Here is a 61,798-nt window from a genome sequence, read left to right as displayed (position 1 = left end):
AAGACATTAATGTGAGCTTCCTACATTTTAATTTCAGGTCAGCCTAATACTTATTGGATCACACGTATGGTCAGTGATGTTCTTGTACCTCACAAATAGTTTTTTTTCTCTTTAGTTTGAGCTGCTGTTGTTTGTAGTGATCATTATCCATGTCAACAGAAGTGTGCAAATAATATTAAAGGCAAGTATGATTAAATAAGCCTAAAGTGGTTGTGACACAACTGTGAATCAATTTGTCCATCTAATACAGTGTATGTCATCAGTGTTATTCATCTCATTCATTAGGACTGTAGCCTTGCAACAATCAAATCATCCTCATTGTAAAGAAGTGCTGTGCCAGTTATGAGTGTTGTGATGAAGCTCTTCTGCCACCTGCTGGTTACAAGAAGGACGCATAAACGTAGTCTGATGCATAGATTACAAATGTTGATTTGGAAGAAAATATAGAAGGAATCTGGTGGAAAAAAATTAACATATCAAATTAATTCTGTGTCAACACATATCACGTCTTTAATATCTTTTTAATATGTACACATGTATAAAATAGCATATGTCACAAATGTGCCTGCTCTTCCTCCATAACAAGTTTAACATTTAAAACTATACAATACAAAAAAAAAAAAACACTTCAATCAAATTCAAGTTTTTAAAAACATTTCTTGTCCTTTGTATTAAAACAGTGCTTGTTTGTAGACAGAAACAGCCCCATCTTTAAAGAGCACGTTTTCCTATGTTGGGGCTAGTGAACATCATAACACTGAGTTACAAGAAAATGGCATCTTTCTCAACACAAGACAAAACTTTGACACACAAAAATGCCTCCTTACATAAATAAGTAATAACAACAAATTCCATTTTAAATTAAATGTTAAATGTAAAGAACTGATATGCAATTCTTTTAAAGAGCAACATACTTTTGAATTCAATCAGACCCCTGTTCTACGAAATCAAATTATTTTAGTACATAAGTCTTTTCTTATTATGTGCTTTTTTCATGATGGGCCTTCACGTCCCACTAACATGTAAAAATGGAATAAACTGGATGACTAGAAGTCAATCGGAAAAGCCTCATGTTCACAGCAGTGTTTTAGATTAAAGAACAGCACATATGTATGAAGAAAAAAACACTTAAATATCAAATAAAGCACAGAATCATGACAGAATATCCTGTACAGAAAGAAAGAGAGCAGTGAAAGTACCACAAGCAAAACAAGATTAAATAAAAACTGAGCCTGAACTGAGCCTCCATTAGATGACTGACCTGAACTTCAAATCACGAAATTAAAAACAAGTCAAGTAGATCAACATGTGCAGTGTTTACAGCTTCTAGTGTAAATCCAGACTTAAAATAAGTTTATTTAAATGCTGTGTCACACAGTCTTGCTGTAAAATACAACACAGAATATTCTTTATTGTAAACATGCAGCCTATTCATATGATTAGGCCGAAACAACATGTTATCATGAGAAAAAAAAAAAAAAAAAAAAAGGCCAAGCCTCCATCTTATCTGATTACTTTGGCAGTGGAGCTGAGTCGGACTGGTCATCAGTGGGCAACACCGACTTTTTGAAACATCCTCTACGGCAGATCTCGGCGTAGCTCAGTTTCTGGGAGTCCTTGTCAATCAGAGCACAGCAAGATCCGGATCAGGTTTATTCTTACTCCTTTTCTACATGTTAAAGACTTGCATGTTCATTTTTTTTCTGTGCTACTCTTTTCATTGCAGCATTAACCAGGCCAATTCATCAGCTGTACACAGACCACATACATGGTGAACCTGACATTCACATGTCCAGGACAATATCATCAACTTCTTAACATATTTTAATGTACTTTTTTTTAATTAATAATGTCTTATAAGTACTTATTGACATGTGTCCACAAGTAAAATGCAGTGTTATGATGTTTGCTATGAAAGGATGCACATTTTATTGCATCTTACAGGTGACATTAGTAAACACAAACACACATCCACAGAAATTAAGAATCTTTCAACTTAGACAAAAAACTAGTGTGACAGTTTGTTGCGACAGCATATCATCACTAATATTTTTCCAACATTACCAGGAGTCAGAAACAGTAATGGGCACAGTGGAGGATGATGAGGTAAGCTATAAATATCTGTATCTCTATCAGCTATTGGCTGTATTAATCACAAATCAACTTTGGTCTAAAACAGAAACTAAATACTCTGGAATTTTGGGTGTTTTTGGGTATTTTTACAGCAGGTATGAAGAAGCAACAGATTATCCTCCAAATTATCACTTAAGAGCATGGTATCTATGGAAATAATCCATCTATTTATCCCTCTGAATGGTGATTATTCACTTGCTGCACAAAAACCTCTGTCTGACCACACCATAATGGTGACGGATGTGGGAAAACACTGGCATATGAAATACTACCAATAAGACATTTGAAAACATATTTTTAACTTGTACAAAACTTGTAAAAAATAAGAGTAAAGTATTAATGACACATGTTGCAGCGCAGGAGACACAACAAAACAACAAGCAAGTAAAACAGCTGCTAAATAATTCTTACTGAGGCTTCTTCCTGAGGGAGCTGAGTTAATGTTTCCTCACTGGTTGAGACCTTAGAACTCTCCTTTACAATCCTACAAAGAAAAACAATCATCTCAGCTGTTTGCAACATGACAGTTGGAAAACTGCAACAGTTTGCACACTTATTATCTCAAGAAGCAGGCTATTCAAAGTTAAAAAAGATTAGAGAAGCCAACACTGCAGCAACAGATTGTTACTTATGTTGAGTAATTTGAAATGTGAGGAAGAGGTAAATGTTAAAAGGGGACAGACTAAGTTAAATCAAGTAAAGCATCACCCAGCTGCTTTCTCAGGGATAGTTACTGCTGTGACACTGGCCGAGCCTCCTCTGACGGCTGGGGTGCGCAGCCGCTGCTGCTTTTGTTGGGACCCTGAGAGGAATAAAATCACACATCAACCATCTCTAGATGAAAGAGCATGTCATAAAATTCAAGGACTACAACTCATGATTTCACAATCTTCTCACTTTCATAGTTCTATTGTTTTCTTGTCTTGAGAAGATTAAAGAAAAAAGGCTCACCTACCATGATGTGCCTGAGATTCAGGCGAACATTGTGTGTGCGAGGCAGACAGTGTTTGTTACCTTGATGTTGCCATTAGATGCAGGTGGAGTTGCTATGGCAGCATTTTCCATAGAAAGAGTAAGGCTCTCCATTACAGTGCTCTCAGGAGGAGGAAAGGGCTGACGAAGAAGACCTGGCAGATTCTATACAAACACACTGTGGTCAGCTTTGAGTTTCAACACTTGGAGATTAAAACTGTTTTGTGTACACACCTGACGATGTTGAGTAGACCCTTCCCAGGACTTTGCTTTCTCTCTACCCCTTTGGCTAAAGTTTCTTCTATGTTGATGCAAAGACACAAAGGAAATTACTGGCGCTACTCAGAAAAAAGTTTGATTTATACATCTACATCAAAGCAGACTCAACTTCGGAGTACCCACAATTTGTATGTTTCAGAACAATCAGTATTTCACTATTTAATAACAACATTCTGCTTGCTGCTTAGAGCAAATATTTCTCATTGATGGCAGATTTAGTAGAGTGTAAACTCTGCAACTAAAAAGCTACATCACATGTGCCTATAACAACACAATGGTTGACAATTTAGTATAAATGAGTCTTAAAATTCAAGGACTATAACTCAGGATTTCATTGTCTTCACACTTCCACAGTTCCATTGTTTTCTTGTCTAAAGTCTTTTGTTTCAAATTATGGCCTCATGTCTGCATTTAGATGGTAACTTTTAGATGGACATCTACCCTTTGTCCCATTTTCTTTGGTTTGATTTGCTTCGATTTGATCATGTTTAAGCAGCCTAACAAACATCCTGATAAACTGGATTCTGGGGTAGTTTATCTATTAAATAAAATCAAAGGTGATAAATGAAATGATTTAGTGAAAGCAGATTTGTGATTTTAATAAAATTGCAATGAAGGGTGTTTCTTTGATCATTTTTGTTTGTCTTCATGATTTATTTCTTCATCTGTAATTGTGACACAAGGAAGGACAAAAACAGAAAAGGAGAAATGACCACAGGAGTTGCTGTCAATCTTCAGAACTTATTTTAGAACTGAGGTTGCAGGACAATAGATCCTGGAAACTCCATTAACAGTTAAAAGTTAAAAGTCAATTTTAATGTGAAATAGACTAAAACCTAAAATGTCACCGTTTTAGTCCTTGTTCGAAACCAAATGCAGGTGTTAGAGAATGTTTTGTTCATGCAAAGTACTTTCTACACAGGTAGTGGAAGGATTAAACAACTGCTATAACATTCAAATTATTGTCCAGCAGTTATATGTTGTGAGCTGTTTCTACAGTTTATGGACAACATGAACTGCATGGGTGAAACTACAGTACCAAGACGTTTGTTTTTTTTTTACCTTCTCTGCTCAAGGGTGGTTGAAGAAACTTTCTTGTTGGACTCAGTCATTCCACCCTTGTTCTGTTGGTGCAAGCTGCTGCGTGTCCGGCCTCGACCGGGCTTTGTGGCGGATGAGGAACGATACAATGATGGCTGCTCTGATGGCTGAGAGCAGTTGCTTTGCCAACGATTACCACCATGGGACGACCTAGAGCCTCTACTGGAAGAACAATGAAACACCTCGCTGATCAGTGAGTGTTCTAGGCCATGAAAGCAACAGCATCAAAATCAGACAGCAGAAAATATTTTACCTCTGCTTTTGCTGGCTGTGTGGTTTGAAGTTGGAAAGCATTGCAAACCCATCCATTAAGTCATTTGTTGACAAATGGGGCTGCTTGCAAAAATTAAAAACAGCTTAATCGCACTTTTGTTGACACATAAGACTGAAGAAGCTCAGAAGGAGCCAAACTCTGATTTAATAAGTTATAAACAGGATCTACAAACCACAGAAAACGAAGATATGAGAAAGACATATTTTCTTGTCTGTGCAATATGTATTTCTGTCATATCTTCTGTTCCTTAACATCGCTTTATGCATATAAAGGACCAACCTCAGCACATTCTGTTGCAGCTGAATTCCACACCTCACTGTTGAAATCAAACAACTGCTGTGTGGGCTGCTGGAAAATGGTCGGCGGGAAATAGGAGGTGTATTGATTGCTACACTGATCCAGCTGGACGGGTCTGTAGCCACTTTTTGAAGCGCAGGTAATGACTGGTATTGTTTTAGCCTTTATCCTTGCCATGATCGGCTTTCCCTTGAACACCCGGATCTCTTCTCTCAGGTACTTGTAGGCCTGAGGACATACACACAGCATGTGCAGCGTGAAACTGAGTAATTTTGTTTTCCAGTCATGTCAACAGCTCAGTTTGTGACAGGAGCTTACAAACATCCTTCTGAATGATAAAATAACAAACAGAAATTTTTGTATTGTGATTAAAATTCCTTAATGACAAATGTCTCATCAGTCATCAAACAAAATAAGAGCTTTGTTTTACCAGTTGTGCATCAGCTTCTGACTGAAAGGTGATGAACCAGTTGTCGTTGTGTACACACTCACAGCTCGTGAACTTTGGCAGGTTTTCTCCTTCAAAGAGAGCCTCTACCTCCTGCACAGAAGAGGTAGCATCAATCACACCCACAAACATTATAAACACGCATCCAGTCAGTTACATTTCAATCCACAGTTGGAGAAGATGTAGAGAATCTTGTTTTAAAAATGGGTTATTTATGTGTGTGTAGCAGCAGTTCTTACCTCACGAGGTGTGGTGTCAGGAATCTCCCGCAGGATCACAACACACCGGCTCACTCCAGGCCGGACTTTCATTCCACATGGAGAAATCTGGATCAGTGGCAGGGCTGCCAGTCAGGAAGAGAAAAGAATACCAACTGATTCATTTCTATATCAATTATTACTTTACATATATCCACATTTAGCTGATTATTAAAAGCTTCATGCTTGTCAGATATACAAATCCATTATGAGCAGAAACAAACACTGACTTCTAAGAACATCACAGATGACGTTCAGGTCTGTGGTGAGGTTCTTGATCTTGTCAATGCAGGCCAGAGTGGCGATGGAAATGTATTGGTCACTGTCCATCTGAGACTGGAGGAATAGATCGCTGCCAAGGTTCTCCCTGAGGAGGGACAGGGGAGCTGGTTAGAACAATTCAAGGAAAAAAATCCAGTTTTTGAGTTTTGTTTTCATGCTCTGATGATTTGCTGTTTCTTACAAATGCAAATATAAAAAACATTAAAGATGGCTTTTAGATTAAGGCTCAAAACTATGGATTAAGCTGAGTTGTTACCTGGTCAGACAAGACTCCAAAACTTGGCCCAGTTCTTCTCTAACCTCATCTGAAATCAAGGAAATTCATTTGAGCTCACAGATTCAGTGCATATACTTTTTCTATTTCCAGCAGGTTTCACACACCAGTCCTGGATTGTATCTGGAGAATGACAGTATCTCCAGTCATTGTCTGCAGCTGCCTTTTCACATGTTTTACACAACAGGAGAGAGATGTGTTCTCAACTCCAGAAAGCCTCCGAAGTGGCATCTATATAAAATCAGGGATGCTGCACAAGGTTGCCATCTTATTTATATCTCTCAATGAGTTTATATCAACATTACACGCATTTGTATCTATTAGTAACAAATCCTGATAGATTACGGAAGCCTCAGAGCTACAGTGCCTGCAGAAAAATAGCTTGTATTAAATTAGTTAAAAAAAAACAAAAAAACAACTGAAACAGATAAATACCTGTAACAGGTGGGCCAGTGGACTGTCCAAAAACCACAGGAACATCAGCAGTCAGTGTCTGATACTCCACAATACAGGGATTAACTTCAGTAAGGTCTGTGTTCACCTGAAACTCTGGCAGATATCCTTAAAAAAAGGAAAGAAAAAGAAATCTAACCGTACAATAACTCCTGTGTGTCAAAGTGTCAAAAACAAATGCAACTCCAGCCTACCTTCCTGATGGATCAGATTATTGGGAACCTGTAGCCATGGCTGCTGAGGCTGCTGGTATGCAGCATCAGGGACAATAAAACTGAAGCTGGCATCAGTCCAATTTCGGGCATCAGGGCTAAGGTTAGTGGCAGCCACAGTTTCCTGAAATCAAAACACATGAAATGGGTCAAATGCAGAGCTGAATTTTCTCGGGATTAATAAAGTAAAACTATAATTATAATAATTACTATTACTATTATGCTTAATAAGATACCCTAAAGGGCAAGACCGGGAGATTTAAGAGGCAAATAGTTTCTTATATGGTAATTAACTTCCAAAAAGAGTTGATCCCAAATAGCAAAATTTAATAGAGAACGTAATTTAGCATACAGTACAAATTTAACTAATAATACAAATCAGTATAAAGCTGAGTATTGGAGTTGGTGTGATCCCTGCTGTGTTTTAATAAGCTGTCAAATATTTTATAATTCAATATCTTGCTCTGCATGTAATCTCAGTGATACTTTTAGCGCCATCATTGTCTTTATGGATTTTAGTCGTGGTGTGGACTCTACCATCGACTTGTAATCAGACAATGTTAAGAACCATTTCTCTGTAGTTAATATTTTAGTTACAATGAAAAAAATCTTGATTAAAAAAATCTTGCTTCAAAAAGTGATTCAGATTTGCTCAAATTAAAACTAAGGCTGTCAAATAATTAAAATTTTTAATCAGATTAGGCTCCTGTTGAGCTGAAGTATAAATCCTGTCTACTACCTGTCAGCTGCCTTGTGAGTAAAGGGTCCTGCTCTGGTTGTATCTCAGAACTTGTTCATAATTTCTCTCATCACATTCACAGCCCCTAAATGATCAGACTTTTGTCTGCAACATTTGCACAGCACCAATGATTTAAAAAAAGACATCCCCTTACTCCCTTTTACTGTTTCACTCTCCCTAGATATCTGAACCTGATGTATCTTCTTAGATGTGTGCATGGCTGTTTGATGACAGTTTCAATGGAAACCTCATTAATACAGAAAAGTAATATGAAATAAAGCCACATACAATCTAACTGAAACAGGCTGTTATCAACATGTTTCATTCTTCAGCTTTACGTGATAGTGACATGGATCTAACTGAAATGAGACTGATAAATTTTTCTTACTGTAGCTAGTGTTTCCAGAAAATATGTGCTGGTATGAACCATGAAAGGCTAGCTTCCAGCTTTTATTATTATTATTATTATAATTATAATTATTATTATTATTATTATTTTAAATGCAGGAGTGCTAGTGTTGAATTCTCAAGAAAAGTGAGGAGAATGACGGTGCATTGATGCATTTAAAAAATTTTAATGCAAATAATTACATAATTAGGTACCAAAGTTATTTTTGGCAGCCTGAATTAAAAATTATTTATTTGAAAAGTCTGGTCTTAACACTCTATGCACCTGTTTAAAAAGTATCTACATAGGCCTTTTTAAAACTACTCTGAAATTCAGGTTCATTACATTTAGTTCTAAGAGTTGTATGAATTACCATCTTATGTAATCTCTCTTCTCAATCTGAAAACTGCACATGCAAGTTTTAATTACATGTGTGAACAATAACTTATGTAACACCGTGAAACAACAACTGCTTCCATATGCAGTGTGTGGTTAGTCTGTACATGAACACATCCATGCATAACATAAATGACTAAGGCACATGTCCTGTCGAATACTTTCACTCAACCCAGCCAAAGCACATGTTGAGTGAACACTTACAGACTGAGTGTAATTTGTGTGCCAGTCCCACACACAGGATCCCTGAGGCATCATGGTGCTGTATGGGTAAGCTCCAAGCAGAGCCATAGAGGGCTGGATCTCTGACACTGAGGATGGGATCAGTTCTGTGTTGCTGCCCTTCTTGCTTTCATCCTGGCTGCGTTCAGCGTCACATGCCCCCTGAGCCCACCCCTCACAGTTCTCTTCCAGACACAGCCTGATCCAGGGGTCTGGGTAAAGTCGGAGGCAGACAGAGGACTCTGCCTCCTCTCCCAGTAGCTCAGTTACCATCTCCATCATCCCTCCTTCATTCTCTCCCTTCTTAGCAGTAACAAGTGGTTCATTATCCAGTAAGTGAATTTCATAAGACGGGGTTGAGGCGTAAATGTCAATCTGATTTGGGTCCACATCCATCACATTGTGACCCTCTTGGCTGCTCAAGATATTGTCAATCTGACCACTGTAGTCATCTACGATGTTGTGTTTGTCATGCCCAATGGTAACAGTGTGAATCTCAATGCTTTTGGAGGTAGTTTCAGAGAGCAAATCCCTGTGACTTTCTGAATGCATATCATAAGCTAGAGCAGGGGACTCAGCTGGTGATGTGTCCATCTTCATCTCATTCGTTTCCTCCAAGTGATTTTTATCTGATGACTCTTCCAGTTGTGATAAACTGTCAAAAGTGTCATCCTGTATACCAGCATCCAGTTGAGGGTTCACACAGTCAAAGGAAACACTGGAGGCAAATATTTTTGTGGATTCAGAGGCTGGATGAGAGCTACGGGGATGCTGCTCCACTGCATCCACAGATTTATGCCTGACTGGCATCACAACAAGTTGCTCGATGTGAGTCAGCTGTTCAACGGTCTCCTCTACTTTATTCTCTGATGGATTTTTCTCTTGTTGGTTGGATCTACTCTTGGTAGCAGAGTTTTCAGTCTCAGAAGTGAACAGAGAAAAAGAAGAAAGCAGTGGAGTGGAGGAAGTATGAACAGAAAGCTTGCTTTCAGCAGGCGGAGGCTGTGTGAGAGGACTGTGACTCAAATCCTCAGAAATCTCCGGGCCCTTAGGAGTGATGCTTATATTTACACCCACACGAGCGTTGCAGTGCTCAGACAAGATGTCACATTCTTTATTACTCCTTACTAAGTCAGAAGTGTTTTGGTCCATTTCAGGTAAACCAATGGAAACATTACCTCTCTCACTAGATTTAAATTTCTGATGAGTTTCTGCTTTTGGAGTTTCAACTGCCCCACTGTTGAGGACATCCTCTGAGTCAAACACCACCCCACCCTCAGTGTTCAGACCAGAGGAATTAAGCAATTTGTCACAGTAATCAAACTCAGTATCGCTAATCAGGCGATTACATAGTAACTGTGGATTCACCACTGTGATGGATTTACAGTTATTTTTTGTTGACTGTGAGAGAGGAGCCAGATTTGTGAGGCCGGCGATGGCCATTTTAGTGGGCGACAAAGACAGTGAGGAGCTGGTGGAAAGCGAAGACACCTCTGTGAGAGTCGTATCGGCTGTACTACTGTGACCAATTTCACCCTTTCCAGTATGTATTCTGCGAATGTTCACAGGGATAGTTTCACTTTGCAGGGAGGATTCATCTGTTTCAATCTCCCCTCCGAGCAGAGGGAATACAACCTCCTCATCTTCCTCCTCCTTGTGGATCATATTTAAAAATCCCGGGTTCAGGTATGAAGTGTTGGGTTTAGAGGTTTCGGTGGCTGAGTGTGAATTTATGATGTCCAGCTCTGCTCTGAATTCAGACTGCTGGAAACGACCACAGTCAGAATCAACGCTCTGATCAGCGTCTTTCTCCTGAAAGTCAACCATTCTTTTTTCTGTCACATTACAGACGTCCTCTGAAGCCAAGCAGTCCTCTAAGTACATAATCTCGCCCTCTGAACACTCACTATGAACTTGAAAACAGTCCTCTGTCAGTATTATCTCCTTTGACTCTCTGACTGTCCCATCTTCAGCAGCTTCATTCTTCTCCTCCACATGGACACATGTAACTGGCATTGTGAGATTTGAAACATCACATGTAATTGCATCTGTTTCTATTGCAGCTCTCTGGGAATTCAGCTGTGCAGACTCACTATTCTCTAGTGAGGATACCGGGGGGTCTTCACTACTTTGATGACTACTAGTCAGGAGCCATGTGTCAGACACAGAGTCCAGGGGCACAGCATGGGTGATTTGTTCTGCTGAGCGTGTTTTAGCAACATGTGACTGGAGAGAAGTTGTTTTCTCATCATGTGATTTGCTAATCATTTTAGATTCTGTGACATATGTGTGGTCCCAGACTGTAAATGCCTCTGATTGGCTAGAGTCTGGGACTTCCGCTAAGCAGGGTGGGGGGGCTGTTTGTCCTTCAGCTGTGTGCAGTGACTGTGTTGCTCCAGCTGTTTGGGGCTGACTGTGCTCATGGTCATGTTCAAGGTCTTCGGCGTCAATAGAACATATGCTATAAAAGCTCCGGCTCTTTGTTTCCATAACACGACAAAGTGCTTCTGTGCTGATGCAGGCTTCCCCGCAATCCTCCTCCTGGTGTTTTACGTCAGGAGATTCCTGCTGTGTCCCCTGACACACTCTGGTCACCCAAGGCTGGTCGTGTGGTGCCTCACTCAACATGCAAGCAGCAGAGGCTAACCTGGCGGGAGCTGACCAACAGCTCGCTGGCTTGTATTCCATCTGCTCCTCTGGGTGCCAACTGGACCATGATGCTCTGAGTGTTGTCTTCTGTCTGAGTGGACTCTGTGTGTGCCCCTCCGTACAAGGATCTGACACAGAGCTGAGTCTCGGAGCACACGTGACACTAGAAACTGTCTCTGTGTTTGTGCTAGCTGTGATAGTAACCTTTTCCTTATAACTGTTCACTGGTTTAAGATCCTTCTCAGTCTGTAAGTTGCTGTCACTGCTGGACATAACTGCTTCAGTCCAAACTTTGTTGTCCAGTTCTGAATGGCCTTCCTTGTCCTCCAGAGCTTTCACATCAGCCTGTCTGTCTGGCACATAGTCCTTCTCTTCCTCCAGACACACGTGTTGAGCTAAAGCCATAGCGTGCTGCCTGACCTGCTCCGCTGCTTCACTCACTCCATTGTGGGGCTGGGACTGTATTAAACTCCTCCTCTCACTCTGTAGACTGGGGTTGAGCTCTTTACTGCAGCAGCACCCCATGTTCTCCGGCCTGGAGTTGAAATAAAACAAACAAAAGAAAAAAAAAAAAACACTGCTGTGGCTCACACCAAAAGCCGACACAACATAAGACAGAATCACAGGCAGCTCCTCACGAGAGCTCAGCTACTATCCCTCCCCCACTTTTTCCCTGCCCAGGGTAGCAAATGTGAAGGAGCTCACATGTCCCTGCCACTCAACACAGGGCTGCATTGCATGTATTAATATACTGGACACCCCTGGTTGGGCTACAGTTTGAGAGGGTCAGCACACGGCACATGGTCCAGCAGCCACCAATCACAGGATGGTGGTGAAACAGCCTTCAGTCCTTCTCCTCACTTTAACTTCTTCCAGTCATTCACATCTTTTTCAATCCCACTGGCATATTTCTAATTGAAAAACATCACTTTTTACCCCACCCTCCCATCTCACTCCCCTTATTGTTTATGCTGTCTGGAAAAAAAAAAACTTTTTATTAATTTCTCAATTATCAATGGGTACATTTATTAATAAATAAGTTTATTTAACCTGTCCTGTTTATTAGGTGTCTGTACAAACTATTGGATGTTTGGATAAGATGAGCTCTCAGCTGCTACACATTTTCCCTCTTATATGAACAGAAGGTAAACAAACAATGGTTGGCATGTGGTGTCTGAATTGTATGGCCAATGTTACATTACTTTACATCAGATATGAATACTTGAATGTGTCACTGTAGTGAGGTTTTAGTACCTGGTTATTGTAGTAGGAAAGAGGAATAAATTCTCCAAGCGCTGGCTGCCCCAGTAGATCAGCTGGATACAGTGAATTCTGGTCTAACATCACATTGCACAGGACAGAAGGGACACACACAGGACAAGTGTGGCTGTTGTTCATGGTCACCAAAGAGACTGGCAGGGGAAGCGGTGCAGAGAAAGGGAGTGAGTCACGAAACCAGCCGGCACCATGAAAACACTGCTAGGGCTAAATTACTCAATGTGGACTAAAACAGAAACATATGCAGATGGAATTAAATGTTTGTGCTCATTTAAAAGATTCCCCCAGGTTTGTCACTAGTTGGTACTTTATTTATCAACATAGTCATTCAAAATTTTGTCACCTTTTAACCTAGAAGTGTTATATTTAACGCAGTTTGCTCTCCAGTGGGCCAGAACAGCAAAATAACAGCATAATTACCTATAAGAAAATAATAATAACTAAACCTCTATTTTTTTTTTGTTTGTACATTATCAAGATGTTTACATTTAATGAAAAATCTTTTTAGAAAACATTATGAACAGCTTAACATTTGTGGAAAGAAATAAGTTTTAACGATATTTTGTCTCAGTTACACATTAACATATTTTCTTTATTTACTAATCATATTAAAGTCTTTTTTATGATAAATTATATATAAATTTTATATTAATATCTGTATTATATATATATATTATCGATTTTTTATTATTTATTTTATATACTTATTTACATAATTTATTTTTTACACATTTACATTTACATGTGCATAACAACTGACAAATCACAATGATCTACAAAATCACAAAACATTTACAGATAACATATTTTCCCCTGTCTTGTGTTATATTTAAATATAAAATATTAAACTTCACATGGACAAATTAGGAATTAAAGTTATTTTTTTCAATAAAAGAAAAACAGTTAATGTCTTCTATGACATTTCCACATTTGCCAGATTCATTCATCATATGAATAATTTATTGGCTGGAGCCTTTAGATGATGATGATGGTGATCAGTCAATTTGTTTCATGAGACTGGAATACAAACAAATAATTAAGTAATCTTTGGGAATAGTTCTCCAGGCTTCTGAAAGGACATTTCAACGCTCTTCTTTGGATGGTGGCTGTCTTTTGTTCTGTTCTCTGTCAAGATGATCCCACCGTGCTTCGACGTGAAGGCTCTTGGGAGGTTCATCACTCCATTCGACCTGTTGCCACATATTTTCAGTCCAGTCCCTATGTCATTTGGCATACCTCAGCCTTTTCTGCCTGCTGTTACTGGAAACCATGGACCACAGTAAATGGGTCAGTTGAAGGTCCAGATGCATTTGCCAAGTCTTTTCTGGACATTTCCCATTTCCCGTCACTTTCAGATATTGTTCATCTGCTGTTAAGACCTGACAATTCTGGTTGTAGCAATGCTTGGAAGTATAAATATACAGAGATGAGGGTTGGATTAATACTTTTGAAAAATACTGCAATTAATATCGGTCGATATAATAAATTAATCATTATTAATTAATATTTAAAAAGGCACTACTGAACTAAAAAGGCTAATTCAGCATCCGTGTTGTATCCTGTCTCTTCTCTGAACCCTCTCCAGCTAGTAAAAGTCAGTCCAATGTTGTAGCGTAACTTATCTCTTGCACTGTCACTTTCCCTTTGTTTTTTTCTCTTACTTCATGTGTCCTCTTGGATTTCTTTGTTGAATCAGCCAAGTTGTAATTTTTCTTTATATTTTGCTTCCAATGAGTCAGATGTAGAAATAGTGACAGTTGTGGATTTATCTTGAGAACTAACTTTGCTGCCTTTTAGTGTGTGATATATGATTTACAGTTTACTGATTCACAGTATTTTTCATCTAAAAAAAAGTAATTTCTCATTAATAATCTCTAGTAAAAGCCAACTTAACTGACAATAACAGTTATTAACAGATATTCTGTTATCATTCAGTTTACACATAACATCCTTTTTGTTCTTTTTTTTCTGTTTTCACAGAAAAGAAAACTCGACATGAAATTAAAAAACAAAAAAAGTGTAGCCCTGCTGAGCCCATTCATATGTCAGAATTTATGCTGCCGGTAATTAACGTCCACAATCTGATGTTTAACGTTTGTCAAGCTTCGAAATTGCTGCTTTACAAGCAAACTGTAAGCGGTGAATTTTTCCCCATTAAAAAAGTTTTATACACACTTTACATAACAACAGAGGGTTATGAACAAAACAAAAAATGAATAAATAAAACGTGTTATTAGTGTCAAGTATCAAACGTTAAGACTTGGTTTGCTGTCAGTTTACCTGTCGGGTCTCTGATGTTATTCGCTGCAGCTTGACAGGTCAAGTTACAAGAAACACTTGCACAACAATTAGTCAAGCTGTCCAAGATAAAAACAAAAAAAAAAAAAAACTGTTGTCCACCGGGATGTGAGAAACATTTCACCTGAACATCAGCTCCAGGCTAACTTAGTCAAGTTAATAAACTAAGACGTGAATCAAACGCTGTTAACAGAAACTAACGGTTTCCACATTATGGTTGTGTCATCCTAATGCAGGTTAGCTTAACTCGGATACAAGCAGGCTTTGAGCGGATTGTTCTCACGGACTGAGACTCAGAAGCTCACCTGGAAACTCTTTTCTCTGGGAATGTTGACGGGTTGTGTTTTGGGGGGTGTACGGTTTTCCTCTTTGTTAGCTTCCATGAAACACCTGTTTAATTCGTCCCCAGTTGTGCACAGTGTTGCCAACTCCTCCGTAAAGGAAACTAGCTATTGGCTGTCCTTAAAGTCGATAAATGACGTCAGCATCTCATTAGCATAACGAGCCAAGTACATGTATTAGACGCTGAAGAAAGGAGACAGGTGATAAACACACTAAATGCGTTTTGAATGATAATCCTTCTGTCGATTCTTGTTTGTTTTTTATGTTATGGAAAAGGCGCCTCAAGACTTTTGATCACAACTTTATATAGAAAAAAGTTTATATTCTCATGTGAAATTTTAGTTTCTGTATTTTGCTAACAATGAGCAAGCAAAATTCAGACTTTTGCTTCTTGTTATCTATAATTTTTTAAAATCAGACATTTTAACGAACATCATTTGTGACACACAAATCCAGGTGAGAACTTTTCCAAGAGGAAATCAAGGAAATGAAAAGTACAAAAGTAAGTTTGTTCCAATCACATCATGTAAAAGTAGGATGGTTTAATAAAGAAAATGCATTTTCTCAAAGATAGAGATCTCAGAAATGAAAGCCTTGTGCATAAGACTTACAGGAAGACAAATTAAATGACCATAAAGAAAATAGTATAGTCTGAAATAAGAAGAGTTCCAGCACAACTGTTTTAATCTCAATCCTTTCTGAAAACAGTCTGATCAGCGATGAAGCTGAGTCTTGGCATCCTGCAGCCTACTTTGCATCAGCAATTTGCGCAAAGTCTTGGGACAGTGTGTGGTTCTGGATCAGGAGTACAAGCTCCAGTAGATGGTGTTAAAGAGCAGGTAGGACAGAGGAAAGGCCAGCCGTGAGTACGAGTCTATCATGTAGCTGTTGTTGACCAGTAGGTCCACATTTTCACGCACCGAGCGCTGTCGCCGTAGGCGAGTCCCCTCCATGGGGCGGATGTCTGGGTTCTGGGTTGGTGTGGTCAGAGGGTCAGTGGTCAGTGCGGGTGCCATCTGAGAGAAAGTGGTCAGCTCAATGTCATTGTCGTGGAAACAGCCGTCAAAGGCCATCGCCTGGCTGGCGTTAAAGGTGGAGGGGATCTGAAAAGGCAAAGAAAGAGGACATGCTTTTAGTTTATACGGTCTCATACTGAAACAGACTTTAATATTTCCATCCTAACACATTCTTAGGTTAACAGTCATTATTGGGACAGAAATCCCTGATTATTTGATTAAATTGAAGAAAATGATCACCTGGCTGCAGTTTCTCTCAAGTGTGTGGTGGAGTCAATTAGTTTTCTTTTTAAAACATATTCAAGCAACTACTTTTTTCCCCTTCCAAAAGTGTGCACAACTGTGTAAATCTGTGCTCAAGCAAAAACACTAAAATATACTATGATATTACAATGTAATTTTGCTATTTGGCCACAAGAGGGAGGCATTACATAAAACATTCTTTGAGTGAGTCCCTGCTTTTATCAGGATGTCCTCCCAGTATTCACTTCATGTTTGTCCACTGTACTAACCTTCCCCCGCTTCATCTTTCTCATCTCCTCCAGAGTGGTGCAGTAGTTCACGGCTGCATATTCGATGACAGACAGGAAGACAAACAGGAAGCTGGTCCACAGGTAGATGTCTACTGCTTTCACATAGGACACCTGGGAAACAACAGCACACACTTTCACATGTACAACATCTCAGAATACAAGCTGTTTTTTTCTTTATTTATTTCTTTTTCCTGACTTTTTCCCACCCAATGATAGTTTATTATTATTATTAATAATAATAACAATAACAATAATAATAAATATTTAGTTTTAAATCATTCAATTGATGGAAAAAGTGGAAAATACACCTAAATATCATTATGCTCTTAAACAAATTCAGAAGTTCCTTCCAGTTTTCTTTTACATTTGCTATCATCTTTGCTATAACCTAAATAGTTTTATGTTCACAAAATTTATATTGCATGATGTGGATAACTTTGTTTTAACAATTAAACCTTAATAAATACTGTTGTGACTTGAGTATTGAGATATCAATGATCATCTTGTACTTTTATTAATCCGTTTGCATGGTACTGAATAAAATTTTTGTCAGAAAATAATCAGAAAAATAATCAGAGATTCTCCTGTAATGGAAAAAAAGTAATATTGTGCATACTCTTATAGTATTATGATGTTCCACTGACAGGACCAGACACCAAATACAATCTTTCCAATCATGCAAAAGAAGAGTTTAGAAATTTAGATTCCTCTGCTTCAAACTTCATAGAGGCTCATAAAGGATTGAAAGCTCTGAGATATGCTGAACAGCTGGATCACAGAGAACCTCAAAGACATCTTAAAATTCACCCTGAAAACCAACAAATGCAGCAGCTACCTGAGGCATGGAGGAGGACACCCCGGTGATGATGGTGGACATGGTGAGCACTGTGGTTATACCTGCAAGAAGACAAACAGGTCACAACACAGTTTGTTTTCACACAAATTTTATATTTTGATACTAAATAAATCTCCTGTTAAGCAGTAAATAGCACAAGTGCCAGGAGTAGATTCCTCATGCTCTGTGGAGCTGTGTGACGTACTTATGAGCAGTCATTGTCTTCAACACAGAAATAAAGGTGTTCAAAAAGTTTCAGAAACAAACGTCCCTGTTACAGAAATATGTGGGACAACCTGAGCTGTGGGCTGCTCTTGCTTACATTGACAGTTGTTGGTGCTTTAGCTTTGCTTTGTGACGGAGTGAATCTAGGTGTTAAGCTAACCTTCAGACAATCTGCATTTGAGCAACTTGTAGCATTATCTCTGAGGGCTGTGCATTGATAGGTAAATGGAGCCTTTAAAAATATCCACACTCCTTCTCTCACTTAGGTTGAGAGTGACACAGATGGAAAATCTTTCAAACTGTATTTTTTTTCGGGGGGGGGGGGGGATGAGGTTTTATCTTAAATTTTATCTGTAATATCTTTGTTTTATGTAAAGCACTTTGAATTGTCCTGTACATGAAATGTGCTATATAAATAAACTGCCTTGCCTTGCCTTGCCTTGCCTTGCCTTAAAAGATAATTCTTATAAAGATTAAGGTAGATGGAGACACCACTGCTCTCATAGCATTTGGTAGCTCATTCCACAACCATGGAAGCATAAATGAGAATAATCTGGACTGACACTGCCTTGTTCATAGGGATGGTCTTACCAGATGACATTTATGAGAGGAATGCTGGTTGGAAAGGAGCATAATCCTGTATGATTAGGTTTTAATAGCTGCCTTCTGGCTGCAGACCCTGCAGTTATTTTGTGGGCAGTATTGGTGACTTGAATTTTATCCAGTGAGTAACATCTGTCATTGTCATGTGTCCCTTTTGCATGATCAAACACCATATGCACTGCTGCCTTTTGGACTCTATAGAAAATTTGCAGTGCCTGCTCAGAGAGCTGCATGATGACCACTTGGTCTAGATCGAGCAGCACTCAAGTTGCTTCACTTTGCAAGACATCAGGCTTTGACGGCAGGTTAGACATTAACTGTTCATACAGATAAGTGCTTCACATATCTCCACTGTCAAATTATGAAACAGCCTGGTTATGGGGAGTGACAGATATTGATCAGGACTTAGATTTTTGTTGGTTACCCAGAGACACTCGAGCAGGAACAGCCCTCCTGTCAATCCAAAACGAAACCCATGAGAGGACGACCATTAGCATCGTAGGGAAGTACGTCTGCAGCATGAAGAAGAAGATGTGCCGCTGCAGAATGAAGTTTATGAAGAGACGATTGTACCAACCTGACAGAAAAATAGAGGAAGACACTCAAATAGTTTCCATTACAGTGTAGATTAATTTACTCCATTCCTTTGGTTATCAGTGTTTCTACTAAATTCAAAAACCTGCCAATGCAGATTTGAGTATTAGTAGAGAATGAATAAAGTCCAACAGATGTCGGGTGACAAGGTCGGTGATTAAGTTTGTCCTAGAGATTTCATGGCCCTGTAAAAAACTGTTGAATTTTTCCACTCTTACAACATGCGAATCATGCTATTTTTGGCTGCTAAATATAACATGTTGTTAATCAATACCCACTAAAGTCTGTGTGTATGTATGAATGTACTTCCTACAGCCAACCTGTTTCTCCTCAGGCTTTTTCATTGCCTCCTGGAAATGAACTCTGACCCTAACCTTAAATCACGTCTATATCCTAAACCTGATAAATACTATAAGGTGGCTCCCACACTTTTTGGCAAGACAAGTTCATTTGTATAGCACATTTCATGTACAAGCTAATTCAAGGTGCCCTACAGGAAAAAAAAAAAAAAAACATTACAGCAGAGTGCAGGAAGCATTAAAAAGGACAGTAAAAATATTTAAAAAGAAATAAAAAGAATTAAATCAAAACAGAAAAGGCTAAAAAAAATAGTAATACAAGTTCCAGTGTGAAGACTCCACAACATGAGTTATACCACTGTAAACACATACCGGTGCTGCTGTAGAAAGCCAGGCCACTGGAGGCATGGAAATGCTCAATGAAGAACTGAGACAAGACAATCTCATCTGTCCTCAGAGAGTCGTTCCCGTTTTTCCAGTAAAGCATCAGGTCGTTTTCATTATAAGCATCTGCAGAGAGAAGGAGACCAGGGGAGGAAAAGAAACAAGACTTCTGCTTTATATCATAATTTGGGCACATGAAAATGTCAATATTGTGTTTGTGTGTGCATGTGTGTGTGTGTGGGTGTGTGTGTGTGTGTGTGTGTGTGTGTGTGTGTGTGTGTGTGTGTGTGTGTGTGTGTGTGTGTGTGTGTGCGTGTGTGTGTGTGCGTGTCTCACAGCTCTCCAGCTCCAGTGAGCAATTCTGTGTGTCCAAAGGAAAGCTGCTGAAGTCCATCGAGCAGAGAGCGGTCACGGTGACCCTGAAACACACATTTAAACAGCTTTCAGTACACTTATTGCTGCCCTGCAGAAAACTTTAATCACATCCCAGCGGGATGTTCCCTGTAGTTGCCAAGGGAAGCTGTAAATTGTTTTTTTTTTTGGCCTTCTTTCTCTGGTGGGCCACGTTGGGCTGCCTGTTTTGGCCCCACATGTTAAGAAATTCTCTGGAGCAAGAGGCAAAGCAAGAGAAGCCAAAATGTGCAAGCATGGAGATGTCTCTAAGTTAGAACTTTAAGTCAGAGCTCTAAATCATTGTCAGTTTTCTGTGTAACAAACTGAGCATCTGAACAGTATCTAATATGGTTTTTGATATGAAAATAATTTTTGATTAGCATATTTAAGGTGCTCTGTGATGACTTCACTGCACAAAACTAATCTTTTGTTTTATTTCTTCCCAGGTTTACTGTTTTAAAAGGAAGCTGATCACTTCTGCAACCTTCTGCTCCTCATTCTTTGTATACACTGCTATAAAAGGCCAGTTTGATCTATGGTTCTGTGTTGTCTAGCTTAACATGGTTACTGTATGTTTGCAGGTTTTGTTGTGTATTTTTAATCAAGTAAAAAAAAAAAAACATATGACAACAGTTGTTAACAAAATCCTTTATTTTTGTTCCATTCATATTGATTGCAATTTGTTCTCTCATTTCTTTAAATAAAATTTAATTTTATTAAAAAAAAACAAAAAAACTAATTGCCCTTTAATCAACAAATGTTATCTAGCAAAGGGTAAATGGCAAATATTAACCATTATGCTGTTTATAATGCTTGTTAGAATTAAGTTATTATCTGTCAAGTATTTTAACTGGCTTAAAGAACATCACATGAGGGGCAAGAACTACATAAAAAATTGAATCCTTATTTCCCCAACTCTAATGGAGCTAAGATAGTCTGGAAAATGTAAATACAAACAGAAAGCAATGATTTGCAAATCTTATAAATCTAATATTTTATTTGCAACATAACGTAAACAATAAATGCAATAGCAAAAATGACATATTTAATCTTTTCATGGAAAATATTAACTGTGAATTTGGTGGGAGCAACACATCTTAAAAAGTTTAAAAACGGGGGGGGGGCAAATTGAAATTTGCATAAACCAAAACCAACCAGAACATTTGACAGTTAATTAGGTTGATTGGCAAAACGTCAGTGACATGTCTGGCTATAAAAGGAGGCTTTCAGAGAAGCAGAGCCTCAGACGAAACGCTGGCCAGAGGATCATGGTTCATGTTTTGCCAGGCCTCTAGCGATTGCTTCCTCAATCAGGTTCATTCGTTCCACCTGAGTGCTCCCAATCCTCACCTGTGCTCAGCTCTACTTAAACTCTCTCTAGTCTCTCTTTCCCTGGCAGACTTTCAACAGCCTTGTGCCAAGTTGAGATACAGCGTTTGTTTCTATGGTCCAGTTTTCTTCTACTGACCATGCACGTCCCTGGATTACCCTTGCCCTGCCTTCAACTAATCTTCCTCACCTTGTGATTATCTAGACACAGACCCCTGCTCTGATCTATGACCACCAATTCTCGCCTACCCCCTTAAATAAGTATCCTGACTTCTGCCCCTTTGTGTATGACCATTTCCTGTTCTCTTGACCACACATCTGGATATCGGACGTATGCTCAAACTGTTGAAGCTGTTGTTTTCTGATCCCAGAGCCAAGCTGTCTTGTAGTGTGCTTCTGCACCACATGACCAGACTGCCTTCCCAGGATCTTGTTACCAACCACCATCCTCTCTAATTCCTCACAATAAACCAACCTCTGGTTAAACCTTTAATGTTGTATGTGGCTAAATTTCTGGGTCATCCATTGCACAGAGGTTCACCAATCTGCTACAGGCTCATCTAGAAATTGTGGAACAGAAACACTGCTGTCTTCTCTGGACCAAAGCTAAAATGTACTGAGGCAAATGGAAAACTATTCTTTGGTCAGATTATTTCAAATTTGAAATTATTTTTAGAAACCTTGGACACCATGTCTGTGGAGCGGGACCATCCAGCTTGTTATCAGTGGAAAGGCCTGCATCTCTGATGGTATGAGGGGGACGCATCAATGTGTATGGCAAGTGTAGCTTACATAGCTGTGAAAGCAATAATGTTGAAAAATATATAGAGGTTTTAGAGCAACAACTGCCCCCAACCAGGCGTTTCTCTCAGGAAAGGCCTTGCATTTTTTATCAGATGATGCTAAATCCCATACTGCATCTACCAGGACAGCATGGCTTCCCAGGAACAGAATCCAGGTGCTGAACTGGCTTGCCTGTGCCTCAGGTTCCTCATTAATCAACCATTCTTAGTCACAGATTTGTGTGTGAGAACATTTTCACTCAAAGTGTAGAATTTAGTATCTTGTACTTACACAAGTAATGTTTTTAAATATAAGAACAGCTCAGACTATACATATGCACAGGAGCTAGAGTAGAGAAACAGAATAATTTTTTTCAGGTGCCAAAATGATCTTAGCAACCACATTGTTTTGTCAAAATAATAATTACAAAGACAAAAATAAATAGCTTCAATGGTTTCAAAACTTACAAAAGACACCTGTGACAGACAGGTGGGAGATAAGGATCATTGATCTGCCTGTATTAAATAATATTGCAGACTCCACCCTTTTAAACAAATGCTGAAAGAGACCCTGTTAGAGTTCTGCAGTCATTTGGGATCTGTGTTGCAAATTTATATTAACTACCATTCTGGTGAATGCCACCATAATGCTGGAAATGTGTGTGTAATTAATGCCGAATTAAGTCTCCTTCATCTCTAAAATATAAAACCATCTGAGGTTAACCAGAGAGCTTTACAGGATAAAAATACAACCTCCAGGAGGAAGTTCTGTTGGTTTCTGTCCTCCTCCAGCTGCAGATATGTCTCGTCTGTGTGCTGCAACACTTAATATTTCTCTTGAATTGGTTTTATAGTTCGATATCAGACGGTTTAGTAATATCTTTTTAAAAAAAAAATACAGAGATCTCCCCTTGATCCCCAATCATTTACTGCACCCCTTTATTACTGCAGTGGATTGTTAAAGGATATTTGACTTCTGCACTCAAATTTTTGCAAATGTGCTTCAGATGTATTGTTTAAAATAAATGTTAACTAAACTTGAATAAGTGAACTAAGCAGAGATGTTTAGTTGACTTCAAGCTCAGCAGAAATTCTTTGTTTCCATCACTCTGGGGAAAATCACAGGGATTTCTGTTTGACTTCTATAGGGATGTGTTGCCTCTCTCTATGGTTGAATAAGGGCATTTCTGAATGCAAATAACAATGAACAGGCACAAGCAGGTGATTTACAACATGTGGAATTTATTAACAGCTGATTACTTACTAAAGGGTGTTCGACTGGCCTCCGCATGTTTGATAAATCAAGATTTATTTGTACTTATGACTAATCTAAATATCATTATTAGGATGAACTTGGTAGGAAAAAAATTTGGTCTCCTGACTTTTCAGATGTTTACAGACAGTCGAGGGATGCTACACAGTGGTAATGGTGACCCAGGTCTAACTTTTTTTTTAACTGTGTTGCTGCTATCAAATTGAATATGAGCTAACATTTTCCATTAGATAGTGAAATGTCTCAGTTTCAACTTCCGATGTGTTGTTTAACTTCTATTAGGAATAAAATATGGGTTTATGAGATTAGCAAATGATTGCATTCTGTTTTTATTCACATTTTACTCACCATCTTAACTTTTTGGGAATTGGGCTTGTCTAAGAATATTTCATGGTTTCAGTAATTATTCTTATATTTAACTATTTTAATTCATTTTAAATGGGTTTGATCTGGTCTAACTATTGGGTTTGGTCAAATGTAATGGGGAATTTCTCATTGTTTATTTTTTATTATATATAGTTTAAAAAAATCATATAGTAATTTATAGTAAAAAATCAAAAAGGAACTAATCCATAGTTCATATAGTTTTTGGCTATATCTTCACAAAGTAACCATTTATTTACCAAATTAAAATAAGCTAATAATACTATATATGTTTACTAAGCTTTAGAGGAAGTCATCAGTCTGTCTGTACCTGACGCTGTAGAGGATGTTTCCATCGGGGTAAACACGCAGCATGATGTTCTCCATGGTGGTGTCATGGATGAAGGAGCGTTTGGAATGGACAAAGAAGACGTCAGGAACCCAGATCTTCTTCACTAGTCGAGAGTCAAACGTCCGGCTCTGGTTGTTTTGAGACGGAAATGACAGCCGTTCGTCTTTCCAGTAGTGTCGCAGGTACAGAGTCATGGTGAAGTCCTGCACGACGCAGACATGCAACACAAACAGGATGATACTCAGCTTTCATTTTTATACTCTTGACAAAAATACAAACGCGACACTTTTGTCTTTGCTCCCATTTTTTATGGGCTAAACTCAAAGATCAAAGACTTTTTCTATGGACAGAAAACCAGTCAGTATCTGGTGTGACCACCATTTGCCTCATGCAGTGCAGCTCATCTCTTTTACATAGAGTTGATCAGGTTTTTGATTGTGACCTGTGGAATGTTGGTCCACTCCTTCTATTTGAAGTTGCTGGATATTGGCAGGAATTGGAATACGCTGTCTTATACGGCAATGCAGAAATTCTTCGGTCATGCAAAGTGATTGTTGCAGCAGCTGTCAGGGTGACTGGTCTCAGGTGATCTTGGAGGGGAAGATGCTGGAAGTGGAGGTCCTGGGATGGTGTGGTTACACGTGGTCTGCGGTTGTGAGCCCGGTTGGATGTACTGCCAAAGTCTCTGATATGCCTTTGAAGACAGTTTATGGTAAAGAAATGAACATTCAATTCATGGGAAACAGCTTTGGTGGACATTCCTGCAGTCAGCATGCCAACTGCACGCTCCCTCAAACTTGGAACATCTGTGGCGTTGTGCTGCGTGATAAAACTGCACATTTTTAGAGCGGCTTTTTATTCGGGGCAGTCAAGGCACACATGTGCAATAATCATGCTGTCTAATCAGTATCCTGATATGCCACACCTTTGAGGTGGATGAATTATCTCGGCAAAGGAGAAGTGCTCACTAACACAGATTTTCAAAGATCTGTAAACAACATTTGAAAGAAAAAGGCCTGTTGAGTCCATAGAAAAAGTCTTAGATCTTTGAGGTCAGCTCATGAAAAATGGGAGCAATGGGAGTTTCTATTTTTGTTTAGTATACTTTAATGAATTTGATCAAAAGTTTGCAACAAGACCACATCTTAACTATTTGTTTGTGAATCATTGCTGTTCTTTAGTCTGATTTTTCAGTTTAACTACCTTTTTAGTGCTAAATACTGCTCAGAAATCAATGAAATATGAATAAATCACATATGGTATTAATGTATGTTTCTGGTAACCAAGTATGTAAGGTAATTACAGTGGTACAATGTCAAGCTGCCATTTTTTAAGCATGTTTTTATTTTAGGAGGTTTAAAAGGAATCTGTTCTCAGATGTGACATGACTGGAATCTGAACTCAGGCTGCTATGACAAAACCCTTAATCTCTCCTGGTTGGAGGAACATGTAAACAAGTAGTGGGCTCAGTTCAAAGCTGCTACTTGAGGGGTCACAAACCAGACAAAGGGAAGCAACAGGAAGTGACATCAGCCCATTATTTATCACTGCAATAAATTCAGTAAAATGCCTGAATTCTCTATAAATTTATTTTTGTACATTGAGTCTAAGAGTTTAGATGAGACCAGACAGTTTGAATAACTTTCTTGGAAATTAAAATCAGCTTTAACCACTTTAAATTTAATCCTGTTTGTTGGTGCAAACACAAACTGTCCCGATATTTGTTGCAAGTCATTAAAATTTGTTTCGAAATGCTGTGATCTACACTTGGGGCTGGGAAACACTTTATTCAATGATACAACTACAGTCCAAGTCTCCAAATTTTAGTTTTCAGTCTTGTGAGAGCTGCATTTGCAGGATTCAGTCATTATTTATGAGTATTAAACAACTTGTTTCACACTGGTGTCCTAACATCACATTCAGATTTAACAGTTATTTTATTCATCACTCTTGATTCGGATGCTCTTATGTGTGTGATATCACATTCACAAAATAGTTTTTCACAAGGGTTTGTGAGCTTACCCCTGTAAACCCTGCTGTCTTTAGACTCTGTATACACTGACTGTGCTTTGGGGTCAAAAATGACCCGCCCTCACATATCGCAAATAACTCAGATATCTGAGTTTTCCCTTTTTACAAAGCAGAAAGACTGCATTCATTCAGTAGACACCACTTTTTCTTTTTTTTAAACAGCTGTCATATATGTTTTACCAACTGCAGTTAACACTACCAGCTGCCCCCAGGTCATCTGGAAGGCTGTTGCACATGTGAAGCCCATAAAAATTAACAGATGCCTCTGGACATGTTTTAGCACCCGCTTACGGAATAAATAAGAGACCAGCCCCCGTTGACCTGAGGGCTTTAGAAAGTTCCCAAACTAAAAGCAAATCTGATAAATACTTAAGACTAAAACCTTTGAGAGCTTGAAAAATGAATGAAAATATTGTAAAATGAGTTTGGAAACACACAGGAAGCCAGTGCAGAGGTTTTTAAACTGGTATGAACTCTTTTTCTGGTCTTCGTCAGCAGACGGTTGAGTTTATGTGTTTTGTGCACATGCAGCAGATTCTGCAGAGGTTTATTTCTCAGCCGTTGGATGGTAACCCGAGTCATGCTTGAAGCTCAGCAGTTGCAAAGAAGCTGAGCTCAAATGCAGGAATGAAACTCACCATGTTGACCTCTGAGATGCTGTCGATGCTCTCCACCTGCACATCGATGCCCACAGGGATAGCTGCACCTGAAATGATGACGCAGTTAGAGCTGCAGTCAATAACTCAAACTCTAAGAACAATGAAGACTCTACAAATGTCAAATTTTAATAGTGATGCAACATTGTTTTCTTCTCACCTCAGATTTTTTTAGAAAATAGTTTTAAGTGACAGTTAAGGTAAAAAAAAAAAAAAAAAAAAGTTTAAATTATTGTCGACAATTGCGACCTGAGATGTCAGGTCATGTGAGCGGCCTGAGAAGGGAGGTTAGCAGCTGAGACTGGTTCATCCAGGCTGACTGACCTCACCTTTCTAGGACTGTACGTAGAGATCTGCAGGTTCAAAGCATTTTACTCAATCACAGCACTAATGGCTCATTTATCTCATCATCTTATTTAATATCTAAAGACATCTCACAAGGTTAAAAACAACATTTTTAGAAGAAAGGTATCTTAAAGTCAAGGTTGCTAATTTAAAGGCAAAGGCAAATTTATTTTTATAGCACATTTCATGTACAAGACAATTCAAAGTGCTTTACATAAATCGTGACAGCAGGGTGCAGACAAGTGCATTAAAATAAAAAAGAAAGAAAGAAAGGAAGAAAGAAAGAAATGCAATTAATTAAATGAAAGCAGAAGGAATATGCTAAAATAAAATAGATAAAATGCAAGAAATAAAGTTAAAGACAATATTAAACCATGATTCCAGCTTAAAAGAACCAGATGTAGATTTTGACTTCTAAATAAAAACTATTGAAATGCAGCAGAGAACAGGTGGGTTTTTAACCTGGATCTAAATAAACTGAGTGTTTCAGCTGATTTGAGGCTTTCTGGGAGTTTGTTCCAGACATGTGGAGCATAGAAGCTGAATGCAGCTTCTCCATGTCTGGTTCTGACTCTGGGAACTGATAAGAAACTGGAACCAGATGACCTGAGGGTTCTGGTAGGTTCATAATGGGTCAAGAGGTCACTGATGTATTTTGGTCCTAAACCATTCAGAGCTTTATAGACCAGCAGCAGAACTTTAAAGTCTATCCTCTGACAAACAGGCAGCCAGTCTAATGACCTTAGAGCTGGACTGATGTGGTCCACTTTCTTGGTCTTAGTGAGGACTCGAGCATGAAGGTTCTGAATCAGCTGCAAGTGTCTAATTGAGTTTTTAGGTAGAACCTGTTAAAATACTGTTACAATAATCAAGCCGACTAAAGATGAATGCATGGACTAGTTTTTCCAGGTCCTGCTGAGACATTTACTCACCAGCTTCAGTCCTTCCTCTTAAAATAAATAAATAAAGATTTTTATTTTTTACCCTGTCATGTGCAGAACTTAGAGAAAAGAATGACATGCAAAAGTTTACACAACAGATGGCAAACAGATTACATTTTTAAAATTAATAAAGAAAGACATGTTTTCTTGATTTATAAAAGAAGACTCAATTTCTTTGATAAATTCTTTAGCTCCCTCGTTTAATATTTTCCCATTTTTCATGGTTAGTTTGGGGGACAGTAAAGAAACGAGATGGAAATCGACATGTCTTTAGGGTCGTTTTTATGTTGTTGTAGAGACCATCCTCTTTTGATCAGATTTTTTAATAAGCCAGATAATATGTTAACTAAAAAGGCATTTTCCTATTTTAACAAAATTTTAATATAATTCAGACAAATATAGAGTGTCGTACTATTGCTTGTAGAGCTGCCAAGAAGAGACAAATACATGTTTCATGTTTCATGTATACCACTGTGCATGAAGTTAAAAGAGAAAAGACTTTTTGCAGTCTGAAGAGGTTATTTATTAAACTGCTCTAAAGGAAAATGCCACTGCATTTGCTTCTTGAATTTTCTGGTATTGAACTGAACCCATACCGTGCTCAATACAAGCCAAAAACACAATCAAACCAGCCACCTTTTATCTCCAAACAAACTTAAAAAAATGTGCAGAAACTTCATTTTTATTATATCCTTAGCAGGATTTCTTTCCTCAATGCATCAGATATTTTTCATTAGCCTTTCCAGTTAGACATTACGCAGTCGTTCTCCATGTCTCCTAAACATTAACTGTCAAATAATAGGTGCATTAAAAACTGAGGAAACGGCAACATTTAAGTGCTTTCTTATCTTTTTCCAACTTTCTCTTGTTTTGTGGGCATCTTTTTTTTATTTCAGAGTGCTGCTTAGAGGAGGCCATGGCTGCTGACTGCTGGGTAAAGTTTGTGGAATTTGCACAATTTACCCTAAATGAATAAGGTAAAGTAAAGGTAATAAACAAACCTCATCACTAACAGTCAAAGGTCTGCGATTATTTTTATGTGTTTGGCAGATTGTGGATCTTCATATTTTTTACAGTGGTACATTCCCTTTATCAACTTTCCAAAACTATACAACAAAAATATCAATAATTTTGGTTGAAATGCTGTGGAGAATCTATTATCTTTAACTTCTTTAGTTTAAGTCATTCAGTTAATCATCTAATTAAGAAGCTTTCAAGCATAATTTTATTTAAAGAAGAGTGACTTATTTCTCTTATAAAGGTTCAACTTCACTGTCATCTGCATTTACTCATCATACATTTCCAAAACTTTTCATGTTATTTGTAAGAATTTAAATAAAACTGGTCCAAAACAAACAGAAGAGAAAGATCAGGAACTCAATCATCTACTTTATTTTTCCAACCTAAATTTTCCCAAACCTAATTTTGGTTCATGAGACTGCTTGTCTTCACCATGAGCTCACCTTTACCATCAACATCTGCCCTTATTAGCAGATTAAGTGCGTATAACCAGATTTGTGCCCGTAAACAGGGCAGAAATAATATAACAGCACAAATCCCCATCACCAAAAAAAGAGTCTATAAATCATGGTTACGCTCTTTGCTGCTTCTCTCCCACAAAGCAATCAGGATCTGACAATGTTTTGTTTCCAGGATGTTTGTCTGTCCCACAGCCAACTTTAGGAAATGTTTAGTGGTCTGTAAATTTACTCAGCTAATTTTAGGATTTAATCTCCACTGAGGCCTCAGATCATCGCCCTTGCTTCCACCACAAACATCAACAATGACTTTATGACTCTTAACCCTCCTGTTGTCTTTGGTTCAAAAATAACCTAAAATATTGTTTGAAATTTTATGACTTAATGTTACGACCCAATACAGGGGTATGAAAAGGTGTAACAAAAGACAAGAACTGCAGACAAATGTTAATAAAGTAAGTAAGTAGATGTATTGTTATAAGGGGAAATGGAGAACAAACAAACAGTGGTAATGATACGTGCTGGGGTTAGCAAAGGTGCTCAAAGTAAAAACATAATAGAACCGCTATGGTCTAACTCAAAATCAGCCAGTTGAAAACAAAACCAGGAATAGCCAGAACCAGGAATGAAGCAGCTCCAATAGCTATGCTTAAAGAAAAAAACTATATACAATTAGAAAGCTAACAGTAAGAACTCTAACTAACAACTTTAATGAATTCAACTGAAAGAGAATCTAAAAGGGCTTTTTGTATTACTAAATAGAAAAAAAAAAAACAAGACAACCAGTCAGTAAACAAATACAACACAAAGCCAAACAGTTCTAACACTGTTGGAAAACACTATTCTATCCAAGCAAATTACCACCGACTAAGCACACGATAACAGTCACCAAGTTCCAACAAACTGAGGGCAAACTGTCGCCAATGAGTTCACAGCTGCATCTGGCTTCTATTTCCTGGATAGTGGCAGCAAAAGCAGTGATTGGATCCAATCACAACGGAGGATGTGAATTTTTATGGAGGACGGGTCATTTTAAACCGAAAGACAATCAGTATGTACAGAATCTAAGACAATAGGAGGGTTAAACTCATAAACCCTTTCAGAAAACAAGTTCAAACCAGTTTGAATAATCACCCTTACTCTGAATCAGTTTTAGTGGTTTGCCTGTATTTAAACTTAGTTCATGTAAGTCAAAAATAAGAGGCTGTTAAATATCTAGATAAAAAAAAAACACCTGAATTTTTTTTAAATAACTGTAAAAACAGTGGTGACAGAAGTAAGAAATGTCAAAGAATTGGGGATATTTCTTAATATATTGCTTGGAAATTATTTTTTAAGAGTGTTGAACAGGTTAACTCAACTCATGTTTCCTTAATTAAAATAAAAGACAACAACAATAAAAGTAAAAAAAAAAAAAAAAACTTCTTTGATTTTGACCTGCTAATCACCAAAATCCTGTCTCGCTGGCTGAGTATGAATAAACACTTTTTTGTGTCCTCTGTCTGAACATGATTTACAAGCTTAAATTCCTGCTTCCACCATCCGGGATGGCAAGAGGAAAAAATACTCTGAGCTGTCTGTGGATTTTGTGTGTTCACAGGGCAGAGTGTGAATGTTAGTAGGCCAGCAGCTCAATAAACACTTTATTTAATGAAGTTCATCTGACAGCCAGGCCCATAAAGCTCCTGCTGCAGCTTGGTTTTTATCCCTGTGTGACTCGTGAAAACCACCAGCAGTGCAGACACAACTCTCAGCGTAGCCCCAACAACGACAACCATTGCTGGGAAAAACCAAAAGAGCAGGTCACTCTCTCCCTTCTCTTTCCTGCTTTTCCTACATAACACCCAGTTAAAATATGTTAAAGCCACAAGGAAGGAAGTTTAAAGACAGACATGTACAAAAACCAGTTGGGTACAACTGGTTTATTACACATACAGCAGGCTTTTCCAGTATTAAATAATGGGGGTACATGGAAGAAACATTTAAGAACTGCAAAATAGTTGCTGGGAGGCTTTAAGAGACAGGTGTGGGGCAATTCTTTGGACCTAATTGTTAACTGACCAGTACACCCAGAAAAAAATAAATAAATAAATAAAAAAGTTGGTTCGCAACTGAAACCAAAAACTGGTGGTTGTTCTTCAAGAACTGTGTCGTCATCAGCTGGTCAAAGCCGGATTCTTTTGAATGCCAGACCAAGTAATTAGCTTAAGAATGTGAAGAAGGAACACCTCAACATTCATTAAGAATTAGGCAAATATGCTGGATGTGGTGTTACATGGCCACTTTTCAAGCTGCTGGACAGTGTAACAGTTGTAATTGTGGCATGGCCCTTTAAGGGTGTCTTAGGTCACCTACTAATGATGACGAGCTTAGCTTTTCTCTTTCTTTTCAACCTTGTTGTGACGAACGTGCTGTGTCACGCTGTTTTTTTTATGTATGGTAAGACAGTAGCCATCCAACCAGGCTTTGTATGGTTGATGAATGTCTTTTATTAAAGAACTCGCACTGTGGAATCTCCAGTACCAGTGTAGCTGTGAGTTTGTCAACCCCGTGGTTGCTTTATTAGGCCAACTGAGCTAATTTCCCTTTTCACACAACTGTGTATTCCATAAATGAAGATGGCAGGTTACATACAGGAAGAAAATTTGAAGATACACAACACAATCTGTGTTTTTGCTTCGACAGAAACATCTTCCCACTGGTTCTGGTTGAACAGATGCACACAGAGGAAGTTCACCAACAACATACTGAGTCTCCAGAATTGAACCAGATTCACAACTAGACCAGTGTCTGTCTGAACAAACTATAAGACCACCAATCTCTCTGTGTGACAGAGAATAGTAGGGACAAGTCAGGACTTGCTGGAAATTTTATGAGGACATTATCCTCACCGTCCCTCCCTAATTCTACACTTATGATTTATGATTTGTCACACAGGAGTAATCACAACTAACACATGAAAAACCCATTTGAAGGAGCAAATTACCTTTACAGCATGCTGTATGGTTGCAGCTGAGTGTTCTGCTTTCAGCACTGTCCATGATCCAAGTTAGTTGCAATCAGTGTTTAAACTCACATGGAATGGAGCACTAAATTAAAAAACCACCCAATACTTTGCCAGAATACTCATACTATATATAAAAAGAAGACTGAATAAATAAATCTGAGTGCAGGCCCTGTTGTCATGTTGGTTCACCCCCTCAACCACATCTAAATGAGCAAGGGAGTCTTTAATAAAATCAGACTACCACAGCACAAGTCCTGGTTCGGCTAAAACAAAACATGCAAACTGTTAAAACAACAAACCAAAATACGGAGTGGTCACCAAGCCAGAACATTAGTTCTCAGTCGTAGAAAGATCCTCAGATCCTGCTCGTAGTGTGGGGTGAAGAACCAGACATAGCCCAACACCCACAGCAACCACATGCGGAAATTCTCAACCAAAGGAAAGATGCACAGAGACAAGACAACAGCAGGGACCGCCAGAAACTGTCCTCCTGCTCTTTTATTTAAGTCAAGTCAACTTTATTCATAAAACATGTTTGAAATTCAGAGGTTTGCTGAAGTCCTTTACAACATAAAACATAATAAAATTTAAAAGTAGCAGAGTTAAACATAGAAATATAAAAACACAGAAGTACACACAGGGCCATGATAGTACCAGGATAATGGCTAGAGATACACCAACAGAACTTACAATCACACACAAACACGGACCCAAGTATTTAAACCAATCTGATACTAATATCAGCTCTGGTATGGAAGGCTCAAGAACAGTAAAAGAACGAATACCGCAAAGGTTCAGCCTAAATCTTGGTACCACTAAGAGTTCCTGGTCAGAAAACATCTGTGGTCAACATGGCACATAAGGACACAAAAAAGTCAATTATGAAGGGGTCAAACCATATAGTGATTTAATAAACTAATAATAAAATCTGAAAAGCAATCCATGCAACAGTTCTAAGGATTATATATATATGTATATATATAATGTAGACATACCACCTACTTCCACCTTTCCAGAAATTTAAAACTGTGTAGCTTTATTGCAGTTTCACAAAAAAAAGTGATGTACTTCTTGGTTTAAGAGTTTGTAGAAAACCAAATCAAATGTATCCAGATTGAGAGCATAAAAAGACACGCTATGCAATACACAGCTTTTTTTACTGAGTGCATACAGTAGTCCAGCAAATGTTGGTCTGCTTTGTGCAGATGACATGGTCCTGTTGGCTTCATCCAGCAGAGGCCTGCGCTATGGTGGACTGGAACAGGAGACTGATGAGTGAATTAGGGTGGCTTTTACAGTGGTTTTGAAATGGCATTAGTCCATTGTGGAGGAGAAGTGTCATGAGCAGTGGGTCGTGACAAAAGTAATGAGAATACAAATAGAAGAGGTGGAAATGAGTTTTCTCCTTTCCTTAGGCATTTGGTGAGGAGATCAGTCATCCAGGAGGAATTTAGAGCACAGTCGCTGTTCCTTCTCATTAAAAGAAGCCAGTTGAAGTAGTTTAGGCATTTCCTGCATTCCAGTTGCCTCACAGAGGAGGTGTATTGGACATGTCCTAACCAGATGAGCCCTTAAAACAGGAGGCAGAAGTTGCTACAGAGTTGGTCTCTTGGGAACAAACTGTCAGCATGATCACAGAGCGATCAACTATAGCATGTATCTGCTGAGAAACCACTGTGCTTGGATGAATATATGTCAAATGTGACAGTGATTATTACAGTTGGCCTGTTGACCTAGGGGAGATAATCCATAGCCGTCTATTTTTTTAATTTTCATTCAGAATTTTATCATTTGGACCCAGAAAGTTGGAAAATCCTACTGTCCTTGAAAAATGGAGGATGTCTCAGTGGAGCCTGCATTACCACTTCATGATTCAAACTTCTATTTTCATTATTAAAAGGGGTAGGAGGGTAAGACAATTTAAGAATTAAGAGATGAAACTCTTGGCAGCTTTTGGACATAAACGTTAAATTCAAATTTTAGAGTCTGATTTGACTGACAGTTTTAACTGAAATACTGTTATGTAATGAAACCCTGTTCTACTGACTGAAGTGTCTTTGGATTTCTTGCCTACACTCATCCATGTTTATGAAACCTTTAAAACACTGTAAGTGGTTTTCTTATAGCTCCTCATATTTCCTTTACATCACAACTAACCTTTCTGACAGCCTGACTGTACAATTTGGAAGCATTTTTTCCTCTGTATCCCTGCCCACTTATTGAAGTTTTTTCAGTGACATCTGGCTATAGTTGTGCTTTCATCTGTTTTGTGGTTGGAAAAACAAGTGAGCTGATCACAGCTTCATGAGATAAAGAAAGCATATAATCTCCTTATGCCTGGGTTGAATAAAAAAAAAATCCTTCTTGCATAATATCCTTTAAACACAGTTCATGCTGGTCACATGCTGATCTGTTTGGCATTTTTTTTTTCCTGCTAATTGAATAAAAATAATAAGAAATAAGACACATGGTGTCTGCATTTTGAGGAAAAAGTCATCACAAAATGGACACTTGACACACCTGCAGGGAACAGAAAGTAAATTAATCAGTCCTATCTATCTAGATAAAGTCCAGAGTTGGAAGTTAGTTTATTTATTTTTTTATTTAACCTTTATTTAACCAGGTAAAAAAATGTTTGAGAACCAGTGGGGTGGTGTCAGATTATAGGCCTATACACATGGATGTCAAGCTAAAAGGCTGAAGTCAAGTCCTGTGTTAAAACACTGATGTTTTAAAGGAACTTTGAAATGTCATTCTAGGACTCAGTCTTCTTTGCAATTTTACTGACTGTGTCATTTAAGATGGACTCGCCACCCCTCCAGTGTGTCCTCAACCTTATGCAAAGAAAATCTAAACCCATTTATTAAATACAACTTTGCAGTAAAATTCAATATTTGGCAAGTCACTGTGGTGCCAAAATCTGACCCAAAACATGACCCCTTTTGTTGTCTCATTTAATAAACAAACCACAGACCATAAACACCCCCCCCCCCCCAAAAAAAAAACATCAGCATTTAAGTAATCTTACTGAGTCATAGGCAACAAATGTTATCCATTCCCTTTAGTCGAAAAAATAAAGACTACTGCAGTGTGACCAGATGTTTAGCATTTAATTTGGATGAAATAAAAATGGATTGAGATTAAATTTTACAGCAAGGGGTTACAAGCATGGCCCTGTCGTGACATGACATCCAGCACACTAATCATTAACATAACCAAAATTCAACATGCCATCATGCCAACTTCACATTCTTTAATATATGAGTCAGGAGTCAGGCAGGAAAATCCTACTTAACTGCATAAGGGTCAACCTTTAGCACTTTGCATGACCTCTGGATGCCATCATCCTCCCACATTTGGACAGGGTCATCCGTGCCCTTTGACCTCCTCCAACCACACTACCCACTGAAAATACACCATGGACTCATGCTGAATTCTAGTTTTCCTTTCTTTAAAAAGGTGTTTTTTTTTCTTTTGAGATGATTTCGGAGGAGGTTATCTTTAATAACACAGGAAAAGAGAAATGCTGTTGCAATCAAAATCACAACAAGCAGTAAAATTTTCTTCTACTTTTTGCTGGTTGTGATGGCAACGATAAAGCTGTCATTCAGAAATGGTATTTGACACCTGAAACTAGAGCCAAATGAGGCCACATACTGGGGAGCTGAAGTCAAAATTCACCACCTTTTGTCAGGACACCAGAAGCATGCAGACGCTGCTAGTTACCCAGAATCTGGCATCATGAAGTGTAATACCAGAGTGGAGAGAATGAGGTGGCTTGAGGTGACGTTCAAATCGAACCTTGTACAGCTTAATTTAGATTTATAGACACGTGCAAGAACAAAATGTCACATATAGTATTTCTGGACTGTGGGCTGCCTCTTGAGGTATCTGAGGAGGGGATGGTTTTGATTCTTCAGCTTTTTGAGTCTCACCGACACAAACAGGCAGCAGCTATAGGCTTATCTGACGGAGAGAAATGCCTAGATTTTTCTCCATATAAAATTATAGTGCAAGGAAATGCCACAGAACCGTGGGGCAGACAGTGGTGCTTTTGTTGTCCAACCCTAGATGACAGGCAGGACCACAGAGACGCCAACCAACCATATGGACAGAGGAAACAGAGGGAGTCAAGATGGTAACAAGATGGAGTGTGTAGTGGGATCAAAGAAAGACAAACTATTTTATTTTGTAGATTAAATGGTTTTAAAATTAAACCAGTAGTTTTTTTTTAAAGTAATTCTATGATCCATTTTGATTAAAAGAGAAACACATAAAAATGATCAGTTATAAACTGTTACTTAAAAAAAATAAGACGTGAAAGGAAATACAATAAGTACTCAAAGTTTCAAAGGAAAGAAGAGTACGGCTTTGAACAGACAAATCAGATAATAAGAAGAATAAAAGGAAGAAACTGTCATCACCAGAAAAATAACAGCATTGTCCTCAGATAAAAAACTTCAAAAGTCCCATGTTTACATTTTCATGCCTGCAGCCACTTGACATTGTGTAAATTATGAATGTAAAAACCTCTTAAAACCCCAAAAGACAGGGTGGAGTCTACTATATGAATCCCGCTCCCTTTTACTCCTTCAGAGGCGTAAAGCAGGGAGGGGCTGACTCTGCCCAATCTGATGTAATATTGTTGTGCAGCAAACCAACAAAAAATGTTTACTGGATTCAAACAGCAGATGTTTACTGGTGACACTTAGAAGCTAATGCCTGCATATCATCATCACTTCCTGCACTGGTTCCCTTTTTCCTAAACAATAATCCTTCTGGCCTATTGTAATCTCTACCCTAAAAATTCAGTCACAATTTAGACAAATTTTCAATCTGTCAGAATTCTTGCTTTATGGTCCCATTTGTGATAATCGTGCCTTTCTCCCCAACAAATCAGACCTTGTCTTTGTCCAGCGACAGAGGGCAAAAACTGGCAAAAAAAGTAGCAAAAATTCAGCGATCTCTACATAAGTGTAACTTTTTCTAGATTAGATGCTCCCTCCATCAAATTCTATCTACAGTCCTTTTCCACTATCTTCAGATTTACCAGTTTGTTTGATGGTTCAAACAAATTTTACCACTAAAAATATAGAATTTCCAAGCTCCCCCATACTGCAGGGGTCTCATCTCAAAAATGTAAAATCATATTATATCATTTACTTGATAAGATCCGATCAGAGCGGACTGGGTAAGAACTTGTAAGCTAAGCTAAGCTAAAAAGGTAGGTCTTAAGCCTCTTTTTAAAAGTCTTCTGGTGTAAGCCCAGCCTTAGTCCTGTATTTTGCGGATCCTGATGTGCTCCAGTATTTTAAGGACTCTTCCTTTGGCCATGCTCAAACTCACCCACAAGTTTAATAAAATTTAGTTTGTTACTTTTTGCAACAATCCCACACTGTCACCTCAATTCTTGCCCTGTTTGAAGAAACATTTAAAAGCTTCCTTTGGCCAGAGCATTTTAGTAAATACAGGAAAATTGATGTAAACTTCTGCCCACACTGTTACAAATCTGTGGTGTGAAGGCTTACTGTCTAACCAAAATGTAATTATGTTTTCCCAAACACTGATTAGGAAAAACAGATGCTAGAAAAAGCATTCACTGTTTGGGAAACGAGTAAAATGTAGAGGCAAATTACTTAAATGCAAACATTGTGTGACATATTAAAATATATAGACTAAATCTGGAAATAACCAGGAATAAATAGGTAAGCATGAGAAAGACAAAATCTCTAGCAGCAGAATGAACAAATGCCATAAACATTTTTTTGAGTTTAAAGCTGGTGCTGGTGCCAGTTCTTATTTAGTTCTATAAAGCACCAGAGAACCACAGGACAAGAAGATGGACCACTGTATTTGTCTTGTTTTCCTTGCAAACCAATGCCATAATATCACCTGTCTGGTTCATTAATGCGTAACATTCTTTAATCTTTCTGTGGCCGTAAGTTAGTGGATGACACAAGGATTTTTTAGGATGGACCAAAATTCAAAGCAGGAAACTCATGGATGAGCCTTCAAACTGTTGCTCACTTCCTCCTCTGTATATTTACCGTTAGCTTTAGCTTTAACTTGTTTTGCTACAAAATTACACCTTACAAAAGTGGTAAAATTTAGAAAAATGTCATGTACATTTCATTGAGAAAAGCTTTGCAAACATTTTTCTGTGTTGCCATGATGATGTATCTTAACTGTTACAATCCCAGGTCAGTAAACCTTGCATACCTAGAGGCAACAATTTGGTTAGACTCCCAACCAAATGTCACCATATAAAGAGCTGACAATAAAAGCAGATTATGTTAACTTTTTACATACACTTGCTGTTAATACCAAAATACATTGCACTTTTTATTAACTCAGTTGCAAACACTAATAAATTTAATAAAAATAGCAACTGTGAATGCAACCTTATGAACCATTAAATGTGCAGCACCAGTTGTCCAGGGCTAGATCCACTACAGCTGGATAGAACTGGCCATACGTTAGGCTGGAGCTCCAAGCCGCCACTTCATTTGCTTTCTGTGGATACTTTTAAATGTTTTCAGTTTAGAGATAGCGATAGAGAGTGCAACACGAATCAAGTCAAGAGCATTTAGCTCATAAACAGATTTAATTTTAGTCCACAGTTCGAATCAAGAAAAAAGTTTGTACAAATATGTGTCTGCTTGAATTTGTTGTCGTGTGTTTCATGGTGATGATCTTCATTGCAGATGTCAGTTTGTTTCCCACCCCTCCATCTGCTTCAGACCTGGAATATAATCCAGATTAATGCACACAAATTCCCCCCGACTCACACAATACCCACACACTCAAACTCACATTAGGCCCCTCATTCTATTGCAGAAACACACACAGCAGCTCACAATCACATTTGAGTGAGCCCACCAAGTCCTACTGTATTGTCCAAATGTATTAACTGTCATACACACACATTTGTGCTGTCCCACAATGGTGTAATCTGGGTCAGCGTTGGTGTTTTTAGATTGACACATCCGTTGTCTGGGTGACCCAGTGCCCATCATCAAACCATTGCGTTGGCATCATCAGTGTGGGAGTGATTTTCTCTGGTAGATGATGTGTGATTGAGTGGATTAAATCATCAGGGATCAGAGATGAGATGAGGAGAGCCTTTGTCTGTTAAAGTGTGAGTGTGTGTCTGCGTGTGTTCAATATTTGTGTGTGGGTGTCTGACCTCCAAAGCCTGGTCTCATAGCAAAGTCGTGCTCCTCGATCCTCAGCAGTTGTTCACTTTTTATTAGCAGTGTTTTGGTGCTGTCCTGCCTCTTCAGCTTGTAGTCGATTCGTCTGCAGAAACAATGCACACATACATAAGCACACATACATAAGCACATGCACACACACACACACACACACGCACACACATCATGTTGACAGATTAGTTCTATTAAAGCTGTAATTGCAGGGTGTAATTAGATATAACACTGTTTGTGGTTTTCTCAGGTCTCCCTCCTCCTCCTTCCCTCCAGCTCACTGTGGCTCTGCCAAATGAACTAAATCAAAGGTATGTCACTGCTCTATGAACAACAGTGGTTCATGCAAATCAGTGTGTGCACATGCAGTCCAACAGAACTGATAACTCTATGAAATACCAAACCATATATTAAAACAGTTTCATCAGGTCTGCCATATGGACAAGTACTTTTCTGACCTTGTCAATTTTTTTTAACCCCATTTTTTTAAGTCTTATAGTCTCAAGATATATAAACTTGTACCTTTATGTGTTGTGTTTGTGTCATGAGAAGAGTTTTGTATTAACCAATAACACTTACACAAGAAAGCACAATTTATTTACAGCTTCTTTTACATTTTGCGTAACTGTCACAACCATCCATCCATGTATTTTCTATAACTGCTTAATCCTTTACAGTGTTGCAGGGCGGAGCTGGAGCCTGTCCAAGCTGCCATCTGGCAAGAAGCAGGGTATACCCTGGACAAGTTGCTAGTTCATCACAGGGCTAACACAGGCACAATCATACACATTCACGTGCACGGTCAAGCCAGGATCACAGATTAAAGCAAACATGCATGCATTTGTACTGTGGGAGGAATCTGGATCATGCAAAGTCCACATACAAACCACCAAACCACTGGTTATTATGTAACCACAAGACTTGAGCAGTACCCACGACCCATAATGGCATAAGTGGTACAGAGAATGAATGAATAAATTAATAATATATGATATAAATGATATACTGTATTTACTTGAGTATTTGTTTTGGATGCAATACTAAACAATCACACCACCTCATACATACACACAGCTGCCTCTTCCAGTGTAAAAACACATTAATAGACACACATACAATATAAGACATCACAAAGCAAACACTGCTTATTTATCCAACAGAGATAACAGTGAAAATAAAAAAAGGCTGTAATTAAAACCTGAGCCTCACAGCAAATGTTAGTCAGATTATTGTCACTATTTTCCCATTTTAAATCACACTCTGTAGTCCTCTCATTCCTGAGGACCATTGGAAGAAGTCCATGTACTCATATTTGGGGTATTTTCTACTTCATAAGTTGTAATTGTTTACATTGTTGAGAGAAACATAAATGATTCTACTTTTCTTTATTACTGCCACAATTCCCTTTTAATTGGCAGATCAACAGTTTCCTCTTCCCTTGAGGTTAAAAGTCTGGGTCTCATCTTTGACACTACATTGTCATTCTTATCGTACATCAGTAACATTACCAGCTTTCCTTTTCCAACAGTAACCAACTCCTCACCTCCCTCACCATTCATACTGCCTCAATCCTTGGCCACAGCCTTGTCATCTCCTGTATTGATTATTGTAACTACCTTCTCCGTGGCCTCACTCAAAAGTTTATTATCACCAAAACTCCCTCTAATTATCATATCACCCTCATCTTACAGAAACTCCACTGGCTATGGTGAAGCATCAAATTGAATTCAAACTCCTCTATACCTTCAAGGTCTGTCATAACCTCACCCCTCCAAATTTGTCAGACCTCCTTCACATTGACACCCCAGTCTGCTACCTCTGCTTAAAGTACAAAAACTGAATAAAAAAGAAGAACACACACACACACACACACACACACACACATATAATAATAATAATAATAATAATAATAATAATAATAATAGATTATATATCAACATTTGCATAAGATTAGGCTCCAGTCCCCCTGCTAACCTGAAGCTTTTGTAAAGCTGCTAGAGACATGAATAAGACTAATTTCTGGCTCATTTGAAGTGAATAACCCAGGCTGTGTAGTTTCTCCAGAGGGTGGTGGTATAGGCTATACTGTTAGTAGCTGTATTCAAATAGAAGAAGTTCTTGTACAAATCAAAAATCAGTAAAAATACAACTGAAATGGACATCAAAGATGTAAAAGGAGCAAACACATCTTCGGGAATTACTTTAATCTCTGGGAAAATCTGGGATGGTCAGTCTTATGAGTTTAAGTTGTGTTCAAAGCTTAATGATCAACATGGCTGTACAACTAATATTTTTTGCCTGTATGGTTCTCCAGTTATATACATAATCCACAAATGTTACCATTTCTGAAAACAGCTGACGGTAATTGCAGAGATTATTGGGATTCCCAAAAATGTTCTGATGACTAACACAAGTGTACATTTCTGTGGAAACAAAGAATCACAGATGAGCTTCCTTTGTAGGGGCTGACCCTGAGAGATAAAATGAGGGACTCAGTCATTCAAGAGGGAAACTGCAGCACCTCCTCATCTACAGGAAGCAGCTGAAGTGCTTCAGGAATCTCAAATGTTTCCCCGAAATAGTTACCATACACCTGACCTGTCATGAAGTTTTATCATTATGAGGGCTGGGCTATGACGTTATATGAATCAAGGTTATATTGTTTTATTGATGCAACACACTCATGAACCAATGGTTAACTAATGGTTTATGAGAGTTTAACATTCTCCACTGGAATTATGCCACAGTTCAGCTATCAGCTTTGTTAAGTGGCGGTAAAAGCAGATGTTTATTCCAGAGAGTGAAGGAGTTCTTTGTGTACATGTGTGCAGGGGCGGAGCCAGAGAGCTGGCAGGTGCCACCTTAGAAGAATGACAGGTCACTGGATCAGGAGAACAGATGTGTATGGGTCACCACACCAATCTAAAATTAATTTTAAAAGTAGTTTCGTAATTAGTCACCCTTTAGAAAAGTTGTCTGCACATTTCAAGGGGAGATTTTGTCCCTGTGCAAGTACAACTAATGTTATGAAAGGCTGTTAACCTGATGCTAGCATGAAGCTACATAGCAGTGCTAATCTAGAATATGATCCCCCTGATAAATTCTTTCCCACTGCCTGGCCACCCTGGTTTAAAAGTGTATCTCCACCACTGTATGTGTGTGTTTAATGTGTGAGAAACACTGCCAATTATAGAGAAACATATGAGAACAAGAAATATACAGATCAGTAATTTTCTAGAAGCAGACTCTGTGGTTTTTCTTTGAAATGAAACTGCAAAGGTCAACCCAGGAACGTCTGATTTATATCACCATTAGAAGTTAAATATTCCTCAGAAACCGGAATTAGGTCATACTGAATTAACTAGAAACTAAATCTGCCTACTTATTCATTTTACTTGTAAAAAGGACAAGAGAAATAGATCATTTCAGATCTTTCTTTTTCCTGCCATAATGTAAACATTTAAAATTAAAGCTAATTTTAAGTGAATTTTCTCCCAAATGTATCACAAATTTCAACTAAAATGTTTAACTGTGGAAAAAAAAATCTGTTTTACATCCCTAGTCTCTTTTTTTATCTGATTAAAGCCGCCAACTTTTGAGTTCAGTTTGGAATGATGTAGGTTTCTGAGAGTAAAACTTCTAATGCTTGCTCACATTTCTTAACTACATTAACAATGGATCCCACCAAAGCTGGTGTTTTACATGAATAGATGACCTTGCTAACATGTCAGCTACTCATTTGGCTCATATGTTATTATATTTAGCATGTAATCTTTGCTATGATTGTCATCTCAGTTCAAATAAAATCAAATTAAATTTTATTTTTGAAGTGCTTTTCATGCCAAAAATCAACACAAAATGCTTTACTCGATAAAAACTATTTATGCAAAATAAAATACAACACGCCTTCACAGAGCAAAGTATAACAGAGCAATTTTAAAATATTCTAGTTTCTCTTTTACACAGTCAAACATGAGTACACACACACACACACACACAAACACAAGTTACTTCCCCATTTCCTCGTTTTCTCATTTCCTCTCAATTCTACCCAAACCAAAATAATAATAAAATAAACATCTGGCTTGACGCTGCTGTGACAATATATTGGGGATCCATCCTCACCCAGAGCCAGCCCACCAATGACCACAGCGAGCGCAACAACAAGAACCCCCTTGATCAAGGTAGGTCGGAGACCTCACCACAGCCATAGGGCTGCAGTTCAGGACCCCAGCCATCCAAACAGGGCAAATGCTGCAACAGCAACCCTGCAGACTGAGCAGGCTAAGCCCCCATTGTGGTGGGTCTGAATTAGGGACAACCTTGGAGTTAAAAATGTAAAAAAGTTAAAACAAAGATCAAATAAACCTACAAACAAAAGCAGTAGTTTAAAAGATACATAAAAATAATGTACTAAAATAGGACAAAACAAAGAAAGACTAAAACATAAATAAATCCATACAATAACTTAATGAATTACAAATAAATAAAAAGACTAAAGCACAAATAAATAAACTACAATAAATATTCAGTTGGTAGCTAAGCTAAAAAAGTAGGTGTTGAGCCTCATTTTGAAACATCAACCATCTTTGCAGCCCTGAGTTTCTCTGGCAGGCTGTTCCACTGTTGAGGACCATAGTGGCGGAATAAGGGCCTTGCTGTAGGTTTTCTTCCTAATGACTAAAAGGCCAGTATCAGAGGATTTAAGAGTCCACGAGGGCTCATAATTTAAAAGCAGGTCAGATGAATAAGAAGGTCCAAGACCAAGCCTTAAAATCAATCCTAAAACGCACGAGGAGCCAATGCAGCATCTTCAAAACTGGTGTAATGTGTTCCCGTCCTCTGGCCCTCATCAGAACGTGTGCCACTGAGTTCTGGAGCAATTGTAGGTTGGAAATACTCTTTTTGGGAAGACCAGATGCAGTGGTTAATAATAAATTTATACAGTAGTATTGGTAAAAGTAGGCTAGGTTCAGAAGAGGCGTTCAGCTCAGGGAGGATCAGGGTTGTAATTAATAACACACAGAGACAGAATGATGGTCCAGAAAGTGAAATATATTGTCATATATACAGTATTTACAAAAAGACTATTGATCAGTTGGTTCAATAATGCAATGAAAATATCAAAACAGTTCAGAGGTTGGTAAAGGGTTAACTCAGTCCTTGGGCTATCTTTCAGAAAGTCAGAGTATGTGTCACAAAGTGAACTGCAGCGCCTCCTACCACACCAGAGAGAGTACTTGAGCAGTTCAGCTTGGATCCTTTCAGGCTCAAGGCCTACTGGTAGCTCGCCATCAAAGGTTATGAAAACTCTGTATAGGAATCCTGGGTTGGAAACCTGGGCTTGGAACCCATGGTTGAAGACCTGGCCAGTTCCCGGTTTGCAGTCCAGGGACTGCACTGGGAGCGTGTCAGATGTGAAGCACCTGCGAGAACAGTCTAGCTGGATCCGTGAGATCACAAAATCACAGGAAAATTGGAAAAACTTGTGATTCTCCCCTTCCAGGTTAAATGTCTCATTGTCCATGATGGGAATAAACAACAACAAAAAAAAAAATAAAATAAAATAAACACTGACCACTTAATGCATAATGTTTACATGGTCCAGGGAGCACAAATCTGCACCGAGGTTTTTGTTTTGAAAATTACTGAAAGCTTTTACACTGCTCCCATGTCTTACTGCCTGTCTGCCCCTATCTGAACAGCTGAGTTAGATGCATGCTCCATCAAAAATAGACTGGGCGCTTATGTTTAGCTTGGAGGCGCGACAAGGCACTTCTGGGATGCTTCAAGAACATCAGATTTACGCCTGGTGCAGCTATTTGCGGCCGTTTTCATCAATGGTTTGGTTCACACTGGGGGCACCGCAGTACGTGTCAACAGGCATTTGGCATGTTGATATTTGTGGTTGGTAATGCAGCACAAAATCATATAGTTTTTGGTTGTTTTGCGTGTCTTTTCTTTTTTTCTTTTTGTTCACTGATCAATCAGTGCAGTTGGAAAATAACTGCTCTATGCTTCGAAAAAATATTGTGCAGCCAAAAGTGATCGATTGATTTAGTCATCATTTCCCCAATTGCCATCAGCATGTCATACATGTTTTGTATGGAAGGTTTATTGATCTCAGGTAATTGATTTGGTACCACAAGTAGGTGTAATTTTGACTTTTAAAAGTAAAATATGACAACTGTGTCACCCATTTATTAACTTACTGATAAATTTGAGTACTGACACCATGGTAACGTATGTTTTACAGCATTGTTGAAAAATTTGTGAAACTGTAATGAAATTCTAAAGATTGCTATTCTAGCTAAACACTCTGGGTCTGATTTACTAAGTTCCAGATAGAGAGTGTAAAACTGCCTGCACATGCAAATAGAATGCATGTACTGATTTTTAATAATTTGAGGGTGATTCAACTAAGGGGCTGCCCCCACGATGCTGAATTGCAGTAAAATCGCTACAGTATTTTAGCAATCCACCCTTTCAGCCCCATGAAACCAGGGATTAGCCTCCATGAAACCAATCATGTGTGAAACCAAGTAGCCTAGCAAGATGGATAGGTTCGAGACCTCCACCGTCTGTGTTCTGTGACAATAGTGTAACTGGAGGATATGACGTCAGTGTCGCCAACAACAACGGTGCTGCTCCAGACAGTCCTGGCTTGTGTACAGCTTTTGCACCAACACAGTATTGCACTACTGTACCATCAACAGTGGGAGCAAGCAGATATGTCATTATCTGCACTACAAGCTACTTATGATAAAACCTCAGCAAATAAGACAGGTGGGGGCCGGAAGAGGGGATGCCTCTGACGAATATTTAGCAACTGGTCCATCTCTTTACTGTGGGGAGCAGATGACTGGAATACCGAGTATGATGCACTAGATCTGATTGCAGAGCAAGGTATATGACAAATGTTTTGATTGATGAATTAAAACTTTCAGCCAAGACATCTTGATCAAAGATAGAGCAAAGATGCTCTATCTTTCGTGGTGTCTGTGCCTTCTCTTCGGAACAATAACTGCAGCCAGTTGTGCCGGTTTGCACCTGCCTTTCAAACGTGTTGAATATAGACAAAAACAGCCAGTGCAATCAGTTTCATCTATGTTAAATCACATTGTGTTTGCTAAGTTAGTAAATCAACTGCAACGTGATTTTGCATCTGCAATCACGTTTGCACACATTTTTACACACGCAAACCTTTCGTAAATCAGGCTCTCTGTGTTTGAAAATATTCCTTTAAACACAGCTATAGCCTTTTCTGTCTTTGTAGGTTTTTGCTGTCAGCTCCGGCAAACTAATCATTAGTGGTAGAGGTTTGCATCCATGCCAGGATCACAGATCCATGATGTTTTCAGAGTGGGAATGTCGTCAGAGCCACCACATGTAAAACTCCTGTAAACTGCCAAATACAGAGAGATTTACATCATGCTTATAAGCTTTATCAGATTCGTGTGAACTCATTGGCGAGAGTTTGAGCGCAACAGACGCTGCATTTAAACTTGCAGTGAAACTACAACAGCTGGTGGAGCTAATTCTCCGGTCGATGGATTTAAACCACAGCCGGAACAGAATGAAGTAATATTGAAAATGTTGAATAATGTTGTCGGACAACTAACAAAAAGAACAATGTAGCTAATGTTCATGTTCATGTTTTACTTTGAGGAGATTACAGATCTGTGGTGTTGTCACCTCTCAATTTTTTTTTATTCCAGGTCTGTTTCAAGCTTAATGTCAACCAGCTGAAATCACCTTGTCTGCAATATTTTGAGATAATTTTTTTCAAAAATAAGAATTTCCATTAAAATGTGTAGATTGAGGTAATTTTTTAATTTATTTATTTATGTACTTTATTAAAAGCTGTTCTATTTTGAAAACTCCTGACTCAGAGTCTTAGGAGTTATACAAAAAAAGAAAGAACACTGTGAAAGTGTGTTTGTGTGTCTTACCCTCCAAACTTGAACTTGCTGTTCTCCCCAAGGAAGACCTCCTTGTGCTTCCTACGGCCAGAACTGCGACCGCCAGTCACTATGGCAACAAAGCTGGCTGCAGTCAGAGCCAGGCAAGTCAGCACTTCCACCTTCATTTTTCACAGGTTTCCCTGCCAAAAGTGGCCAACTCCAGCATCCCTCCCCCCACCTCCAGGCATCTGCAGTCAAAACTTCCACACTACAGCTGGTGGTTTTGCCCAATCATCCTGCATCAAGCAGCTGGATGTTTCCTCAACCAGAGAGCCCCAGGATGGGATCAAGACTTCATAGCAGGACAAAAGCCTGAGTGAGATCTGGAAGTTTCCCCTCACCATTGATGTTAGTGCAGCTCCTCAGTCTCCAGGAATCTTCTGCCCTCCCTCAGTTTTCTCTGTTCACTCCTCTTCTCTCTCCCCTGAATCTGTCAGCTTTGTCTCTGGTTTTGTGATTCCATCTCTGATTAAAATCGATATGAATCTATTCCTCGTGGTGATAGAGGAATGACACTAATTCCACCCTAATCCTCTTATCTACTGCCACAGCAATCTTTCTCTAACCTACAAACAGTCACACACACGCTCCCATCAGTAATCAGGATTTTCTCAGTGGGACAATGAAAAGCAGGCACCTGCTCTGATTATTTGAGGTCTGGGCACACCTTACATGCACGTGTGTGTGTGTTTGTGTGTACGTTCAGGGATTTTTGTGAGGAAAAAATTAATCACGGGTTTGGAAGCAACTCAAATAGCAAAAGATTGTAAAGATCAGCCAAGTTTAATCCGACCTGGAGTGGAGCAAAATGAGTCGAATCCCGCCTCAACTAGCACCTTACTCAGTTTACACCTATGGAGGACATAATCCACACACTAAAAAGCCCAGTAACACGCATACACATCTTTAGTGTTATTTTATCTTTGAGCTAATGAGAGCTTTTGTATTAGCGTGGTTAAAATGAAGTAAATGGTGCATAATTCTCCCATAATTTTAACAGGTTCTGTTAAACTGAATATTTTTGAAATAACTGAAATATTTATTTATTTGTTTATTGCTTGTTTTTAAAGCGGAATGACATAAGTTTAAAAGCAGGGATTTACTTTCTTCTCTGCTTGAACTATTTGAGTCTTTTGCACTTGCAATTACACAAATCAAACCGTGTTTAGTCCTTATGTCTCTGGTTTGTTCAAACCTGAAACGCAATCTGTAAGTCTTTATAAAGTTTTGGGAAAAAAACTACATTTGCCTTTAATTATGAACACGCTTATAATGGCGCCTTCACATATCTGACTAGAACATGTTACATACCTACTCATATATTAGAGGCAACTGGTAGAAAAAAAGAATTGGTAAATGTGGCTTGATATTTAACATCCACAATTTCAGGGCTCAATACTCTCTATGATGCCACAGACATTGTACACAGGCAAGTTCAACAACGAGTCTGGTTGCCTAGAGTTAAAAAACTCGTCTAACATAGGGCTTGTTGAAATTTAGACTAAAATCAACTTTTTTTTTTTTTTGCAGAGGAAGGTTTCTTTTGTAAATAGAAAACTGAATGATCACCTCTGACCATGCAGGAGGAACTGACATGAAAGCATATTTGCAGAAAACATTATTTCTTTTCCAAAGCTGTTATGCACTTGTGTTCAGTAGAAGGTTTTGATGGCTGAGTACACAAAATAATGTTTTGTTTGTATTTTCATTTGTCAATTTTCTCCTTAACAGCAAAAGGGAGTTGCATTTTTGCATATTTCTCCTGTTAGAGAATAAAACAGGTATTATGGGTTGATCCACTTTAAATTACATGTTTCCTGGCTGCTTCACAGATCCAGGGGACACTGGATTTGCAATTTGACATTGCAAGAAGTGGACATAATTAGGAAGTAAGGGCAGAAATTTATGGAGTAATTGTTTATTACTACTACAGCATCACAACTGAAATTAGATACTGTGCCACATTCAACATATTTAAATCAAAACTCAATTATGTCTCATGTGCTGGACTGTGTGGATGATTTTTGTCTTTGATTCTGTCATTATTGTTGTAAAGTGCTTCATATTTCCTTGATTTGCCAGGGACTACAGATGGAAAGTAGCAACTGGCGAATTCTGGCATATTTACATTTTTATGTCCATTAATATGCATTGTCCCATTTTAAATAAATAAATAAATACTAAAGTTGACAATAAGGCAAAGTCTCAAAAAGCAAATAGTCACTGGCATGCGTGTGTGTGTTTTAAATCTAAATTTGTTTTATTCAGGATTATCCTCTATGCATTTAACTATTACACAAAGACTTACACAAAGAAATTATTCTGCATCACTGTTTGAAAACATTAAGTTGTAAAGAACTGAAAATCTACATCTGTCTCAATTTTAACATTAGAACGGGATATTTTTGTTCTAAAAAAGCATAGAAATAAACGTTTTTACAGATAAAGTTTCATGTAAACATAGGAACCTTTCATTGATTTCACCTCAGCTGCTCTTTCATCTACTGAACTTGTATGTCTACGGATAGTTTCTACCTGGATCTCAATTAAAGAAACCAGAATTGCCCCCAAAGTTTCTGTTGGAGGAACTGACCCTCTCATAGATCTTCTTTTTAAAGCCTCATTTATGCTGGTAGGTACTAAAGATGTAATTCACAACCAATTCTGGGTGCCACTAACAAATAAAACAGCTGAATTTCCAGATTAACCTTAAAACAACTCTCCAACTTGGCTAGATATGAATGGAAGCAGTGGCGTTTGTTATCAGTGCCAAGTGTGTTTTGTAGCAAGTTTATATTCCAGCTTTGTATCTGTCAAAATATGCAAAGTGTGTTATGATTAAAAAAAAATTATTGGGATGATAAAACTTTTGCTTACACATGCAATCACAATGACTATATAGAGTAAAGAGGCTATGTTGACCTAATCCAGCTCTGATAAGATAAGACAGCAGATTCTGGAGCGTAAAGATGAAGTAATTCTGCCGCTTGCTAGTAAATGAGTGACTGAGCTGAATATTTCTGTTTTGTCCTCATCAGTATGAAGACCTGGCAGCCGCAGCTCAATGCTGCTGTCCCGCTTTTATGTCTGTCACTAACAAATAAAGCTTCTGCAAGAATAATTTATATTTAATAACTTGTACAGTCATTTCTCTGTGTTTCCTTCTAGGAATTGTAGCGAACTCTGGTGAGACAAAGGACCCAACATAAAGGAGAGAAACATAAGAAAAAAACATGTTTGTAATGTTATTGATCAACAAATGTGACAGTTTAAACAGATGACCAGAGAATTAACCCCCCCCCCGAAAGAAAAACACTTTCTGACCACACCTAATTATCTGTTTGAATAAGGGAGTTTGGCCTTGCTCATAAATCTTCCAGTGGAGTCATTCATGATCCGATCAATTCAAGCTACCACTGCAGCTGTCACCTAAAGAATGAACAATCACTTTGAATTATGGTGGGGGTCACATACCAACGAGGAGATAAGACACCACACAACACTCAATAAGACACCACCAACCCGGAGTACCCCTCCCCCCCCATAGAGTACCCTCTACATTCTTGGGCTTTAAAACACTGAAAAGTGTGTTTGATATTCTTATAAAAGTGAGCTAATGTTTATCAATGGAATCAGAACCGTTCTTTAGATATGACCCATGACGTTCTGAGATCAATCAAGATAAGATTAGAAAATTAGATTCTTCCTTAAACTGCCATTACAGTCTTTTAGTGAGAATGGACAAAATTTGCAGATTAGGTATAAGATAGACCGACGTCTTAAATCGCTATATATCCACTTTTATGTTAATCAGCTTGTTTCTTATATCAACTAATGTCTAAACAATGTGTAATTTTGTAATAGCTATAAATAGCTACTTAAGCAGCACTGACAGCTGAAATCGTCAAGATTCATCAGTCAAGTGAGCTCAAGCAGACAGAAGGAGCAGAGTATGAGAAAGAGTTAAGAGTATGAGTATGATGAGAGAAAAAAGAGTAGAGAAGGAGAAATGGATTGAAGGAAAGATGTAACCTTTTACATGGCTTTGTCTCCGTCTTTTTTGTTCCTTTCCGTGCAAATTTGTTGTTTCTTAATCAAGTTTAAACTTTGTCGTTCATATTTATTGATTTTGTAATAATTTAAGTAACATGCCTGTATTTATTATTGGAATTAATAGTAACAGAGCAAATTTAATAATAGTGAACAGAGCTGGTCCAAGCTACCATGGAGTCTCAGGCAAATCTTAAGTTTTGGGGCCCTCTTTTACTGTCAGTCATCATTATGTATTTGCTTGTAAAACTAGATGTACAAACTTTTTCTTGTTGCTAGATTGTAATCCACAGTGATAAAAGAATTCCTTCTTTTAACATGTCCTGTCCAGCATCATAGCAAGCAGAATGACAGTCTGGTTGCTGTGTTGTGCTGAACAAATTTGAGGGACAAATTTGCTTTGTCAAATTAATTATTTGATTAATTTATTTAGTTATTTACTGTTGAATTGAACTATAGAATCTATGTAATGTCTATGTCTCATGACTCTACATTACGTCAACAGTTCCAGTGCTCCTGGGGAAGATTGAGCATATTAATGTAAAAGGACCGTTCATTTTAGTCATATAAATGACTATCACTAGCTTAAACAAAATATCTCAGTCTATAAATCATTAATGGAAACAGCCTACACATAATGCAAGCTCGTCTGCTAGCAAACACGATGTCGTTGATTACCTAAATGTTTTTTTAAAGATTGATTTTGAATGATTTTATTTAAAGTAACCAAGAGTAAAAAAAATCACGTTAATCAAAGTTGCAACTCAGTATTCTACACAACCACAAAAACCTTAACTTTTATAGTAAGCTAGCTAACCACTTACTAACCTTGAATTATTCTGATCTATATCTTATAATCACTAGTGATTATTTCCTTGAATTTCATTGATGCTGTTGGTGGTAACAGAAAAACTACCAGGTGCTAGGGCTGGGCAATATGACCTAAAACCAAATTATTTTTTGACTTTATCTCGATACACGACATGAATCAGGCCCAAGCAACCAGTCCAGGTGACAGAATTCTGGAGGACGGCCAGGAGGCTGTGACAGCTGGAGACGGATAACTGTTGTTAAAGGTGGAGGAGCGTCACTTTACGGGAGCAGGAACCCGAGGAGGAGTGTCCCAACACGGGACCTCCTCAGAGACAGAAACCACAGGAGAGTCACATTATGTTAGAAGAGTCCAGACTAAAGGGGTGACAGAGGTCACCATTTATGATAGCTATCAAAATGTGTGACTTTACTGTACCTGCATTATGTTAAACTGAGACCTTAAAAAACGTGTTTTCAAGACTTTACTCATGTTCTAAGATTTACATGCAGGAAATGTAAACTATTACTCCCTGTGGTCACAAATTCTGATGGGTCACAGATTTTGGTGAAACACCGGGTCATATCTTTGTAAAAGTGTTTCACGTCAATGTAAAGTTGCTTTGTTGTTGGTAAAAGTGTTTAAACAATGTTTCCAGAACTTTGTAAAAATGTTTTGCAATTACAAATATAACTTAGCCTAACCTTTCCAATTTCTTACGATGAAATGACTGTTCAAATATTCAAAAATCATCACCCATCCCAGTCTGTTTTATATTTTCTTTTAATGTCCTCATACATTGCAAGCAACATGTTCGTCACCATCACTTCTCAGAACACGACACTTTCTAAGACATCTCAAATAAAATGTGTTTGGTTTGTGAGAACAAACTGACCCTTTTCAACTTCTGGACTCAGCATTCCTGGGTCAATGCGCTCAGTTTTATTTTGTGGCTAAAGTTGCAAAAATGTTTGGATTTGTTCACTACACTTCACGGTTGCCTGTTTTCTGAATAAGACCTAGTGCAACGCTAGCTTTGCGAAGACAGTGAAGCCAAAGGTTGAGCCTGCATCAACATTGCAAGGGCGGATGTGTACACTGTCTCCCAACTGTCTCTGAAACAAAAAAGTGTCATGCTGCGAGGAGTAGTGGTGAATCACATGTTCCTTGTGGTGCAAAAATGTCAGCTTTCTAAATTACCTTTATGGATAATGTGCCTACTATAGCTATGGTACACTGGAGACCACACAAGGAAATCCAGGAACTAAAACATAGTAGACAAGTTGCAGAAAGAAAGTTTTAAAGCTTGAGAGTAATTAATTCATTCTATATATGAAACATAATACTTATACAAACTATCTATACATTTTTCTTTTTTTTAATTTTATTTTCTTTTTAATTTATTTTTTAGCTTTGGGTGATGTTTAAGGTAATATTACCACTGTTTAATGCTGCAGGTAAGCCAGAAAACACTGCAAAACATGTCATGGGACCTTTAAAGTCCTTATTATTGATTCTTATCAAAGAAATTTTCATGTTAGAAAGCATCTGTTTGGGAACATATGTAGCATAGATACCAGGTGTTAATAGAATCAGGATTCATGGGTCTGAATATTGTGTAGATTTTGATTTGTAAAAACATTGCATTTATTTTATGAAATGGCATATTAAGCTCATAATTAGGCATCTAAAAATATGGGACAAGTTAACAGCAATTTAGCCTCTAATAATACCAGTAATTACATGATTATGAGTGTGCTCTTTAGATAATTTTTTTGCAAGACAAGCCTTGTCATGTGAACCTTGTCATGACAAGGCAAGCCTTGTCATGTGTGGTATTTCCGGCTGGTTCAGCTGACTACTGCCTGACTGTAATTTTTGAGACTGTGTTTGCTAATTCAAATTAGCAAAATTCCACTGCCTTACCATTCCACTCTTTTTAGAGATTACTGTAATTGTAGTAGATATAAGGTTAAAGGTAAACACTCGCTCCTTTATTTCCATCTTCTATCTCCTGTTTTATAATACATATTAATTAACCCTTCAAATGTAAAAGCAGTGCTTCTCAGATGTGGATGTGAGTGACTGTGCTGTGGTTTATCTAAAAAAAAAGAACAATGCACTCAGTGAAACTTCCCATGTTAAAGAAAAAGGTTACTCATTTGGCTTTGTGACTGTTTTACTTTCCTTTTTAAATGTAAAGGAGACCAATGCAGCTTTAGTTTTTATGTTTGATGAGGTGTGTTTATTTGTTACATGTAACCTGAGCCTAAAATAACAGAAAAAGAAAAGCCAGTTCCTCAGTGTAGCTTCTGTTTCTGTGTTTGACTCAGCAGGTGTTTAACAGCTTCTCTGCTGCCTATCGGACATACATTGCATAGCGTATGGCAAACATCAAGGGCCAAAACAGCTTTACCCTTTGAAAACAAACCCCTCTGACATTTCATGGCGTAAGAAAGGAAACACTGACTTTCCTCAAGGGTCTTACGTGTGTGTGACTTTGCCAATCACAAATAAACTCCACCCACTCAGAGGAGGTGTGTGTGTGTTTGTGTATAACCGAGTCTTGTGCATGCTGAAATGTGTGTGAGTCAGTGGGTGTGCAGCCTATTCTCTGAATAACTTGTTGATCCAGTCAAGCAAACGCTTGGTCTCTGGAAGCAGCAGGCTGGGCTCTTCAACTGCTCTTTACTCCTTCCTCTTTATTCCGGATTTCATCTGAACTGCTACTGAGTCACGGTAAGCCTCTGGTTTCTGGGATTTCCTTGCGTTCACACAGTTTATCAGCACTTCACAGGGAGAAGGCACTGACTCTACCTCTGCACCATCTCCACATGTCAGTAAGAGAGAGAAAAAGTTTCATTTTCACTGATGATGCTTTGGAAATCCTGTAATAACTTTATGTATTATTATTTTATTTTATTTAAAAAGGAGAAGGATTTGTATGAAACTTTTACGTCATGACAAATTGGAAGGAATCTCAAATTCTTCTAAATGAAAAAGAAACTCATTTATAACCTTCACGAGTCGCAGTGCTGTAAAAACAAGAAGTGTGTTTAGTGATAAAAATTAATTAGCAGGTTTGATTGAAATCAGTGCTGTGCATGATGAAGCTGGCTGCTGTTCAGCTCCAGAGTCACCAAGAGATCTTCAAAACTGTCAGTAATGTAATGTACCATCTCACTAGCCCTGAATGAGTTTATTGTAGCTTCCATATGGATGCACAAACAGTCAGAACTGTCTGTTTCCCAAATTAAACATTCAAATCAGTCGATTATTTAGGTAAAAAAAAATGTAATTATACAAACGAACTTCAAGGTTTTTATCAGTCTTTATTATTTTCATGTAAAAATGTTACTGAATAAATTCTGTAAGCATATACAAATATTATTTGAAACAAAATCTTTAGCTTTTGACATAACACAAAATAATGTGAACAACTTACTACTTGTCATTTAACCCTTGTTAACCCTGTGCTTATTTTTTAGACCTCTGTTCAAAAATTGCATACCTCTAATTAAATGAGTATCAACTCTGCAGCTACAAGGTCTATTTAAATACTTTTGAGCCATGGTAAAGAGAACACTTGTGAGATTTTCTAAGATGTGTAAATATCAGTACATGTGTTACTGCTGAAGAAGGCATGAAGATGGTATCTAGCTCAAATAAAAGTTTCAGGCTATCCTAAAAAAAAAGGAAAAACAGACAGTTAGATGAGGTCTGAAGATAGCCAGTTTAGCTCAGTTAGGCATCATCTATTTATCAAGGTTTTAAAATGTTAAGTGTGAATGGAAAACATTTTTCCCCTTTTTTTTCTGCAAATTTTCATTGACTTCCTAGAGCACTTTAGCAAGTTTTGAATCATGAATCTACATAAATCCTTGATGAAAAGGTAATATGTCGTCATAAACTGATATTGACAATAACATATTGCATTGATAATACAATGCAATAATAAGATAATGACTTGATCTCAGCTGATAAAATCAAAACATTATGGATAACAGCTTTTTTAAAATACATTTAACAGCTCATTATCTCCTATTTTTCCTTCCATTATCTAAAGAAAAAGACAAATAACCAAATAATTTAACAAAGAATTAAAAAACAAAAAGGTGAAATACTTGATGTCAATAGTTTTCTAATATATATTGTGTAATTGTTGTTACTCTCAATGCTTTTGGCCATAATAATTCTGTAGAGAAGGGTGGATATCTCAACAGCCCTCATGTAAAATATAGATTTTTTGTCATTTTTTTAGGATGTTTTTTTCTATAATGTGTTCATATTAACATAAAAGCAGCAAAAGTGACAATCTTATTGAGCTCAGTGTGGATGCTTCCATGATATTTCTTTATGTCAGCAGTCCCATCATTCTTTAGTTTAAAGTGCTCACTCTGTTATTACAATTCATCCCCTTAAGCTTCCACATGAAAAGCACCCTCACGTTCAGCCTGTAAAAGCTTTACAACTGTGAGGTTAAATTGGACAACCCTGTGATCAGGGGGATGTGAAAAAGTAAACAGAAGCCTGGTGACAATTATTTAGTAGTTTTGTTGTTATTAAAGCTGCTCTGTCATCTGCTGGATTAACAGAAATTAAGTAAAACAGCTGCAACTGTATATTTCTTTTAGTCCTAACAAAACAAGGTGGATGAAGAGCCACACAAACACAGAAGATTAGCATATCTTAACTGTAATACAGCCAAGATATTTGCAGATTTTAATATACAGACGAAGCTTCAGTTGATGTTCATATCATTTCTTTGTTAAAAGTTAAGTCATTAAGAATTTAAAAGGCGTATTAATTTCTCTTAGACGTTCTGCATTTGTCATAGCAAGACTCTGCGGGGCCTTAAAGCTACCCTTCTTACCAAGACACCAACAAATTTTGGAGCAGAGCTGAACCACTGCTGTAAAACTTTCCATCTATTACTGAGGGAAAGTATTGGAATAGATCCAAGTGCTGCCTTTCTTCTTCAGCCGACAAACGTGTGTTGGCAATAATGAGAGACAATGTGCTTCTTCTGTACAGTATATAACACTTGAAGAGGTGATTGTTTTCAGTTTTAATGCAGGAAGAATCCAGCATAAACAGATGCAGATGCTAGTCCTCCCACACCCACCAAACACTGCCATATCTCATCACTTACTCATCACTTACCACATATTTCAAACAAATTTTTGTAAACCTGCTTAATTTTCGAGATTGATTGACTGCTCGTGTTTCCTCACAGCTTTAGAAACATATCAGCAAGTTCACCCGTGTTTGTTTTGGAGCATTGAGATAATGTCAAGATAGTATGAGCAGTTTCTATCAAGCATGTCCAACAGATGTATCCTCTTCCTTTCACCTATGGGGAGAACAAAGGAAAAAAGTTTGTTGCTTTACAGTTTGTGGAGTATGAAATAGTGCCATGCTCTAGCTGTAAACCTAACAGTTTTTACTTTTAGTATAAAAAAAAAAAAAAGTTAGAACAAGAGGAAGACCAGTCAAATCCTCCCCACTAGTGACAGATCAACATCTGTGTTATCAGAAAGCAGCACATGTTCTGTCATGATTGCATGTTTCATAATGAATGTCTCTAATTATACTTTTTCCCTTGTTCTTTGAATTTTTGTGTCTGTGATGTTGAACCACCCAGAGAGATTCAAGGACAAACCTGCTGCAAGGGGAAAAATAAGAGTGGAAACATACAGCTGAGATCATCACAGTGGAAGGAGCCTAGACTCAAGTCCTGCTTGCCTGAGTTTTCTGTTTCATTGGAGTGTCTTTGTGAGTCTGTCTGCGTCTTAAATGCGTGCAGCTGAAAGGAAATCATGTCAGCGATATACACCTGGGCCTGCTTCTTTCTGTGGATCAGTGTTGCCACGCAGGACAAAACTCCAGGTAAGGCACAAACACGTCTTTGTCCTGCAGCCTCAACTGATCCCTCAGCAGGGAAGCATTTTCAGGGTTTAAAAGACTAAAGGCTTCCTTTGCAGAACTTAATACACACAAAATAACAGAAATCTCTGAATCCTGAAGCTGTAAGCTGCATTTTTTTCTACTTAAAATGAGGCACTGGTTCACATTAGTCATCCCTTTCCTCTCAATCAAATTCTTACGTCAGATTGGAATTCAGGCTGGAAAAAGTTTAGCAACACAGCGAGTGAAAGAGCAGCTAAACGTAAAAGAAAACCTGTGTGATTCAGCAATTTTATTGCTCACATCTGTGCAGATGTGTTACTCAAATCTAAACAAATTTAATAGGAAATGAGTGTGGAGACGAGAAATGAGATTCTGGGTTTGACCTGCTATGGCATCACACTATGAAAGCTTCTAAAAGAAAAAGATTTTAATAGCTTAGGCTGCATAATCCACTCAGCCTAGTGCTATCAGATATTGTAATCTCACCTAAAAATCTCAGTCTTCTTACCTTTCAGTAAAATCATGTAACTAGACTGTATCGAGTGTTTGTTTATGGGAAGGTCTTGAAGAAACTTTCTTAGTTCACCTTTATTGCATAACTCTGTGCAGCAGCATGAAATGCAACAATGGTTTGAGGACTGTGATAACACTGCATCACATCTCTATTGGGCCAGCCAACTCTGGTAGATTTGTAACATCAAACAGGTGTGTCATACAGACTGAGTCATTGCACTGCTGCTAACAGAAGAATGGTCGAGTTGAAAGAGTGAAGAAACAAATCATCAATGCTCAAGTGTTGCAAGGAAGGAATGAAAGACAGACAGACAGGAAAGAAAGAAAAGAGGGAAACTGGATGATCTGATTGAACTCTACAACATTTTAAAGTGGTTTACTTAGAAGAGATTAAGGATTAATGATAGTACAGTTTTTAGTAAAGGAACTGAAAGTAGAAGTACTAGAAGAGTCCAATAAAGTCCTGCACTCTTGAAAGCTTGCAAACAAGAGGTCTGAGGCCTGTACTACGAAGCAGGATAAACATACCCGGGTTATCTCTCCGTTACCTGGGTTGACCTACACAAACATTTGCAATCCTGATAAGCGGTACTACAAAGCTGATCATCAACTTGATAATTTAACTCAGGGTTGTCCAGTTTTGATTTGTGCATGCTCACATTGTGGGTGGTGTTTGTAGCATCTGACCAATCACAACAACATGGAAACACCCTGCAGAGCAGACTACTTTACTGTGGAAGAGCAGGCAATAATTCTTAATAACTCACCTGATGTTGAATGATAACACACACACACACACACACACACACACACACAAATAACCCCCTTCACACCATGTGGTTTCTCGCAACACTCCTGACCAAGCCTCACCTTAATTTAGAAACAAACAATAAAGAGGAGTAAGTGGCCTGCATTGTTCCAGCATCTTTTCCAACTTCTCTAATTTATCCAGATCAGCTGTTGAAAGTTTGCTGCATGTAGGATTTTTCTGCTGAAAAGCTATCCAGGAGGGATCTCTGAACAAGCTGTGTGCTCACACATCAGGTGGTACATAAAAAGTAATGTCCATTTGCATCAACAGAAGATATAAAATGACCATAGTATTGTCTAAAGAACCACCTTACAGCACTTTGAAACTAAAAGACATACTCTGTGTCTAATGCCGCTTCAGAACCACAAACCTATTTCGGCATCACTTCCTGAAACAGTGCATGCATTAAATAACAATGCCATTAAAAGGAACAGTTGTCGGTTTGTGATGCCACAATAGGAAATTAGATGAGTAATTTTACTGTTGTCCTTTTTTCTCATTGACAGTATGAAAACTTAAAAAAATCTGGCACCTAAATGGTTAATTCATCCCCCGAAGTTAGCCCAATAAGAAAAAATCCAGCTTCGTCCAGGCCTCTGAAATCAGTTGACTGCAGATCATGGACAGTGTGGGACAGAATGGTTTTGCAAGATCTACAACGTGGGTAAAGGACAGGTTCTTCATTTGTTATATTTTAAAACAGCTTCATAATAAAAAAAATCTCCCACCAATTCTCCCCAGCAGTAAAAGTCACATTATTAACCTTGTTAACATTTCCATGAGATGCTTTCTTTTTGCAAGATATTAGTTGTGATTGGTGGATTCTCCTTTAAATCTGCGAAGTGTTACAGTCTCAGGAAGGTGAGCACATGGAATATTGGAATTTGTCTAACTATCTAGCATGTGCTAGCACAAACGAGACGAGAAGTCAGTTAGCAGTCAAATACAGGGCTGAAGCTGACTGAGGGGATGCTACCAGCTAGCAGGTACTAGCCATTATATTCTGCTAGCAAGGGGAAATGTGGGCAACACCAGATAAGCAGTCTCAGAGAGGTGAAGAATAATATCCAACACATGTTTTAATGGTAAAACATGTACAGTTTTTAATTTGATTTACAGTTGGTGGAGTGGGACCTTAAAAGACCCCTTCACATAATGCTTCTAATACAAGCCTGAATTTACAACAAAGAATGTTGTTTGTACAAAGAGCAAAACAGAAGGAACACAATAAAAAAATTCTTTGATGCCTATCACTTCTTTACAAACCTCTGTGATACTCTGTAATACATAGATAATTAAACTGCCCTTTATTTCTTCATTCCAGCAATTTATCAGCTATGTTCCTATTATATGTTGTAGTATTGTGTTTTTCTGCTTTCTAAAAGCTCAGTATCATTCATAAAATGTTCTGTAGTGGAAATGACCAAACCTGTATGACTCGTCTCTAAGGACAAGTTCAGACAGTACAGCTGCTTTTCTATCAATCAGCAACGCATAATTCAGTGTCAGCCAAGGTATTGTTTGTTTCCTCCATTACCTTAAAGATATGTTCTCAAGTTGTTATGCCTGATGGAGACTTGTTAGAACAAGAGCACATGGGTTAGCTTTCCCCACATCTGATTTTCACTAAAACAAAAAAAGTAGAAGCAGAGTCTAGCCCTGTCTTAACAAACAGTTTTTTTTCCACTGCAGCTGTGTGGCAATAAAAAGACCTTTTATTACCTCTACCAAGATGGAGTTTATGTTTTCGATGGCATGTTTGACTATCTATTAGCAACAAAAACATTTATTTTCAAAACAC

At 38.1% G+C, this 61,798-nt stretch overlaps 2 protein-coding genes across 6 annotated transcripts; both read right to left on the bottom strand.

The window, feature by feature from the left end:
- Window positions 1-1,433: 1,433 nt before the first annotated feature.
- Window positions 1,434-11,811, bottom strand: LOC121628873. Of its 5 annotated transcripts, none has more exons than XM_041968245.1 (15): window positions 8,710-11,811; window positions 6,965-7,106; window positions 6,753-6,878; window positions 6,300-6,348; window positions 5,992-6,128; window positions 5,744-5,847; window positions 5,487-5,597; window positions 5,039-5,284; window positions 4,739-4,821; window positions 4,447-4,647; window positions 3,340-3,406; window positions 3,148-3,270; window positions 2,868-2,935; window positions 2,545-2,617; window positions 1,434-1,616 (listed from the first exon to the last, which is right to left on the bottom strand). In XM_041968245.1, exons 1-15 carry the CDS (start codon window positions 11,779-11,781, stop codon window positions 1,512-1,514), a joined length of 4,707 nt encoding a protein of 1,568 aa, XP_041824179.1. In that variant the 5' UTR covers window positions 11,782-11,811; the 3' UTR covers window positions 1,434-1,511. The 5 variants fall into 5 exon arrangements, 4 of the variants coding, with proteins under 4 accessions (XP_041824179.1, XP_041824181.1, XP_041824180.1 ...); XM_041968247.1 differs by having other exon boundaries at window positions 4,447-4,644; XM_041968246.1 differs by having other exon boundaries at window positions 4,739-4,818.
- A 4,003-nt stretch (window positions 11,812-15,814) lies between these two features.
- Window positions 15,815-48,167, bottom strand: LOC121628874 (gamma-aminobutyric acid receptor subunit rho-3-like). The gene is made up of 10 exons (XM_041968250.1): window positions 47,891-48,167; window positions 39,920-40,032; window positions 26,945-27,012; window positions 24,255-24,478; window positions 20,120-20,202; window positions 19,772-19,909; window positions 18,931-19,083; window positions 17,679-17,740; window positions 16,823-16,954; window positions 15,815-16,397 (listed from the first exon to the last, which is right to left on the bottom strand). Exons 1-10 carry the CDS (start codon window positions 48,025-48,027, stop codon window positions 16,095-16,097), a joined length of 1,413 nt encoding a protein of 470 aa, XP_041824184.1. The 5' UTR covers window positions 48,028-48,167; the 3' UTR covers window positions 15,815-16,094.
- Between the last annotated feature and the right edge of the window lie 13,631 nt (window positions 48,168-61,798).

This window comes from Melanotaenia boesemani, chromosome 18 (assembly GCF_017639745.1).
Source record: "Melanotaenia boesemani isolate fMelBoe1 chromosome 18, fMelBoe1.pri, whole genome shotgun sequence".
In the NCBI taxonomy this organism is placed as follows: domain Eukaryota; kingdom Metazoa; phylum Chordata; class Actinopteri; order Atheriniformes; family Melanotaeniidae; genus Melanotaenia; species Melanotaenia boesemani.
Note: the sequence above shows the minus strand (reverse complement) of the source record. Positions and strands in the feature narration are given on the sequence as shown.

Excerpts from the sequence above, each read along its gene's own strand:
- LOC121628873 (XM_041968245.1), bottom strand. The coding sequence starts at position 11,781 with ATGGCTTTAGCTCAACACGTGTGTCTGGAGGAAGAGAAGGACTATGTG. Across the intron at positions 4,648-4,738 it reads CACAGCCAGCAAAAGCAGAG|TAGAGGCTCTAGGTCGTCCC; the intron begins GTAAAATATTTT and ends TTGTTCTTCCAG. Across the intron at positions 1,617-2,544 it reads TCCCTCAGGAAGAAGCCTCA|GACTCCCAGAAACTGAGCTA; the intron begins GTAAGAATTATT and ends CTGATTGACAAG.
- LOC121628874 (XM_041968250.1), bottom strand. The coding sequence starts at position 48,027 with ATGAAGGTGGAAGTGCTGACTTGCCTGGCTCTGACTGCAGCCAGCTTT. Across the intron at positions 27,013-39,919 it reads TATGAGACCAGGCTTTGGAG|GTGCAGCTATCCCTGTGGGC; the intron begins GTCAGACACCCA and ends TCATCATTTCAG. Across the intron at positions 17,741-18,930 it reads TCCTGCTCGAGTGTCTCTGG|GTATAACCACAGTGCTCACC; the intron begins GTAACCAACAAA and ends GTCTTCTTGCAG.